At 43.9% G+C, this 72,089-nt stretch overlaps 1 long non-coding RNA gene across 4 annotated transcripts; it reads left to right on the top strand.

Moving 5' to 3' along the window:
• Window positions 1–46,709: 46,709 nt before the first annotated feature.
• On the top strand, window positions 46,710–71,889 carry LOC307220255. Of its 4 annotated transcripts, none has more exons than XR_013840789.1 (4): window positions 46,710–46,786; window positions 67,980–68,270; window positions 69,715–69,819; window positions 70,948–71,889. It is a non-coding gene; the product is annotated as an uncharacterized lncRNA (long non-coding RNA). The 4 variants fall into 4 exon arrangements; XR_013840791.1 differs by lacking the exon at window positions 46,710–46,786 and adding an exon at window positions 61,705–61,732 and having other exon boundaries at window positions 70,948–71,888; XR_013840792.1 differs by lacking the exon at window positions 46,710–46,786 and adding an exon at window positions 66,303–66,453 and having other exon boundaries at window positions 70,948–71,887.
• Window positions 71,890–72,089: the final 200 nt, after the last annotated feature.

Here is a 72,089-nt window from a genome sequence, read left to right as displayed (position 1 = left end):
TCTTTGGGGAAATTGGAAGAAGCCAACTTATCATCCAACATCAGCTTCACAGGTGCTTCTCTGGAGGAGGCTGGGACACGCTATCAGGAAGGTTGGGGCCATGGGAATACAGTTGTGGGAGCACTGGATTGGTGGTGACCCTCCACATAAGTGCAACCTCACCCCCCCCAAACCTATCTCACCCATCCCAACCCCTTTCAGATAAGCAGTGATGCCAGTGCTGAGACAGTAGCTCCACTCCGCAACAATAACAACTGATTATCATGATCATTATTATCATGGGAGGGGGGTCCTTTATTTTTAAATTTTATTTTTCAGTTTTTCAATTTAATAATAATAATAATAATAATAATAATAATAATAATCAAATACGATTACATACAGTTGTTTAGACTTCCCTCCTCCTCTTTCCTTGGTTCCCTATACAGTGGTACCTTGGGTTACAGATGCCGCTAACCCAGAAATAATACCTCGGGTTAAGAAATGTGCTTCAGGATGAGAACAGAAATTGCGCAGTGGCAGCGGGAGGCCCCATTAGCTAAAGTGGCACCTCAGGTTAAGAACAGTTTCAGGTTAAGAAAGGACCTCCAGAACAAATTAAGTTCTTAACTGTACAAACATTTTCAAAATGGCACCTCCTCTTTCACTCCTTTTGTTTATTACTCTCTGTATCATCTTGTTATGATCAGCAGTGTTATTTTTCTAGAAAAAGAGGTGCTGGAACTCACCATGAACACCTCCCTCATTCTCTTGGAATGGCAATGGCGCCCACCTGAGAGGGGCCAGAACTGAGTTCCAGCGAGTTCCGGCTGGGGGAAAAAAGCAAACCTGATTATAAGTTATTAAATTTGTTGGTCGCTTTATCTTGCCCAAGGCAACCCAAAGTGACTTACAATCAATTCTGCTGCTCCCTGCTTCACTAGCAGCCTCTGTCTCCTTTGCGGCTGAATGACACAAGTGACCTTATAACACAGTTCACACAAGCAAGCTTTACCTACGATCCCTTTTGGAGCTATGCGGCATCGGACCCAAAGAAGCAGGGGAAATGCAAAATGACTTGGCAAATGGCAAAACGTCCAGTGATTTACAAGACATCAGCCCAAGGCCTTTTGCTTGCTCGCTGCAATATCACAGGAATGTCTCTGATCATAATCTGGCTCTTCTTACTTCTGCTGAGGTGCAAAACAGTGAAATAACCCCTGCTTGTGACAATGAATAACAGAGAAAGTCCCTCCCCCTTTCCTTTTTCTTTTTCATTCAAGCATGTTTTATATCAAAGCAGACAGCTACATCCAGGTGCATTTAGCTGCATTTGTCATTGCCAGGGAAAGGAAAGCTTATGCAGAATTCACACAATGTAGGGGGGATCCCACCCTCCCTTCTTCCTCTAAAGATTCATCAATTTTGAATTTATTCTGAATTTATTTACATGAAATATGGCATTCTCGACTGCAGCTGTGAAATGCCCTCTAGGTTGTGACTATTGCCAATCAAATGCTGCTATTATAGGGCCCTTTAAGAAGCAAGATTTTAAATGGAGAATGGAACAATGTGACTTGCTGTGCTCATTTGCTTGTGCTAACTGTTGAGAGGAGAGAATATTTCAAGCAGTTTTGACATCCAGGTTCCTCAGATCCAAGAGTGCCAAATGGCATAGGAGTAGGGACACTGCTACACACACACACACACCCCTCTTCAGCAGCGCACCTGGGATGGTTTACAAAAACATGATGAAATACACAAATAAATTATAATAGGAAGGAAGGAGGGAAGGAAGGAAGGAGGGAAGGAAGGATCAACATATATTAAAGAGCCTGGGCAAAGAAGATTGTATTTGTCAAGCTCTGAAAAGGATAACAGTGTTGGCACTAAATGGGCCTTTCTGGGCAGTGAATTCCACAAACATGGTGCTGAGATCATAGAATCATAGAACTGTAGAATTGGAAGCAACCCCCAGGGTAATCTGGTTAACAGCAAGGTTGCCAGGGCTGTCTCAAGCATATGTGGTGCCGGAGTGCAAAGATGGCCCACTCCCAAGAGGGCTGAGCCGACTTACCGGCTGCCTTAGCGTCACCCCCAAACTCGTGGCACAGAGCCTCCCGCGGCAGAAGAGCCCCTTCTCAGCGCTCCGACCAACGGGCGGGCTCTTCCCAGGACTCAACTCTCGGGCCCCAGACTCTCAGCCTGGCACCCCTGAGAGCCTGGCGCCCGGGTGCCCCGCACCCCTAGCTCCTATGGGTAAGATGGCCCTGCCCATTGTGTCACTGGGGAGAAGTCTTTCTCTCTGGTCACCACCTACCTTATCCCAGATTTGGAGCAACTGCCTCAGTGGGGCAGAGTTGCATCGATAGGCTCCTGAGAGCAGTGTTGCTGCCATGTATTGGGAGGGCAGGGGAGATGGTATTTGCCTTTTTCACAGCTGCCACACACTGGGTCAGCATCTTCATTGAGCTGTACACTACAACCCCACAGTCTTGTTCAGTCACTGCCAGTTTAGAGTCCATGTGTGTGTGTGTGAGAGAGAGAGAGAGAATACACATATACATATACATATACATATACAGATATAGATATAGATATAGATATAGATATAGATATAGATATAGATATAGATATAGATATAGATATAGATATAGATATAGATATAGATATAGATATAGATATAGATATAGATATAGATATAGATATAGATAGATACACAGTGGTACCTCTGGTTAAGAACTTAATTCATTCCGGAGGTCCATTCTTAATCTGAAATTGTTCTTAACCTGAGGTACCACATTAACTAATGGGGCCTCCCGCTGCCACCACGCCACCACTGCACGATTTCTGTTCTCATCCTGAGGTAAAGTTCTTAACACGAGGTACTATTTCCGGGTTAGTGGAGTCTGTAACCTGAAGCGTTCGTAACCCGAGGCACCACTGTATTGCCCCATCCTTGTTTACACTGAATTGCATTTTCCATTTTGCCACCCATTCCCTCAGTTTGGAGAGGTCATTTTTTTGGAGCTCTTCATAATCTCTTTTTGTTTTAATGACCCTGAACAATTTCGCATCATCAGCAAACTCGGTCACCTCACTGCTCACCTATAACTCTAGATCCGTGGTTCCCAATGTGGGGCACATGTCCCACAGGTGGCAATTTGATGGGGGGGGGTGATGTGAATAGGAGTTCACCTTTTGAATAATAAGAATTGTATGTCACGGGGGGCACCAGGATTTTAGAGATGCTTAGGTGAGGCATGGCCAAAAAAAGGTTGGGAACCACTGATCTAGATCATCTATGAACAAGTAAAAAAAAGCACGGGTCTCAATATCAAGCCTTGAGTGGGGGGGGGGGGGGTCCACTTTTTACACCTCTCCATTCAGAGAACTGTCTATTTATTCCTCCCTTATCCAATTCCTGATGCACAAGAGAACGTCTCCTTTTATTTCATGACTGCTAAGCTTCCTTAGGAGTCTTTGGTGAGAATTCCAGTGTTAACAAGGAGGAGTTGTGAAGAAGGGGACTCTTCATTCATTTACAAAGGGAGAAGACCCACGCAGACAATGGAAGTATGCTCAGTGTTGCCTCCCTCACTGAAGTAAAAAGTGGAGTTTATGAATACATCAGAATGCCTTCTCTCTCTCTCTGTATCTTTGAAGTCCTCTTTATTTCAGAGCCGAATAAATAGCAAGGCAGAGAGAATGAACGAGCACTATAGAACTCTTCACCACCATCCCAGTTTTGCAATGAAATAAGCTTAGCTCTAGCAGATGGTACCCTGTGCAGTGCCTGAAATAAAATGGAGAATTAGGGTGCCCTAAGGTGTGCACAGGGAAAGCAATTACATGAAATAAATGGGCCTCAGGCCTAGATGATGCTCAAGTATGCTACACAAGAGACAGATAGTACATCTGGTGAACAGATTTTATCACACACTGGAAAGCTATAAAGCACGCTGTTGCTTTTCAGTCCTTGGTTTCCGAAAGACATTTTACCTGTGTTGGTATTTGGTGCTGTTTATTTTTAAGGGTGATGTAATCTCAACGATGCATTTTCTCAAAACTGTCTCTCCCTCCCCCCTCCCCACATTGAGAAAACAATGTCTTCGGTTTCTTGGAAAGGTTGGTAGAACAAAATGTATTTTCGCGCACAGACAAAACACACACACACACACACACAAATACTCCTACTGCAGCATATCATGCTTTTATTTAATATATCATTCCACTGATGTGATTTTCGTAATGGGATTATACTTGTCAGAGCTCCCTGCTTTGGAGGAACTAGAAGCTTTTCATTGTTAACTCTCACCTTGCCGCAACAATGGAAGGTTTCATGGTTTGTAACCTGAAACCCAGTCATGATTTATGTAGCTTTAATGAGGGGAGGGGGAGGCATTTATGGTTTAATTCCTCCTGGATGCTTATCTAGGATTAAGCTCATTGAATACTCGAGGGCTTACTTCTGATAAACAGACACAGAATTCCGTTGCATTATGAACACAGCGGGTGGGTGGGTGTGCGCACGCACACACATCTGTGCATATACTGGTGTCTGCTTTATACTAAAAAAAAAACCACCCTGACCTGCTTTTCTAAATATTGTGCTTTCTATTAAAAACTTAACACCAATTTCAGCCCGGCAAATACCACAGAACCTCTCTGGGGGCACCAGTGAACACTGCCATGGAAACCCCAGTGCTCGGTTTGCTGCTTTTACCAACAAATGAAATAAATTTGAGACTACTAGACCAGTAGTCTCAGTGTGATGTAGGGATTAAAAGTCCCTGCCAACTTCCCCCCTACTGCACCCCAGCCCAAGATATTTGCACACTAGGTGGCCTGGGAAGTTCTGATTGCCCAGGTCTCCCAATTCTACATTCAACTGGGCTCCCCCCTCCCCTGCCAGGCCCGAGAGAGGACAGACATTCACACTGGGAGCAGGACCAGCACAGAGCACATAAGCACACCAGGAGCGCATGGAGGGAGCTTCTGAAAATAAATCCAAATGGGGGGGGGGGATTCTCTGCCACAAGATGTATCTATAATGGCCGCTAACTAGGGGTGCGGGATAAATTTGATTCAGTTCACATTTAAAGGTAAACATGCCCAAGTCACATGCATGACATTACATATGCTATCAAATGCTAACAGTGCCCTTCAGCTCTCTCTACTGGTCAAACAGGACAAACCTTACGCCAAAGAATAAATGGACATAAATCCGACATCAGGAATACGTAAAGGTAAAGGGACTCCAGTCGCGGACAACTCAGGTTGCAGCGCTCATCTCGCATTATTGGCCAAGGGAGCCGGCGTACAGCTTCCGGGTCATGTGGCCAGCATGACTAAGCCACTTCTGGAGAACCAGAGCAGTGTGCGGAAACGCCGTTTACCTTCGCACCACAGTGGTACCTATTTATCTACTTGCACTTTGTGCTTTTGAACTGCTAGGTTGGCAGGAGCAGGGACCAAGCAATGGGAGCTCACCCCGTCGCGGGGATTCGAACCGCCAACCTTCTGATCAGCAAGTCCTAGGCTCTGTGGTTTAACCCACAGCGCCACCCGCGTCCCAGACATCAGGAATAAGAGAAGCCAATAGGAGAACACTTCAAACTCCCAGGACATTCTATACAAGATCTTAAAGTAGCTGTCTTATTGCAAAAGAATTTTAGAAATACATTTGAAAGAGAAGTTGCTGAATTGCAACTCATTACCAAACTAAGAACTATGGAGACACCTGTTCTGAATAGAGATCTTGGATTCATGTCCCCATTATACATGCTAAAGCTAATGTTGGTCATCTGTCTCTTTAAAAATCCCTTGCCCTTCCCTGCGGAACCAACTGCCATCATTAACAGTCATCAACAGTTATAAGGTTGTAGTGACCTCTGCTTCAGAGTATCTGAAGAAGTGTATCTGAAGAAGTATCTGATGAAAGCTCATACCTAGAAAGCTTATTCTTAGTTGGTCTTTAAGGTGCTAGTGGAACATCTTTAAATAATTTTTAAAATTATCTTTCATCATTGTTATTTATGCCCAAGTCACAGTTTCTGAAATGCTTTCACTTCTGCAGTGACTAAAGGCAGATTCCCACACACTCCATATCAAGCTTGTTTGTGTGTCTGCAACCAAGAAGTACCAGATTCAATGGACCACATTCTCATAGACTGCCCTTTACATGGCAGACCTCACCAATGGATGCTGAGTAAGATGTTGGATCTCCGGTCCACAACTCCAAGAAGAAGCTCTGGTAGCTTCCTTTTTAGCCACAATTTTACCTGAAAGGGTTCCCAACGAACCATGCCTTCGGGAAATAGACTGGGTGTAGCAGAATATCTGAATGCGCATAACCACAGTGTGACCCTATCACCCTTGACAGCTCCACCCTTGTCCTATTAATTATCCCAGTGATTTGAAACATTTTCTACTGTGATGCCAATAAAGGGATTTGATTTGATTTGATTTGATTTGATACAATATGGCGACCTCAACTCCGCCATTTTTCAAAAATCCTCACTTCCATAAATTTTGCAGTGTAGTTCTCAAGCCAGCAATGTGTAGAAAAATGCACAAACTGACGGAAAGTGTGCAGGAAAACGGATATATTAGTGGAGATGACAAAAGGAAAATGCATTATTTTAGGGGAAATTGCTTTGCGTGGATGTGTTTATGAGGAAAAAATACATACAAAAATGTGTATATTAGGATAAATATTCATAAGGAGTTTTATTTTCTTAAACAACAACCACAGACTGATGTGCAAATGTGGAGAACTGAATTCAAGATTGGGAAAAAATGAGAAAATGAAATTAACAGATTGGACCAACCTTAGCTCCAGTCTAGTTAGCTGTTTCAGGGCAATAGTTATATGCACCTAGGGTTGTGAGAAACCTAAAAGGTTGCTCAAGCATCCCTGGAGGAAGAGTGGGATATAAATGTAAGGAAGTAAAAGATATAAATAAATTCATGGACAGCACTTGTGAATACTCTGGGCTAATATGACTGTGGGAGGTGTCAGAGCAGATGTTAGAAATGCAATTTGTGGAAAATGTGTATAAAATGAAGGGAAATTAAAACGCTCTCTAAGGGAGTGTTTGCAAGTTCAGGCAATTTTTTAATTTTGTTTTTTACAAAACATACAGACAAATGCTACTTCCCCCATAGGTTCATAATCTAATAAATTCTACCACGTGAAATCAGTTCTCAGGCACTGTAAAGCAATGCTGCTTCCATAAAATCAGCAGAGCAGAGCCATTTTACACCAACGGTTCTGATGAGAAAGAAGGCACACACATCCCAGAAACATGATTTGCTCAAGGTTGTCATGCAAATATTGTTTAAGGAAATTATTCCATAAAGGAAATTGCTGATCCTACAAGCGACTACACTCCATTGAAAGGTGTTCTATTTAAAGACTATTTATGAACACAAAATACACAGATAATTCACATCTCCTCCCAGACCGCACTAATGAATGCTGAAAGCTTTGCAAAATCCCAGCTGAAATAAATTAGGAACAAGATCTTTTCGAAACATAAAGACCACCAAAAAAACGACAACCCAGATTTTCTCTCATATGAAATTGTCTCAGATTTTCAAGCAGTGTGTCTGTCAACCAGTCATTTTTCTGGAGGATCATAACAGCAGAAATGGACAGCGTTGAAGAATTAGGATAAAAGGCTGGCTTTTTATTTATGTCCTTTTAGATAAAGAAACTTAATTTTATCATTTTTTTCTCGGGGGAGAGATTGGGCATGGAAAGAGCTCAGAAGAATGATGATCATTTGATGCTGCTGCAATTTAAAATCATCTGACAAAACCAGCCCAAACAAACAACCTTTAATTTCTACCTACAGACTGTACAACCAACGATAAATCTTTAAAAGATCATAATGCCATGCTAATCCTAAACACATTTGCTTAGAATCCCCATTGATTTCTATACAGCAGTCTTCCAAGAAAATGAGTTTAGGATGGGCGTGTTTTGCACCGAATGTCCATTGTAGCTTTTCAAATGCCTTGACATTTACACAAATGACCAGAAGGCTTCCAAAGCTTTAAGACAATCAGATGGTTAAATGAATTGGGTTGTTGCAATGGCAGCTATCTACAGGATACCTGATAATGGTAGGCCAGGTTCTGACATACCTGTACTGTTGCAACTGCGCTGTTAATTTTCTGTGATTGTTGCTAGCCTCTGCATCCAAACCTACAGCTACAGTTGTGTGTGTGTGTGTACTAGTTATGTAGTCACATCTACCAGTTATTCCAGGAACATTATTCCTGGACATTCCACACTCTAGTTGAAGCATGGAAATGATTCCACACTATCATAGAATTGCACAACAATATATGTGCTTGTTTCTATGTACTGTACTTACTACACCCTATATTGTAGGCTCTGAGTGGCTCATATCTCTATCCGCAAACAGTCCCACGCAAAATGGAGCACTTCTAAATCCAATTGATTTCAATAGGAGACTTGAGCATGTGCTGAAGAAACCAACGGGACTGTAAAATATTTAAGGGAACAAAGTAAAAAGAATTTTATTCCCATTTATATTTCTCCTGTTCTCCTTTTGTTGGTCCAACCCCCTCTACAAAACCCAGCTCCTTCACAATATACACAATGAAAACGCTGCAATTCCATTTTACCTCCTGGCTTCTCCTCTGCCTCCACCACAATCTCAGATCACACACAAGACAGATCTGAAAGGAACATAGAAATTGCCAGAATCCCTTCCCCTTCCATATTCTTTGTGTGTGTGTGTTTTAAAGATATTCATGACCCTTAAACAGCTACTAGGGTGGACCTTTAAAAAGTAGAGACATCTCCTTGCCAACAAAGGTCCGTATAGTAAAAGCTATGGTTTTCCCAGTAGTGATGTATGGAAGTGAAAGCTGGACCATAAAGAAGGCTGATCACCAAAGAATTGATGCTTTTGAATTATGGTGCTGGAGGAGACTCTTGAGAGTCCCATGGACTGCAAGAAGATCAAACCTATCCATTCTGAAGGAAATCAGCCCTGAGTGCTCACTGGAAGGACAGATCCTGAAGCTGAGGCTACAATACTTTGGCCACCTCATGAGAAGAGAAGACTCCTTGGAAAAGACCCTGATTTTGGGAAAGATTGAGGGCACAAGGAGAAGGGGACAACAGAGGACAAGATGGTTGGATAGTGTTCTCAAAGCTACCAGCATGAGTTTGACCAAACTGCGGGAGGCAGTGGAAGACAGGAGTGCCTGGTGTGCTCTGGTCCATGGGGTCACAAAGAGTTGGACACGACTAAACGACTAAACAACAAAAACAACAATTCTTTAATATTATTTAATAAAAACAGATTAAGAGAGGGAGGGAAGGAGGAAGGAAGGGAGAGAGTGTTTAATTTCCATGTTGAATAGCCTACAAATACATTGGTGCCAAACAAGAAACTTTCTTGGCGCAATAAGACAAACAACAATAATACAGAGGGTGATGAAAAGCTAAAAAGAGTGAAAGCTTTCTCAGTAACAGACTGGCTGTTTTACGTCTTCACGTTCACAGACAAATAAATGGACTTTTCATTCCCACTCTCCCTTTGGCAAAGCCAAATGAGAAAAAAAAAACAAAACTGGTATGGTCATCAAACAGAAAGCAATAGCAAATATTGCAAAAGTGTCACTAATTGACAGCATTATAAAATTATTTTATCCACCCACAAAAAGCCTTTATAAGCTGAATATTTTTGGTATCATAAAAGTCAAGCCCAACCTATAATAAGAACTCTGTGATTTTCAAACATGATTAGTATTGCATGTACCGCACGGGTAAATTGTGTTAGTCTGCTTGAAGACTTTTTTTTTTACTGTTCAGAGGAGAGCTTTTAAAATAGCACAAAAGATTAATGGAGAAAATAATATTCCAAATGATATGAAGTCAAGCTCCTCACTTCCTTCTGCGCGATATCCTAGTTCAAGTCAGTAGGAATACTCAGAAAAAGTGGTTTACTCTCATCCTAAATCACATAGGATGCAGATAAAAATGTTTGTGTCATAGTTGATATTATACTATTGAAATATGTGCAGTAAAAAAAAGATCACTGGAGACTGCTATGGTGAACTAAGGGATGGTAGGTCACAGCTTCCTCACTGCTGCCCTAGCACCACCATACTAGAGCATCATAGTCAGGGAACTGACTTCAGGGGTGGGGAAGAGGTGAACTCTGGGGTGAACATGGCCAGAATTTAGGATTGCCATATGTCCTCCTTTTCCAGGACATGTCCTCTTTTTCATGTCGTCATAGCGATCCATAGTTGAAAGTGGGATTCTGCAAATGTGTCCTCTTTTTTGCTCTTCAAAATATGGCAGCCCATATTACAACAAGCTGGTGGGGTGAACCATTCTTCCTCCCCCAGAAATGCCCAGTGTCAGGCTTTGGGGAATGGGCTTCCTCCCCCATGGCTGTGAATGATAATATCAAACAAAAGGAACGTCTTACCAGTTATATTCTTTAATAATCACAGTGAGAGAGAAAAGAACATTTCTCCGAGAAATGGCGGTGCTCCCAATTAAGGTTCACTCCCCTATCCTCTGTCCCTATTAATCTATGTCACTCCCACGTCTTGTAACGTGAGCTTGTACCCTCTGTGCTTTCTGTTCTAACACTTTCTGAACTCTTTGTGTCTTTGGGGAAGGGGAGTAAATGCTGTCCAGAGACTGTGGATCTGTTAACCCTCTCTCTTCCAGTGTTTCTTCTCCTAGCTGTCCCCCATCCAGTATTTCCCAGCTTCTGCCTTCTGAACTATGCCCCTCTGCAAACCACTGTTCCAAATCTATACTATCTTCCTGCTTCTGGGAAGATTCAGGTTCAGGATCAGGAGGAGGGGGTGGCTCCCACCATTCTTCCTCAGTGCAGCCCTCCTCAGTACGGTCCCTGACACCCAGGAGCATTAGGGGGGGTGGGGTTAATGAAGAAGAGGAGGAGGAGGAAGCAGGAGTGATATGGAGTATGATGTGAGAGGAGAAGTGAAAGGAATGGGAGCAGGAGGATGGTGTGCCTGGGGGGAGGAAGAGAAAGGGGATGACAGAGGGAAGGCAATAGACGATTAAAAGTCTTTTGGGAATGGGGGGAAAGCCCATAGCTCACAGGCAGAGCACTTACTTTGTATGCAGAAGAATCCACAGTGCTTCCAGGTAGGGCTGACAGAAACTTTCTGTCAGAAAACCAGAAGCATCCCTGACAATTGGTGTTGCCAATACTAAGCTACATGGACCAATGGCCTGGTTCACAGTAAGGCAGATTCTAATGTTTCCCTTTTTAACAACTTTTAAAAAATACATGTTTTGTGTATTCCACTCTGTCTCCTTCATCCCTGCTGCATGTTTAGTTTATAGTCCGTCATTTTCTAATTTTTCATGATCTGCAAAGATGTTTACATCCCCCAAGACAGGTTTTCCAGCAGCGCCATCATCTGTGTGTTATTAACTAACCACCAATTATCATTGTTACTTGGTGCTTCATTTTTAGGCAAAGTTCATCAACAGTGTAGACAGAAGAAAGGGGTGTTTTCCGTCAATAACTCACAGACCAAAATTAAACAGAACATAATTATTGACCCAGTGACTTTGAATACTGAGTAGAATACGTGATTTTAAGAAGCCACATGCTGTTTTGAAATCCGCAAACTAGGAGAGAGGGAATATAATGCCCAAATGTTACTTTAGCTTATAATATTCCATACCTTTTAGTGTGTGGTAGCACAGGCCTTAATTCCAGGTAAGTGGGTTGGCTTGCATCCGAAATTGTTTCCTGTGCTTTGATGAAGTAACCAGGTAATGAGCAGAACCTGGAATTTGATTCACATTTTACCTGCCTCTTCCTTTATCTGATTTCACATGTTATTTGCTTTACATTTTCCAGGTTCAGCATTGCACTAAGGAAACAGTTTTGGTTTTCCAGATCAAACTATCCCTACTCTCCTCCCCTGCATGCTGTTCCAAGGGCTCACCCAACTCCAACACCACCAAGCTAATTTGGGGGACATGGAGGGCATGTAAGGGGAAGAGGGAGGAAAGCCCCATTGTGCAGCTGGACGTCCTTGCTCATGGCTTGTTAGACAATCCTACCCATAGCATTTGGTTCATGCATCTAAGACCACATTTTGCACAGTCTATATTTATAGCCTACAACTAGGTAAAGGTAAAGGGACCCCTGACCATTAGGTCCAGTCATGGCCGACTCTAGGGTTGCGACGCTCATCACACTTTATTAGCCGAGGGAGCCGGCGTACAGCTTCCGAGTCATGTGGCCAGCATGCCTAAGCCGCTTCTGGCAAACCAGAGCAGCACACGGAAATGCCGCTTACCTTCCCACCAGAGCGGTACCTATTTATCTACTTGCACGTTGACGTGCTTTCGAACTGCTAGGTTGGCAGGAGCTGGGACCAAACAACGGGAGCTCACCCCATCGCAGGGATTCAAACTGCCGATCAGCAAACCCTAGGCTTTGTGGTTTAACCCACAGCGCCACCCACATCCCATTTAGCCTACAACTAGAGGTGTCAAATAAGTTTGATTCTGTTCACATTTAAATTTGTTTGCTTTATTTATTAATTCCATTTATATTCTACTCTTCCACTTGAAGGAACTCAGGGCAGCACACTTAAAGTGAAAGGCAATCTTACCTAATTTGCACTTTCAAAAACAATATGAGAACCAAAACACAGAAGCACTTTGAAATTCACACTTCTCTGAATTTTGCAATATAGTTCTCCAATCAAGTAATGTGTTCAAAAATGCATCTAGATTACTGTAAAGTGTGCACATAAATGCATATATCAGTTAAAATAACATACAAAAGTAAAATATGCTATACTGGGGGAGCTGTGGGTATATTAGGAAAAATCATGCTAAAATGCTGAGGAATTTCATAAGGACTTTTTTTTGAAAAAATTGAAAATTGAAAACTGGTGTAGAAATGGGGAGAACTGAGAAATAAGGAACTGAGAGAAACCAAAAACAAAACAGATTAACTCAATCCTACCTACAACGTACTAGGAGCATTGGTTACATACTGCAAAGAAAGAGTAAATGTATCACCAGAAATGGTGGCGAAAAGGGTGTACAGATTTGCATAAAATCTGCATGTGCTCAGTCATCCGTATAGATGCTAGTATAGAAATAATTGCTGTCATTTTTTAAAGACGTACAACAAATCTCACCATGGTGGGGAAGACAGGGATCAGGTGACTTGTGTGTCTGCTCAGTCTGCTGTCCAGTCGCTCACCATTGATAGGAAACTTCAGAGGCTGCTGTTCTCCCTTCTTAGGATTTTTGGCTTTAAACCAGGCTTGAACCAGATAGCCATTCCAATAGAGGGCTCCAAAATAAAGCTGTCTCTTGTGGCAGCCCTTCAAACAGAGGACCGTCCTCTGTAAAGTAGGAGACATGGCACGCCCTACAACTCACAACTAGATGAGAAAGAATGGAACCTCTAATAACAGGATGAAATGACAAGTCTATGCCATAACACTAAATGAACTAGTTCAGTCCTGCGTCTAGAGCAGACTGTCTTACTTCAGATTATGTGGCTGAATTGCTCCTGTGTGAGGGGGGACAAATCCTTAGCATGCCAAGGGAAACACGAGGCTGGAAACCTAAACTGGAAGCAGTCAGTATTGGAAGCTGAGAAGGCCTGGTGGTCATACACAGGCCCTGAAGCTTCCACTTAGAACAGGCATCCCCAAATGCGGCCCTCCAGCTGTTTTGGGACTACAACTCCCATCATCCCTAGCTAACAGGACCAGTGGTCAGGGATGATGGGAATTGTAGTCCCAAAACAGCTGGAGGGCTGAAGGTTGGGGATGCCTGGCTTAGAATTTAAGATGGCACCAACCCAAGAAACAACAGAGTTTATGCAAGCACCATGTGGATGTGACATCTGAACATGTCAGGGCACAAGAATGAATAGACCCAGTGCTATTTTTATAGAAAAAGAGGTGGCGGAACTCACCACGAATGCCTTCCTTGTTATAATAGCAATGGAGCCCACCTGAGAGGTGCTGGAACTGAGTTCCAGTGAGTTCCAGCTGAAAAAAAAGACCATGTTTCCTCCCTCCATACGTCTCCAAGGTTAATTATTTCAAACCATTTTGTTCTTGGTGTTTCTTTTAGCCAAAGTGTGAACAACAACTTGGCCGATTTGTGGTCCTCTCAAGGACCTCACCTAATGCATCCATACAGTCTCATTTCCTTGTTGTGTGAAAATACACTGAGGAAATATGCAAAATGCCGTGGGTTGTTCCCAGACTCCCTTTCCCCTCCTACCTTTTGCCAAGCGAGTTCCTTCCCTTGGCACTGATCTCATTATGCATTTGTCAAAGATACGCTGTCACTTGAGTGCTTTTATTATGTGCAAGACTTGGCAACCCATCTCACCTCGGGGATTTGCTTATATCCTCTGTGTGTTATTGTACTGTTTTGGCATCCAGTAAATTTAGGACGCCCAACCTTTGATGTCCCTTCCAGCCCCTAAATGTGGAAACAATGACTGAAATTTTGGATCACAGCATCCCGTGGGCAGGAAGGCAGCATTGCTCTGTGATGCTCTACAGAAACCGAGGACGGATCCCCACAGCTAAAGCGCAGGCCAAGAATCCTTCGTAAACAGGACTAGCATCTCCAAATTCATAACCATGCAGGGAAGTAAAACAAAAGGTCTGAGGACAAAAAAAAAAGGAAGATAACAGTTTCCAATGGTACAAAGGGCTGGGGGGATGTCCAACACTTTCTAAATATAGAGAAGAGCAAACCACTCTCTTGCTATTTTAAAACCATTTCTGGGCAGCCGTTCTTCGCTCTTTTCCTCCCTTTATTTAAAGATGCATAAAAAGAACTGGGAGTGAATTCAATCGCATGAATGGAAGCAATAGGCTGGACCATTGTTCTCTTGCTAAAGGTAAAGGTACCCCTGCCCGTACGGGCCAGTCTTGACAGACTCTGGGGTTGTGCGCCCATCTCACTTAAGAGGCCAGGGGCCAGCGCTGTCCGGAGACACTTCCGGGTCACGTGGCCAGCGTGACATCGCTGCTCTGGCCAAAGCCAGAGCCAGAGCCAGAGTCGCACACGGAAACGCCGTTTACCTTCCCGCTGGTAAGCGGTCCCTATTTATCTACTTGCACCCGGAGGTGCTTTCGAACTGCTAGGCTGGCAGGCGCTGGGACCGAGCAGCGGGAGCGCACCCCGCCGCAGGGATTCGAACCGCCGTCCTTTCGATCGGCAAGCCCTAGGCGCTGAGGCTTTAACCCACAGCGCCACCTGCGTCCCTGTGTTCTCTTGCTACACGGGGAAAATTCTAAAATAATTTCAATTTGCGTGGTATTTCTGTGCAGCTAATTATATGGTAGGTTGCACAGAAAAGAAATTGCTCCTGTCATTTAAACTGCAAAGCCAATAGAGTTCTGGAAGAACCCGTTTCTCAAGCAATTAGTAGCTTTGTGTAGATCTCAGTATCCTAATCAGTGAAATCCACTGGATTTCCACACACAAAAAGTCCTGAAGATTTAGGTCGAGATCAAAATGAGGTGGACATCTCTCCTAATATGCAGCACTCTATTGGTCAGGGGACACTCCTGTATTTGAAGGTGTCCTCTGTTTGAAGAATTCCTGGTCCACATCTGGTTGAAAGATAAAGAACTATAAGAATATTCACATTGAAAACCAGGACCGCAGGTCGAGCATGAGGGTCACCTGCAGGCCACCTGGTCAAATCTTCCCCACCATGGCTTTGAATACAAATCCATTTCAGTGCATTGATTTAAATTACAGCGATTCTTTCCCAGGCAACAGGGGTATCTTGTCTGCCTCCGACTTGTTGAGATTTCTATTGGAAATTAGACATCTATTGGATTACACTGTGAATTATTCCACTACATGTGAGTAGTTGAATGAGGGTTTCCAATGCACATGGTCCAGTTGAACGTGCAGCAAAATGTACAACATTAATCCCTGTTGCAGGAATTTTGTCAGATCTTAGGAGCCAAATATTGGCAAATTTGCTTTGCATTGCCATTCCCAAAATGGTCCTCTTGAAGGCGTTTGGGGCTATCATATGGATGCAACAGTGCCACCCGGTGGCTTTCTAGACAGCCAGTCTTCGAAATATTACCCAGGACTGGAACGGGGGGGGGGGGCACTCTTGCAGAATAAATTAACACTTAGAGACTGCGGTCCTAGGCACACATATTTGGGGGCTAAGCTCTCACTGGAAACAATTAGACTTCCTTCTGAGGACATTGGATTGTGATGTCAATAAAATTTGACGTGGCTACTTATTTCATTGCAAGACGGTTGCTGGCACCCTTTATCCATTGTGCTTGACTTGCCCCGAGAACAATGTTTGAATTGCCTTGTTAAAGCTCACATTATTTTCCCATCCCCAAGAGCCCAAAGATTGCTGCTGGGGACACAGCAAAGATGCAGGCAAAGCCACTAGGCTCAGAACCCAGGTGGCGCAGACTGTAGGTGTGCTATGTATTTGTTTCAGGACCAATGCAAAATGAAACAGGCCAGGGCATATTCAGGTCAATTGTAACACAATCAGCAATGAATCTCAAAGGGAGGAATGGGAGTCCCCATCCACTCCTCATTCTTACCATTCAGGAAGGGGGAGAATCCCAATTTCCAGTGGCAGCAAGTAGGACTGGCTTCTCTGGCAGCTGCAAGTTTTGCTTCTCCCCATGGAACTCCCAAGGGAGGACAAAATGGCAGCCACCAGAAATGGCTGTCAAGGTCCTCTGTAACAGGCACCACAAACCACAAAACCATAAGAAGGGTGAGGAGATGTGTCACTTTGTCATCCCTTCCCCTGTGATTAGAAGTTAGGCCTGTCAGTCACAAAGGAGCCCACCCCGGCCCACCTTCTCTCCACCCTGGCATTTTCATAATACGGCAAGCTTGTAGAAGAAAGGTTTCCATTTTTTGCAGGCACAGTTTGTGGCATTTTTAACAAACATCTGAATCTCTGAAGCATCCTAAAGCACTTTGGACTCAGAGGTCCCCTGTTCTGTTTTGAGGCACTCCCGTTTTGCCTCATGTAAAGGTAAAGGGACCCCTGACTGTTAGGTCCAGTTGTGACCAACTCTGGGGTTGCAGCGCTCATCTCGCTTTATTGGCCGAGGGAGCCGGCGTACAGCTTCCGGGTTATGTGGCCAGCATGACTAAGCCGCTTCTGGTGAACCAGAGCAGCGCACGGAAACGGCGTTTACCTTCCCACCAGAGTGGTACCTATTTATCTACATGCACTTTGATGTGCTTTCGAACTGCTAGGTTGGCAGGAGCAGGGACCGAGCAACGGGAGCTCACCCCGTCGTGGGGATTCAAACTGCCGACGTTCTGATCGGCAAGTCCTAGGCTCTGTGATTTAACCCACAGCGCCACCCGCGTCCCTCAGATTTGCCTCAGACAATCCACAAATCTCTCTGAAACAGCCCCTTTTTGATTCTTGATTTGGGAGCTCTCAAAATCTTTTGCACACCCCTGGGAGGAACCAGAGGGAACACACCGGGGGGCAACAAATGGATGACGACATTATGAAGATGCCTCATAATGTGGGGATTCTGCAGTGAAACACTGGTTGTGTGGGGGGGCACCCCTCTTCAGCTACAAAGTAACTGTGCAGGCAATTTTCCTTAGCAAGGAACAGAAGCGGGGGCAGGGGGGTGTCAGGCAACCTGCAGCACGACTCCGAGTCAATTATTTTGTAAAGTCAGATATTGTAGGGGAAGAGGGGAGGCGAAAAATCTGGCTGCTGCTTTTGTCAACAGCTCTTTCCTTTAATATCTGCTTCGAATCTTGTGGTCTAAACAAAAGCTTTGCAACAAGACCCGCAGAAAGGTGACTGTGCGAGGCAATCTAAAAGCGGAGAGCACCCTCAGGTTGAGCGTTTGAAAAGGAGTATTATAAACTGCATTTCATTACAGCCATTATTTTGTTCATTTATATTTTGTTCATTATTTCAGCAGCATTCAGCTCTTCCACCAGCATTAAGTAGGAATTTTACATTCGACTGATGGATCCTAAGGGGTGGTGCAGACAGATTTCATTTTAAAGGGCCGTATATGACTTCTACTGCTCATTGGCTCACAAAAATGGTCTCTTAAGCCAAGCATCCTGCTAGTTCCAGCTGTTGCACAGATACGTGAAAGAATTTCTTTGGAAATCCTTATTTGCCTGCCTTCCAGAATGTAATGTTAACTTTGTCTCTCTGCAGAAGCTGGCAAGCTCTGGATAATCTATTCCCCTTAAAAGTTGTTTCGAGATTATTTTCGATGTGCAAATGATTAGAAATTGTGGTGATATTATGTTTGCTGACGGTGGTATTACAAGACCGCAGTACGTCACATTGGTTGAGATTTCATTATTGTTGATTTGATGGGTTTAAGATTGCTTTGAAGATAAGGTTAAATATTGAGAAAACTAATCCCGTTCCAGCATGTTTTAGCATATTTTTAAAGGGAATCCTATGAAGGGACTGATGGTGGGACCTATGAGCTCCGTCGTGCTTTAATTCCAGTCCTCCTCAGAATAAATCTGAATCTATAAAGATACTATGAAGTAATATAACAAATGTGAAATTTGCAAACAGCAGGAGTAATTGCACATACTCTTAATTTACAGCCCATTTACTTGGAAGCAGTGATGGCTTTGGGTCTTGTTGGGTAGAAGGCAGGAAGACCAGCAGTAGGTGGAGACAGAGCCAATGATTAATTCTAGTTTTGTCCCATCCTCCTGCCTGCTGAATTCTACTAGGGCAACACTGAGGCTGTGTACACACAATACACTTTAAAGCACATTTGAAGCACATTTCTCCCTCAAAGAATTCTGGGCACCGTAGTTTGCTCAGGGTGGTTGGGAATTGTAATTCTGTGAGGGGTAAAATACAATGCCTAGTATTCTTAGAGGAGAGGAATATGTTCTGAATGTGCTTTAAAGGTATAGTTGGGTACACAACCTGAGACCAAGGACACAGAATCTGATAGGCAGTGCTAACCCCTGGAATGGTTGCAAGTAAGCAGGTAGACAGGTGGGGGCTGGCTGAGGGCAGATAGAAGCTGGTGGAACAATCACCCTAATGAACGCGGGTGGCGCTGTGGTCTAAACCACTGAGCCTCTTGGGTTTGCCGATCAGAAGGTCAGTGGTTCAAATCCCCACGATGGGATGAGCTCCTGTTTCTCTGTCCCAGCTCCTGCCAACCTAGCAGTTCAAAAGCATGCCAGTGCAAGTAGATAAATAGGTACCGTTACAGCAGGAAGGTAAACGGCGTTTCCATGCATTCTAGTTTCTGTCACGGTGTTCCATTGCGCCAGAAGCAGTTTAGTCCTGCTGGCCACATGACCCGGAAAGCTGTCTGTGGACAAACACCAGCTCCCTCAGCCTCAAACGAGATGAGCACCGCAACCCCATAGTCATTTTTGACTGGACTTAACCATCCAGGGGTCCTTTACCTTTACCTTTTAACCTAATGGACTAGCCTCTACTACTTAGGTGTGAGGTGCAAGTTAATCTATGCAGCATTTCAACGCACTCCAGGCTCCACAACTGTCATGTGTACATTAGAACAGCTTCTGTGTTACAGCCAGTGAAAGAAGCCAGTCTTCAACTGTATTCCTTTATATGCATGGATCAGGCCCTTCACTGAATTAAATGTGCACTAAAGTAATTGTATCCACAACTTTCTGGATCAATGTGATAGCATTTTCGGTTGTAGTCTAGTCCCACTGAAGCCATCGAGCACTGTGAGAACAGCATGCTAAATTAGATGGGGGTATCAGCCTGATCCAGCACGTTCTTCTTATTATCTTATGTACGTGTTGGGAAGAAAGGAGAGCCAATACCCCACACAACAGAAGCAATCCAGTATAAGGCAATTTCTGGTGTTCATTCTTTCCCTCTCCACATGCCAAGCCGTGGCCCTGATGTTACAGAACAGCCCTGATGCTGCCAAAACGATGCTCAGGACCACTAGGCTTAAGACACCCGATCTTACTTTGTATTCCTCACAAACAAAAACGACAACTCGGGGATAGATATGTATTTCTGTCACGGAGTGGGAAAAGTATTTCAGTTCATGTCAACATGTCCAAGTGCAACAGATAGCTGTAGATCAGAGCCTGACATTTTCTTTCCTTCTGAGGAATAATTGATTTTCTTCCATGAAATACAAGCACAAACTAAGCAAGCGGGCCCCTAGCGCTGACACCTTTTTAGTACAGTACAGCCTGATATACAGTGTTTTCTAAGAAAAAGGCCCACCATGTATCTGCTTGCTTTTCATTCAGATGCCAATTTGTCTGAAATGGTCGGCCATGTCTTCACAGGTTGTAACGTGCTAAACCAAATGCAGCCTACCAACCATGTGACAATCTGCTGGAGGCGGTAGTTTTGCAGTTCTAGGCAGGTGGCAGAAACACTTGCGCTTCTATGGAGTCCCTGGTAGTGAGTCACCATTCATGGAGAGTGGACTGTATTTCAGCATGGGGTGTCATTAGCTGCTCAAGCCAATGGTGGCAAGGCCAAGCCAAACGTTCTTGAGAGAACATAAATTCACCGTGATGCAAACCATAGGAACATAGTAAGGTGCCTTATATGAAGTCATTCCATTGGCCCATCTAGCTCAGCACTGTCTCTGATGATTGGCAGCGGCTGTCCAGGATTTCAGACAGAAGTCTCTCCCAAACCTACCTGGATAAGTTCTACCTGGGGCCATCTTCACTGGTTCTTCCAACCTGTGCTGGGCCCCGGGATAACCCGAAAACCATGGTCCAGGTCTGGTCCAGAATCCATAGGTTCCACTAAGAGTCAGTCCGACAGGGTCAAGGCAGGACACGAGGCAGGAAACCAGGCAAGGACAGGTACAGGATCTCAGGCAGGGTCTGGCATACAGCAGTGTTGCTCCCACAACCTGGGGCGGGGTCTGACAGCCTTTTATCTTTGTCGGGGTAACGGCCGGTCCTGATCCCCTGGCAATTCACCTGCCTGTCTCACCCGAAGGTAAGCACTCCTCCTGCGAGTACTCAGGTCTCTCCTTCTCTCAGACCTTAGTCTCTACAGCTCAGGAGATGTCAGTGGGTTACTAGACACAGGGGCCGCCTCAGCCTCCCCTGACCAAACCGGTAGTGGAGCAGCTGTAAGTGATGGCCCAGCTGGTGTTTGTTGCAGGGTCTTGGTTCAGATGATGCCTGAGGCAAAGGATCTGGTGCAGACTGAGACTCCTCTGGTTCCAAGTCTGAGTCCGAGTCCCAGGCCATCACACCACCAGAGTGAGAGCAATGTTTCCAGCTCTTACTCTGGTGATTTGTTGTTAGGAAATGATGGCTGGTTCTTGCTGAGATGCTGAGGAGTGCCATTGTTGCAGCTGTTGGATCAATCCATCAACCTCTGGTGGATTATTTAGAAGGATTGGGTCCGGTATCACTTTTGCTCCACATGTGTGCCAGTATTCCTACTCAGCAGAAGTACATCTCACTGCAGCTCCTTCCTTGGAAGCGTCTTTGGGGTTGAGGGTGCACACATTAGGCAATAAACACTCATGGACACCATAAAGATTCAGTCTAGTGTAGAGGTTTACTTGACTGGCTGAAAAGCATATTGGTAGCAAAGATATACAGACATTCACTACTGCCATGGTTAAGGCATGCTTAGAGTCCAACAAGAGTCCAAGACTCTCTCTCTCTCTGCTTCTCTCACTGCAAGGTGCAAGCAAGAGACACACAACAAGTTACAAGTTACACATAGCCTTTGTTATCAGTACTTCCTGTCACACTGCGCATGTCCAAAGAACAGTTCCTACAGAAAATGTCCTTGCATAGACAAAACAATCTCAGCCTTCTGCTGCTTCTTGAAACGTCTTCTCTGTTCTCTCACATGCAACAGAAGCCCCATCTTTACTCCATTTCACACATGCACACTTTGCCCCTGTCCAGGTTTGCCAGAATGGCGCCCTCCAGCTACACAGCATGCAAAGAGAGTGGTGAAGCTGTGTGTGAGAGGGAGGCATTTTGGCTCAGTCCAGCTAGGAAGGCCATCACAATTTTCAAGATGGGTGCCTTGTCATTTGCCTTTGAAAAGTGTGTCACCCATATTTATTCAGAGGTGCCCTTTAAAGATGAAACTCTGTCTATACTTACTCATGAGTAAAGCCCGCTAAACTTCTGTGTAAACATTTTAAAGATGGGGCTCCTTGCTTTTTAGAAAAGTGATTATAACTGTGGCTTCACTGAGAGTGAGGCATTGCAGGTAAGTTTTGATTCCTTCCTTTCCAGTTCTCGACAATGGAGGCCTTTGACTTTCTATCAGAATTTTGATTTTGCCCTGCTTTTTGTCTTCCACTCCACTTTTTTGAACATGGTTGAATATCCTCTGGGCCATATTTATATCCCTGATTCATCTGATTGACAGATGACTATTATTCATACACATCCTTGCTTCTTCTTCTAATCCTCTCCTGCTGTCCTGGGAGACTTACTGTCAACAGGCCAGCTTTTTTTCCATCCCGACAAGCTCAAGAAGACAGGAGCATTCAGGAATCAATACTCATATTTTCTTCTTCAGACATCATATGACTGTTCATGTGACTTATGACAATTTATTCAGTAAGACAACTAAGAATCCCATAGCAGTTTGTGTACAAGGGGTTGTGTGTGTATCTCCTCTATAGAATCATGTATCTTTATTATATTGTCCAATCAAATAATCCATTAAAGTTATAGGGATATTTTATGCTTACAGGCAAGGTTTGGATGGCATCATGCACAATAAACCTGCCTGGCCAAATTCAGACTTTAGAAGAATTAGTTTTACAAGCTGTCTTTTTCCTTTTTTGTAATATGGTCAATTGCTTCATTTTCTGTGTCTCTCGGCACATATGAAGAACAGGCGCACATATGCAGGGTATCTGAGTTTCTGATTTACTGACCACTGATGGTCTCAGTTTTCACAAAAATATTTAGCTACAGGATAGTGTATTAGGGACATTCTTAAATAACGGCAACCGATAAAACCTGAGCCTATAAAGGGTTCCATCTCCTCGTGGTTTTCTATTCTGAGAATTACTACCAGCATAATCATGGCTCCCTGCACACTAATATTTCCTCTGATACAGTATGATCAATGTTGTGGAAAAATATTTATTATATTTCTTCTAGCTACTTAAAGGCATTACTGAATTATGGGCATCGCAAAACGAATCCACTCTGCATTTTTTCTTTATGTGACATTTTTACAGTCTTCATTTTCTGCTTTGCAGCTGCTGAGCTGCAGTGATCACCGGAGGTCCCCTCTTGTGAATGCCACCAGGGTTAGGAATTCCTTTTATGGCATCCAAAATCCAATTCCCAGGAAAACATTCATGGTTTGGAGGTTTGTTTGTTTGTTTCATTCTGCATTTTAAAGAAATTAAAGTCAAACTTATTCCCTGACTTAACTAACATACTTGATGCTTCAGACAAAGACACCTGTTGAGGAACAAAACCAAGAAACTATTAACACATTGAACGATTCTTACGAGATTCACAGAAATGCAATTTTGATAATCGTTTAGACATTTTGGAAGGCTTTTCGCTTTATAGAGTCAACCATCACCTCAATGAATTTTCACGTGAATAAAAACAAACACACCCAAGAACAGCTCCAAACTACCTGTTTCTCAGAAGTACGTGATCAGAGCTTTACATCTCCTGCATTGCAGGGAGATGTGTCAGTGTTTGTAAAAAAAAAAGAAAAAAGGAAAGGGTTCTGACCTCCCTTTGTCTCCTCAGCCTGGTCCTCAGACCCTTGTCAGCATAAAAGAGTCCACGAGAAAAGTATCCTTCCAGAGTACTTTCTGCTTTTATTCTTAAAAGTCTTTCTGCAAAAGCAACTGACCAACTATACACATCAACACTACCAGCTTTCACCAACCAACCAACCAACCAACCACAAACTAACATTTCTCACTCTATATATACAACCCGGTGCAGGCCGCTGACTCATGCTGACCCAGCTTTTTTAAGCATTAAAGAAACAGCGGCTATTTTAGCCATGACAAGATGAACTAAATGAGACCTTTGGGGTCCCTTCAAACTCTACAATTCTGTGATCAATGATGGCAACCTGTGGCCCTTTGTGGACTACAGCAATGTTGGTGTCATGTGACTAATGGGTTAAATTACATAGTGCTCATCCTGTCTTGAGGAACACATCCTCTGCATCTGGATGTTCTGAGATAAAGATGCCAGGTGCACTATAGGTTGCCATAGCAACATTAGCAAGGTCGAATGACTTGCTAAGCCATTCACACTCCAATTGGTTCTGGAAATAAACCTATGTGTCGTCTCTAGGGCATTGTTTTCATTATGTCCCGATGTCCTGCTTTTCTGTCCTGACGCTGTCCTGTTTGCTGTCAGGGTCTGACTCTGAGTCTGTGAGGCCACAGGTTCCCCATCCATGCTTTAAACATTTCTTGGATTACTGCAGTGTGTCATACGTGGGGCTGCCTCTGAAGATGGTTCGGAAAGATCAGCTGGTGCAAAATGCAACGGCCAGATTGCTCACCAGAACAAGATGGTTTGAGCATATCCACCAATCCTGGCACAACTGCACTGGCTGCCGATTAGTTTCCAGGCCCAATTCAAAGTGGTGGCGTTGCTCTAAAAAGCCTTACACAGCTCAGGACCGCAATACCTTAAGGATCACCTCACCCAATATGAACCAAACTGTCATCTGAGAACCTTCTCTGTGTCCCCATCCCAGAAAGGTTTGGTGGGTGGTGACAAGAGAATGGGCCTTTTCTGTGGTGGCTCTCCGGCTGTGGAATGCTCTCCCCAGAGAGAATCGCCTGGCATGATCATTACACGTTCTTTAGGTGCCATGCAAAAATATTCCTCTTTGCCCAGGCCTATGGCTACTAAATCATCTATGTGGGGGAGTAGACTATTATTATGATGAGAATTTTACTATTAGGCTGTCTGTCATTGTTTTTTATTATGTTTTTATCACTGATGTTCTGTAATGTGCTTTTAATGTTGTACACCACCCTGGAATCTTCTGATAAAGGGCAGTATATAAATTGAAAGAAGAAGAAGAAGAAGAAGAAGAAGTTGTTGTTGTTGTTGTTGTTTAGGGAAGCTTTTAATGTTTAACAGACTATTGTATTTTAATATTTTGTTGGAAGCTGCCCAGAGTGGCTGGGGAAACCCAGCCAGATGGGCAGGGTAGACATAATATATTAATATTATTATTATTATTATTATTATTACTACTACTACTACTACTACTACCACTACCGGAAAGGGTTACTTCCAGTTTTCGCCGCTCCCGCATGCGCAGACACGCAAAATGATGACATAGGCATGCGCAGAAGTGACAAATTGCAACCTGTGTGTGCGCAGACGCGCCACTGCAGGGTGTGCTCTTTTCATGTTATGAACGGGCCTCCGGAACGGATCCCGTTCGCTACCAGAGGTACCACTGTACATGCAAAAGTAAGTAAAGAAGAAGAAAGCAGCTCCCATGACATATGCTAATAACTCATTTCTCTTGGAAAGGAAAAGAAATTGATGCCCTTAAGAAGAAAAAGTCTGTTGCTTTCCCAAGAGCCATGAGAGACTATAGCAGGTCGATCCTATGAGCCACAACACAACAAATATGTGTTTAGGATCAGACACAGCGACTGCTGTGTCAAAGCACTGACAAAACCAATTGCCTCACTCACACTGCCCATAATGCAACTGAGGAAATTGCGCCAGTGATTTATTCTTCTCTCCCCTGGAATGCTCTCTCCTGGCTTTGAGCTTCTGTCCCTGAGGGTCAGAGCTGCTTCAGAGAGATCCTCTCCACTCCCTCATTCAACAGAAGAATTGTTTATAATTGCCATAGATCTATTGATTTAAGTTAGATGAGCAGCAAAGTTCTGCAGCTGGGCATTCAAACACTCCCTGGAGTATGATGCTAAGCACCTGCTCCCTCGCAGCCTTCTGCAAACTCCGCTGCTTCAAATTAAGGGTTGTTTTGGACACTGCACACGGTTTGTCTCCCAGGAGAAGACGCCCAACAGACTCACAGTCCTGTTGGTACCGTCCACACATTACATTGCTATGCTTTGCTGTATTTAAACGGCTTTTCCCACTGAATTGTACAGGAGCTTGGAGGAGAAGGAGAAGGTGGGGGTTCTTTTAAGCCATAATACTACTATTATGTCGCACCCGCTTTGTGGAACAACACCCCCCCCCCCCCGACAGATGTCAAGGAAATAAATAATTATTTAACTTTTAGAAGACATCTGAAGGCAGCTCTGTATAAAGGTAAAGGTAAAGGACCCCTGACAGTTAAGTCCAGTTGCAGACGACTCTGGGGTTGCGGAGCTCATCTCGCTTTACAGGCTGAGGGAGCCGGCGTTTGTCCGCAGACAGTTTTCCCAGGTCATGTGGCCAGCATGACTAAGCCGCTTCTGGTGCAAATGAACACCGAAACCAGAGCAGCGCATGGAAATGCCGTTTACCTTCCCGCCGGAGTGGTACCTGTTTATCTACTTTCCGGGTCATGTGGCCAGCAGGACTAAACTGCTTCTGGCGCAATGGAACACCATGACAGAAACTAGAGTGCACGGAAACGCCGTTTAACTTCCTGCTGTAACGGTACCTATTTATCTACTTGCACTGGCATGCTTTTGAACTGCTAGGTTGGCAGGAGCTGGGACAGAGCAACAGGAGCTCACCCCATCGCGGGGATTCGAACCGCGACCTTCTGATTGGCAAGCCCAAGAGGTTCAGTGGTTTAGACCACAGCGCCACCCGCGTCCTGTATAAATAGGTTTTTAATGTTTGATGTTTTACTGTGCTTAATGTTTTTAATTTGTTGGAAGCTGCCCCGGGTGGCTGGGGCAACCCAGTCAGATGGGCGGCATGTTGTTGTTGTTGTTTAGTCGTTTAGTCATGTCCGACTCTTCGTGACCCCATGGACCAGAGCACGCCAGGCACTTCTGTCTTCCACTGCCTCCCACAGTTTGGTCAGACTCATGTTTGTAGCTTCGAGAACACTGTCCAACCATCTCGTCCTCTCTTGTCCCCTTCTCCTTGTGCCCTCCATCTTTCCCAACATCAGGGTCTTTTCCAGGGAGTCTTCTTTTCTCATAAGGTGGCGAAAGTACTGGAGCCTCAGCTTCACAATCTGTCCTTCCAGTGAGCACTCAATGGACAGCATTTAAATAGATGATGATGATGATGATGATGATGATTATGTGACGTTACAAAAGGTTAAAACCCATTAAGGAGTTCAGAGTTCTTTAGGGGGGAAGACACTGGCAAAAACCCATAGGATTGCTGGCAAGGCAGATATGATTTAAATAAATCACATTTTTTAAACAGCACAGCACAGTATATGTATTTCTGCCCCATTAAAAGAAAGAGAACTGGCTGTTAGCCAGATTTTTAGGGCATAGAGATACGTTGTTCTCATTTATGTGTAGACTTAGCAGGCAATAGTAATATATGTACACGAGACCGCAAAGATTTGGGAATGACAAGATGGAGATTATTAATAGCTTAATTGACATTAATGCAGTTGCCCTTACCCTTATTACAGTTTGTAAAATTACCTGGAACTACCAGCTGAAGCCTTATTATCCCTAGAGCTACCCAAGGATATGAGGCTTTATTCTGGGCCAGACCTAGGCAATGACATTGCCATAGATACTTAGCCGTAGAATGATTCCAGTAAATCATTATAAATGCATTATAATAAAGATGTTATGAGCTATCACATATTAACCTTCAGCCCCGAAAAAAAGAGCAGGAGCTCGCCTGCTCTGCTTCCACCTTTCGTTTTGCAAGAAACAGGCTTTGGCTAATGAATTAACAAGTATTCCGCTGATGGCTGAGCATGCTGTGTTTACCAACTTAGTATGTCCTATGAGACTAAAAACCACTAAGCAAATACCTCCAAAGGCCCCCATAAGAGACATTTTAAGGCTTCCTCAATCTAACAGCTCCCCAGCCACCTAATCTCGTCTTTGAATGTTACGTTTAGTTTTGCTCACCTAGCCCCTTATTAAATGTGACGGATATGCCTTTGTGATGGCCTGGGATTCCGATTCAGAGGCTGAACCAGAGGAATCCCGGCCTGCACAGGAGTCCCCGCCTCCAGGGCCGGCTGAACTGGGGCAAGGCATAGACTCTGAGGAGCCTGCACCTGTGTCAGATCCTCAGGAGCAGGCACCAGGTGAAACCATTCTGGCCCCAGAGGTGCTTGAGGACTCAGTGTCTACAGGTGAGCCTCCTCCGGGGCCCAGTAACCCTTCGGCCTCTCCTGAACTGCAGAGGCTTAGGGCAGAGAGGCGAAGGGAACTGGTTGCTCCCAGGAGGAGTGCTCGCCTTAAGGCCAGAGGAGGCGGGGCTCCTGGGGGCCGGGACCGCCCCTGGCCTTAGAAGAAGATAAAGGTCAGTCAGCCCGGTCCCAGGTTGCGGGAGCAACGTCGTTGTTGGCTTCAGACCTTCCAGTGTTCCTGTTCCCTGCTCGGCCTCCTGTTCCTGACCTTCCAGTGTTCCTGTTCCCTGCCCAGCCTCCTGCTTCTGATCTTCCAGCGCTCCTGTTCCCGCCCGGCTCCCAGCTTCTGACCTTCCAGCGTTCCTGTTCCCTGCCCAGCCTTCTGCTTCTGACCTCCCAGCGTTCCTGTTCCCCGCCCGGCTCCCTGTTTCGGACCTCACCTCTCATCTCGTGAACTCTGACTACGATCACGGGACCTTTCCCCCGGGACCAGCACAGCCTTATATGAAATGTTACGTGCATCTGGAGCAACAATATGCAACATACAGTGACCCCTTAAATGGTGGGTAGTTTTCCTATGGCCACTTAAATACAGTGGTACCTCTGGTTGCGAATGGGATCCATTCCGGAGGCCCGTTCGCAACATGAAAAGCCCGCAACCTGAAGCGCTGTATCTGCACAGGTGTGTGGCGTGATTTGGCACTTGTGTGCATGCGCGAAGTGCAATTTAGCGCTTCTGCATATGCGCGAGCGGCGAAACCCAGAAGTAACCCTTTCTGGTACTTCCGGGTCGCTGCAGGACGCAACCTGAAAAAACGTAACATGAAGCAAACGTAACATGAGGTATGACTGTAATGAAGATGGAGTCCAGAGAGAAATGAAACCGGGGGTACTTTACTGCAGAAACTGGGGAAAAAACAGCATACCCTCCGAGTGTCCTGATTTCCCAGGGACAGTCCTGGAATTATAAAAGCCATCCTGGCTTCTGATTTGATCCCAGAATGTCCAGGGGTGGAGGAAGGGGGGTGCAATTGGGACAGATCGCCCCAGGTATCTTTGCTGAGGGGGGTGACATTTGGCGTGCCACCCACCCCGCCACCCACCTGTCGGGGGAGGGGGGAGCTGCGCCGCTTTGCCGGCGGCATTCCCCCCCTCCGCCTTCATTTTGACAGCTGGGGGAGGCTTGGGAGTTGGGGGCAGGAGGCGGGCCGAATGTCTGCCATGTCTAATCCACATCTAATCTTGCCCCTTTCTAAAATTTATTTATTGGTTTGTGCTTTTATTTTTACGTAATCTATTCCAGAAGACTGTTCGACTTCCGAAACATTCGAAAATCAAGGCCAAAAGGGCTGGCTGCAAGTTCAGTTGAGAAAATTTGAAAACATGCAACGGAAGCCATTCGACTTCTAAAAGGGGAGCATTTACTTCTGGGTTTTCGGCGTTCAAAAACCCAAATGTTCGGCCTCCAAGAAGCTCGAAAACCGAAGTACCACTCACTCCCCCCCCCCCCTGTGCTTATGTGGTTTTAACGGGATTAAAGGGTTTTCTCAGGATAGTGTGTGTCCTAGCTCTTCTTCTGGGAGAGGGAGGGAGAAATGTTCCTACAGTGGTGCCCCGCAAGACGAACGCCTCGCAAGACGGAAAACCCGCTAGACGAAAGGGTTTTCCATTTTGGAGGCGGTTCGCTAAACAAATTTCTCTATGGGGTTGCTTCGCAAGACGAAAAAATCTTGCGAGTTCCCGCGGGTTTTTTTCGCTTCCCCCCCCTTTCCTAAGCCGCTAAGCCGCTTATCAGCTGTTCCGCTGATAAGCCGCCTCTCAGCTGATCGCTAAAAGCCGCTAGACCACTAATAGCGCTAATCCGCTAAGCCGTCAATGGGCTTGCTTCGCAAGACGAAAAAACCGCTAGACAAAGAGAATCGCGGAACGGATTAATTTCGTCTTGCGAGGCACCACTGTATTTTCATCTGAGGAATGTTGGAGGTGTTAAACAGTGCATAATATGAGGAGAAATAAACTTGGACATCCTTTCCAACAGAAAAGTGTCCTCTGTCAACCCCTTCAAAGAGAGAACTGTCCTCTGTAAAGCAGGGCAGATGATGGTCACCCTATGCTGCAGAGTCCTACTTTGACATATTGCATATAAGGTATGGTTATATGGTGGCTACCAAGTTGCCAAAAACACAAAAAAATGTTTCTTGAGAAACACTTGGAAGTGAGAATGCTCTAGGCCTGTGTTCTTGGGCGTTGTTCCAAGATGGATGCCAGACCAAAAACTGTATTAACAGAAACCAAGAAAACCAGTTATTGTTCATCTTACTGGTGTAGCCTGTTTACATTATAACACTTACTGACAAAGTAGCATCTAAAAATGTGCCATTGCTTTTACTTTCTTACATTAAGCATTCCTGCAAAATCTGACAAAAGAAAAAATGTAGCCACAACACGCCCCCCCCACCCCGAATGCTAACAAAAGCAAAGCAAAGGAGAAGAATAAAGAGATCCACAGAAAGCATCATAATTCCCCAATATTATTATTTTTAAGCAAAACCTTTCTGCAACCAGGGAATCCCAGAAGCCTTGTCTGTGAGGAATAAAAGAGGTGATGCCAGGCAACGTTTTTAGATATAAAGCAGATGCATGAAACTTCAGAAATGTCTGGGTAAGGTTAAGCCTTGGCATTTGGGGGGGGGGGGAAGAATGGTGGAAAAGTATAGAGACAAATTTGTCATTTTGTGCATTCTGGCCCAGAGCTAGCCACTTTCTTTGGTCCACATCTGCAAGCAAAGGTCAGACGCTGTCTGTCCAAACAAACTGATAAGAAGAAGTGGATCCATCACGCTAGCCGGGTCAGGTTGGAATGCACTTTGGCAGGTATTAACACCCATCTGCCTCTATTTGAACTTCGGCAACATCACAGAATTAGTGGTATTTATGGCCGAAAAGAATTTCCATCTGCCCGTCTAAGTCTCTTGTACAAATCAGTGGACAAAGCCATTTAGATACACTAAATCAGTTTTACAAGGCCAGGAAAAAGATTTATCGCTGTTATGGACAGGGGAAGGGGGCTGCAATGATCCGCTCGCTTGGCTTTCATATAGAATGGATCCCACGGCCCTGCCAACTTTTGCCTTGTTAAATCTTTTAAGCCCATCTTTTCTCGGGGAGATTTAAAATCCTAAAAGGAGATTCATATTTTAATCATGTGAATTCTCTATGTGAATGTCAGTAGATTAGCACCTGAATTCCTGGTGGACTGAAGGGCGGAAACTCAAGCCCCAGGCCCAGCATGTGCTACAAGAGATTTCACTAACTTGCAATCATTGCCACCACTTTGAGGGCGCTGCTGTGCAACCCAGGCAAGGAAGCCATTGGCAGCAGGGCTTTGGCAGCATAACAGCAGCAGAGTGGCACCTTCCTGTTTCACCTCACATGAAGAAGAAGAAGAAGAAGAAGAAGAAGAAGAAGAAGAAGAAGAAGAAGAAGAAGAGTAGTAGTAGTAGTAGTAGTAGTTTGGATTTGATATCCCGCTTTATCACTCCCCTTAAGGAGTCTCAAAGCGGCTAACAATCTCCTTTCCCTTCCTCCCCCACAACAAACACTCTGTGAGGTGAGTGGGGCTGAGAGACTTCAGAGAAGTGTGACTAGCCCAAGGTCACCCAGCAGCTGCATGTGGAGGAGCAGAGACGCGAACCCGGCTCACCAGATTACGAGTCTACCGCTTTTAACCACTACACCACATGGCGATATAGGACATGCCACCCCTGGGTAGAGCACATAGGAGTGGGTGAATCTGTCAATTTCCATTTCTCACTTTTCCAATCTTAAGTTTTGTTCTCCCCATTTCCACCTCAGTTTGCGGAGAGTGGGAGGGAGAGTCCTCATGAAAATTCATCAGCATTTGGGTTTGAATTTCTCCCAGTATACAGATTTTTGTAAAGTAATACACACACACACACACACACACACACACACACACACATATACTGGTAGTGAAAAATGTTGTTTTTACTAGTCTGTGCATTCCATGGACACTTTACCCCCATAAAGTGTGTTGTACACGTTTCTTTCGTCTAGAGAACCACATTGCGAAATCTGGAGAAGTGTGAATTTTGAAGTAGGGCCTTGTTTCAGCTTATGTGGGGTTTCAGAAAGTGTGAATCGGGGAGGTTCACCGTTTCATGGGAAATGAATCAAATTTCTGCCCCATTCCTAAGCGCCGGCATCTTGGGGGGGGGCTGGGAAAGACTTCTGCTTGAAACCCTGGGGAGCAATGATACTGAGCTGAGTGGGCCGACGATCGGACTCAAAGGAAGGCAGGTTCCTGTGAGCCATCAAGGAAATTATTATTCAGAAAACTGACATTTCCACTTAATTTTGCACATGTAAGGATAAGAAAAGGAAATGGTGAGAGAAAAGGAAGGTGTTTAAAGGATACTTGCAAAACCATATTGAAAAATCAGAACTCCTATTAGAATAAACAAGTTCCGTTTTAAATACTGAAATACTAAATAAGATGGATAACAATGTGTAACAGAAAAAGAAGCATGAAATTAGGTTAAAGGTGTGTAAAAGAAAGTAATAGAAGTGGAAAGAAATTGCAATTGAGTAGATTGGAAGTCTAACACAATGGTGGGGTGAGAGGTGGTGGGTGGTGATAGGAAAAGGAATTATCTGTGGGATTGAGTATAGGTATGTTTGAACATTGTTAAGGATTGTATGAAATGTATGTTTGTATGCTTGTATATTCGCAATATGTGTGTATTAATGCTGAATTATTTTAATAATAAAAACTTTTCAAAAAAGTAAAAAATAAAAGAGGACTGGACAGATAAAAAAGAAAAAGAAATGGTGAAAGAGATATGCCAGCGCATTCCAAACTTACCGTTAGTAACAAGTATCTTTCTAATACTTCAATTTATAGACATCTGTCTCACATCAGCTGAGCTGACACACCCCTCCAATTACCTCACCATATGATGGTACATTTATTTCACTTAGATGCTGATGGCGCAGGCTACTTTCTGTCTTTTTGTGCATCCACCTCCAGTTCTTTGTACATCTTCCCATTTTAAACAGCCCACAGGCATGGCACGTATTTGCATATTTCTGGGAACAGCAGGAACTGGGAGTGTTTTCCAAGGAACTTCTTTCAGCTCTGTCGGAAATTTCTTTCCTCTCACTGCGAAGGAACCGTGTGCATATTCCAGCATCTGCAGGTTAAGTTAACGAGTGCAGAATTATTGTTGTTTTTATGCATAAATTTATCTATGTGCTTGTATAGCTCCAAAATGAAGTTCTAATATATATATGCAGAATTATTGTTGTTTTTATGCATAAATTTATCTATGTGCTTGTATAGCTCCAAAATGAAGTTCTAATATATATATATATATATATATATATATATATATATATATGAAGGTTGAAAAGCAGCTCAAAGATGCTTGCAGTCTTAAAAAGAAAGTGGGATGTGGTCATTGGCGAAAGGGTATTTAAGAAAACTTGAAGAGCAGATTACATTTTAAGTGGGAACAGGATTTCCCCCCAGTTATATGTGCAAAATTACAACCTTGGATTGCAAATCCCATTTTCATTGTCCATACACATTATTTATTATGGTCCAAAGACACACAACAACAATTTCTAAAGCAAAATACAGCAGGAATTCAGAGAAAACATTCCAAGGCAGTCCAGAGCATGTGGATTTCTAATTCTTATTACCACCAAGAGAAATTTTTGCCATGGCCCGGATAATATAATTTGTCTTATCTTCGAGAAGAAACTTGAGATAAAAGGTTTAAGAATTTCCTGGAAAATTTACCAATAAGGGTTTAATTAACTGATCCCTGACTTGTCAGCTCTCCTTAACCAATGTGGTTGACTTCTGAGTAGACACAGGTTGTTTGGTTCTTTGTGTTGCTGTACTTTTTTTAATGGTCTCGTGTTGAAAGGTCGGAGTCCGCAGACTCAGAAAGGACCCACAAAATGAGGCGCAGGGCTTTTTGCCACCACTCACAACATTTTGTTCCTCTTCTGTGGTGTTCATTTCTTCCTGCCTTCAACCCTCTCAAAAACGCTTTGCCTTCCGTTCATTCCATTTGCAAAATCACAAAATGGGTTCCACCCAAAAAATTAACCATTTGCTTCATTTATTCCACTTGCTGGCTGGGAGTTCAATCACATCTGAGTTTGCCGGGTTGGAGAAGACTGAAGTACTGTACCAGTATGCATTACTTCAAACGCAGCTTTGAAACTCAAACTTGGGGTTCCCAATGGCAATGTCTTCTCTTTCTCTTTTTGTAACCACCTAAAGCAGCTTCTGGGGGACACCCCTTTTCAACCCCAGTGTCATTTCCCTTTGGAAATCCCCTTCTAAGCTGCTACTGTCTGCCTGCAAAGCTGCTAATAGCACGAAATAAATCATGTAACTTATCAAGAAAGACATTGAACTTCTCACATAGTTTGTGCAATAAATCTTAATGCGCAGAAAAACAGGGGAGAGAAAATGATTGCACAATCCTACGTCTGCTTACTGAGCTTTGTTGCCTTCAGCAAGGGTTACGCGTGCATAGAATTACAGCCAACATAAATGTCCAGCAATGGTAGGTTTTACACTTGCATTGAAGGCTAATTGAAGTACAGCCTGATTTAAGCATCGCCTGTGAAAATGTTTGATCTGTTTACACAGAGTTTGGTGTTCCATTGTGCAAAATGCTGAGGTCTAAGGCATTTCCTGTCAGTAGCAATGCCACTGAGGGGGAAACAACAACAACATACTAGCCGTTGCCATAGTGCTGGTGGTACAGTTTTGGAAGTTAGCTTCACACAGACCATGCTGTTCACTAGCCTTTAAGGATGCCAAGTGTAAGATTTAAATTAATGAGCTCTTCACTTATTGGAATGACTTCAGCACTTTGGCTACTTTCATAGATTTCTATTTACTTTCGCAACCTGAGACGTAAAGGAATATTTTATACGTGTGTGTGTGTGTGTGTTTATACACCCACACATATTTACTAGGCTGGCTAATCCCCTGCAACCATAGATGCACACAGTGATTTTTTAAAAAATGATGCATTGTTTGGGGGGGTGTGTGTGTGTAGGAATTAACATAAATAGAAGAAATATATTGCGTACAAAGTGCTTGCTTTCAGATCCCATGTCCTAGACAGTGTAACCTCCAAGTTGTTTTCATCTCTGACTCACCATGTTATTGAGTAGCCAATAGTGCTTTAATATCATGGTAAATGTAATGTCAACTTTCTTAATAGAATCAATTTTGATTTGAATTAATTTATTCCTCATGCAGTGTATATACATGCATCAGCTAAAGTGCAGATAGTGCAATAACCCAACATCAAGGTGATGTAGGTTCAAGGGAAAGAAGGATAACTGCTGTGGGGGAAGGGGGAAAACCTTGGTTTGCTTGACTCTTCCCTAGGCATTCATTGTATGTACCTTCTGCTTTTCACCTCCACTCTCTTCCCACAGAGCCAAAGATGTGGGCTCCCAAAACCCAAGTAACCAAGATGGGGCCAGCAAGAAATATTTTCAATAAGGTGCAGTATATTGTTTGGGTTTATGAATGCTTCCCCACAACTTTTTCCTTTCTTTCTTCATTTATCTATGAGAACTTAATTGTGCAGCTAAATCTATCCCTGTTGGTGGGGAAGGACTTGGGAGGAGCAGCCTGGGGAGAGGGAGCTGCTGCTACCACTGCTTAAGGTGGATATTTCCCAATGGTAGGGCCAGCCCTGTCAGCTACAATATTTGGACAGCAGGGGGAGATAGCTGTGTAGAACCAGGATAGATGATGAGGAAACAACTATTCAATCTCCCCCTTCCTCCCCGCTCCAAAATGTTGAAGGAGCAAGTGGTTCATATTTGCTCTGAGATCTCCAAGAGAGTGATCATTCCTCTATGGAAAATCACCAATCCTCATTCCCCTGCTTTAGGAGTCCAAAGCTGGTGGGAGGTTCCTTTCTTTAATATGATTTGTCTAGAACAGGCAATGGATAAATGAGGTGCCAATAGCTCCAGGTATGCATATACAAACACCGGATTAATTTAGGGCATTCACTGCCACAAGATGTAGCGGTGGGTGATACCTCAGATAGCTTTAAAAGTGATTGCGCAGATTCATGTCTGTCAATGGCAACTAGTGATGAAGGCTATTTTTCTACAAAAAGAGGTGCCAGAACTCACCATGAACGCCTCCCTTGTTCCCTTATAATGGCAATGGCACCCACCTGAGAGGTGCCAGAATTGAGTTCCAGTGAGTTTCGGCTGGGGGAAAAAAGCACTGCTAGTCATGATGGCTATAAAGGTAAAGATAAAGGACCCCTGGATGGTTAAGTCCAGTCAAAGGCGACTGTGGCGCTCATCTTGCTTTCCGGCCGAGGAAGCCGGCGTTTGTCCACAGACAGCTTTCCGGGTCATGTGGCCAGCAGGACAAAACCACTTCTGGCCCAATCGAACACTGTCACGGAAGCCAGGGCACACGGAAACACAGTTTACCTTCCTGCCAGAGTGGTACCTATTTATGTACTTGCACTGGCATGCTTTCGAACTGCTAGGTTGGCAGGAGCTGGGACAGAGCAACGGGACCTCACTCTGTCGCAGGGATTCGAGCCACCAACCTCCTGATCAGCAAGTCCAAGAGACTCAGTGGTTTAGGCCACAGAGCCACCCGCGTCCCACTCCTGATGGCTATATTACTATGTCCAAATCCAGAGGCAGTGTGCCTTTCAACTTCCCAGTTCCAGGGGAAACAACAACAAGGCTCTGGTAGTGAACTGTTTTATGTTACGTGTTCAAGCACCTTAAGGTTACAATGCAGCATAACTCCTCCCTGCCTATTTTAAGCACAGGTTTAAGCATAATAGTTAGGAGAGCACTAAGGCAGATGGTATTAAAATACAGGCACTTTGCATTTTCTATCTTGCACCATCAAACTTAACAGCCCACAGATCACAGCACGCAAGGAGTTGACACGGCACAGAATTGAAGTTTAGAGTGTAAGTTTTTACCACAAAGATACTACTGCAGCAGTATTTGCCCAGTGTCCTATAGTAACAGATTAGGAACCACATACATTGATTGCCTGTCAGTGAGGAATTGTTTTGCCCCACACAATGTAGCCGCTTGAATATTTGCTGATGTTTCCCCAAAAGCACTGGGGGAATGAATCATTACTGAGGCAATTTACTTTCGGTTAGTGCATGAATGCCTTCCCGTGATGCCTTGATGCTTTGTTTGTCCTCTTATAAAAATTATTTATGGCCCGAGTGTGATCTTCTAAATCAGAATACTTATTCTGAAATCAAAGCCCCGGCATGCTAATGCAACTCAAACCCCTAACTAATTTTTCAAAGCCACGTTGAATATTCAAAAGCTGAAAATGAAGGAAAGGAGTTAACATTAATTAATATTTGAAGCAGTAAAATAAAAGCAACGGTGAAGCTAATTTTGCAGGACAATTAATCATGAGCTGTGCTAATTACACATGGGATTTTGCAAATGATTTTTTTTTCCGCAGGTAGCCGGGTAAAAATGATAATCCGTTACCCATCAAAATCATTGGCTTCTCACCAATGTCCTCAGCAAGAGCAATTAGTGGAAACAGCAGAGCTCCAGTAATTGCATGTCAAGAGAGGCGAATGTGAGGATTTTAATTGCTCCAAATAAAGTCCATTTACACCTGGTTGTCCAAAACAACGGCAACTCAGAGCAAGCATGTAACCACTTCCAGGTGCCCCCATAAATATAGCTGCATGGGAGCAGTGCTCTTGAAGCTACACATGCAATTTTGAGAAGCAAATGTCAATAGGCACTTTCGCATTGAACTGCAGTGTCATCACTTGAAGAAAAGAACCACAAAATATAGAACTATGCTTAGATAAATGTATTGCTCACTTGAGGAAAATGTGCATATTCTTTAGATTTGCCAGATATTTATTGCTGGCATCCCTCCCCCTTTGAAGAACTTTAACCATCTTTAAGGTGCCAGGGGCATCAAATTTACTGAATTTTAGGATCACCGATAAAATGTTTTTAACAAGACATCTTGAGAGAGTGTAAAATAAAAAAAATTACCATATTCATGACTAGAAGCTTATAAGTTTGCAATGCTATAAACTGGATGCTTGTAATTTGCTTGTGACTTTCGAGGGGGTGGGGAGAGAATTAAGTTATCCTAGTAATTAGAAACTCAAGTGCCATTTTGTATTCCATCTTCCACTCCTTTCATGCTACCGTTAGTTTTGGGTTTAATACAGGAACACATGGATGCACACAATTGCAAATGATCAATAATATTTAACTGTGTGTCTAAACTCTAAATGATGATGGATATATTTAAGTATTACTTTCAAGGAAATTGCTACTCAACTGATCACGTAGCACCTTAAACATTTATAACCATATATGTTCAAAAACTGCCACTGTTTACTCTTTCAAAACAAATTGCTAAGGCTGCAGTCCTAAATACCATGGGGGGGGGGTCAAGTCCCAATGAACACAGTGGACCTTACTTCTGAGTAAACACACATAGCATCGCCTTGTAAATTGCTTTCCAGGTCCCACTGGTTTCTATTGTCCTCTGTCCTTTCCTTCCATCTTTAACTGCACCATACTGAGGTGCTAAACAGTGTCCTTCCTGCTATTATCCTTATTGTTGGGTCTAAGCTGACAGCCATCACGTTGACTTGCCCCTGTGTGTTCTGTGCATGTTCAAAATCAGCGTGTTCACTCTTTATAACACTGCGGCAACTTAAAAGAAGAAGAGATAGGCAGGGCTTGCTGGAAGCGGCTTCCGTTTCTGAATTACCCAGCAGATCACAGGTGTTTATCAGAATCCCGGAGGTGGTTCAGGTAATAAACGCTAGGATGGCAGTTTAAGCTTTTTTCCATAGAACCAAATCCTTATAGCCCTATCATTTGTATATATTGCTCACAAATGGCAACTTATGGATGCGGTGTTTATAAGTGGTTGCTTATGGTTTGGATTTTTGTGTGTTCAGACCCAAAAAACTTCCCCCTAAATAAATTCACACTTGACTCAAAATTTTGCTTTTGGTTTTGGGCAGAATTTAGGCCACAACTTTATTGATTACAGAAAGTGACTGTTTGCATAGGCTCTGGTTCAACTAGCTCCCTGCCATGCAGGTAGCGCTGACCCAGGGCACCAGCATAGGTCAGCCAAGGGTGAACACCTGGATAAGCGGAAAGCTGGGAACAGGCTACCTCCGCCACCCAAATGTCCCCCTGGAGTCAGGTACGGGCACAACCCCCTCTCAGGGGTTGACCAAACCATCAAGTCCCTGGATTCCTTTAACGGAATACCCTACGCATAGGGATGGTGAGAGCATTCTCCCATCGCTATCACCTGAACCAGAGCTCATCCGCAACCTTACAAGTTGTGACGATTTGCTACGCGGCAGGCAAAACCCAAATGGCAATGGCCAATCAGCCAAGTGGGGGAAATTCCTGCCGTACCCCTGTCCCAATGACAGATGACACATGACAGCATAGCAAGGTCAAGCGCAACAAGCCCTAAAAGTAGGAAGAGGTGGGCGGGTGTTCCGAATGCATGCGCCAAAAGAGGAAGCTCTGGGTCACGTGCATGGGCATAAATAGGTCCCTTGAACTGTTTGAACTGCGTCCCATTGGCCAGATTGTACCCAGCTTCGAGGGACCTACCAATCGGGTGTTGTGGCTTACCAATTGTACCCACCCACAACACAGTCTCATCTCTTTAAGGGAGGACCCGTTTTATTTTTATTTTTTGTCTCTCTCTTTCTCTTCGTTTTCTTCCCTAAGCTTTAAATGTATAGAGGACATGGGGCCTAGGACTCTAGGCAACTACACAAGCTGCACACTGATGATGGTAACTGATCTTATCATGTGCCTTTCCTAAATATTTTCCACAGCATCACATGCTGGCTTTGATTTCTTTAAGAAGCCCAGCCTAGCACTCCAAGCAAGTAACACTGGCAGTTGGATCTAACTGCCATTTTTATTTCCCACCCTGGAGCCAATGTCACGTCAGTTTTGCCAGCCCTCTGAACTTTCCTATTTTGGTCAGAGTCACTGGCACCAACTCCAGAGGGCTCTGGTTGCCCAAGCACCTACAAAATTTTTGTTGTGGATGCTCAGCACCCACTCCAAGGGGCCTTGAACATGACTTCCAGGTCCTGTCTAAGGCCTTGGAGGGCCTTGAAAGCAGCATCCTATGCCTTGCTGAGTCTCTGACTCCACTTCTGGTTCCTCGTGAACTCCCAGAGATCCTATCCGAGGCCTCATAGGGCTTTGGAGATAGCATCTGAGGCCCTGTGGGGCCTTGGATGTGGCATCCAATGCCTCGGGGGGCCTTTGAAGTGGTGTCCTAGGCCTCACAGGGCCTCTGATGCTTCTTCTGGGGGTGACGAAATGTGACATCATGGCGCACGTGATGCCATGATGCCATGTTATGTTGACGCCGCTGGACACCCATGATCTGGGGCCCAAGTAGGTCCCCTGGTCAGAACTGAGTGAGGAGTAGACTTCCCTGCTGGCAAGCTCAGCTTCCACAGGGCAGAGACAATATTGAAGGTGATGGAAGTTGTGATCCAGCGAAACCTCAAAAGTCCTCTCATCACAGTTGCACAAAACTCTGAAATCCTGAGCTAGTTCTTTGTCTTGGGACAAAGAACAAGTTGCCCTTCCATTCCATGTACAAATGCTAAGTGAGCTAATCTTCCTTCCTTCTTAATATTCCTGAAGCATCTTTATAGAATAGAAAGCTTGTCTATTTTCAACAGAAGCAGGTAGTGTCCGACTAGTTGCTTTTGCTTTTTGCCAAGTCTGAACCCAGTACAGGTGGGCAGGAAAAGTATTTAATGCAGCCTGTTATGTTATGTGATGGCCAGGTAAACTTTATTAAAACTACTTCTTGCATTCCAGAAAGGATGCTGCTACATTCCGGGGCTGCGTTATTGCTCAGCCTGCTATACCTCTGGTTGCCATAGCAACATCCTCCTAAGTATTTGTAAGGTCACCAAAAGAAGAGCTAACCCTCTTACTCCTGGAATAACTAATGCAGCTCTGTTGCTGGCTTGATGTAAATAGTCTCAGGTGACAGCCAACTGTACGTATAGTCAATTACAACTGCTCAAAGGAAATGATTTGTTGTAACAGCCACTGTTCAACCTCTGTGACATCAATGTTTCTATGGAAACAGTTGCCTATTGCGCGGCATAGAATTGAGTATTGATCAAACCAGGGCCGACACTATTTCAAGAGGCTCACTACTTTTCGGTGTGGCAATTTACGATAGGAACTCATAACATCACTGTATATTTCAAGCCCCAAGGAACCAATTTAGCAGACACTTACAGTAGAATATTAGCAGGGGTCAATAATGAAAGTCTGATTATGGACCTAGGACAATTATTCAGTGCTTTTGTTGTCTGCCCTTTCAACACTCCAGCAGCTATTAATATTTCCAAATAATAATAATATTCAGGTCCGAAGAAAGTGCCGTATTCACCTTCCATTTCAAACTTTATTTTTCATTGTTATGGGATCTATCAATAAAATTATTCAGCTATATTAGCCAAGCTCTGACCTCTCAGAAGTAAATAACTATTGATCAAGAAGCGAATCTGTTGTGCCAGAGTTTCCATTACCCGTCTCATTGGCCCAGCAGATAAGGTGATTGTTACACAACAGTGGGAAGGCGATTTCTTACACCAAACAGGCAAGTACGTACAGTATTGTTAGCTGCATAAGGACTCCTTCCTTTTCTCAAACAGGGATGAGGAGGAAAAGCTGCTAAGCATATTAATTCCACCATAGGAAAAACATACTGAAGTCGCCATTAGAAGACCATTAGCTTGGATTCATGTCTCAAAGTCCTGCAGGGGTGAGAGTTGTTGATGGACTTGCAACCTGACGGAAACTGCATGAAGACCCCCCCCCCAGCCCCACCCCAGTCACATAAATGTGGTAGATCATTTATAACTGGCACCTGTAGACATGTTTGCAAGCCTGCCAGTAGCCCTGCATTGATTGTTTATGACCTTGGGTGATGTTTTGCTCAGGGACCGCTGAAATCACTTGTTGTCCCAGGACTGATGGTTTGAAGGTACATGATGCAGCAACCTTGCTGAAACTAAGGCCCCGCATGTGCTAGACATTTTAAGCATTACCATACCACTTTAAACAGTCATGTCTTCCCTAAAAGAATTGTGGGAATTCTGGTTTCTTAAGGGTGGTGGGACATATCAGAACACTCCCATCCCCTCACAGAACTACAATTCTCTGAGGTGCTTGGAAGAGGAATTGGCTGTCAACCACTCTGTTGAGGGGAATGGGGTCTCCTAATGAATCTGAGCATCCTTTTAGCTTAACTGTTGATTTTAATTATATTTTGAATTTTTCAAAATACCTGTCGACAATTTTAATGTTTGTTTTATTTTTTGTAAACCTCGTGAGGGCTGATTCACAATCCAGGAGTATGTGAATTTTGTTAAATGAATAGATACATGGATAAGTAAAATTTAACTATTCTTCATACAGACGTCTTATGTGAATTGCTGTGACATGGAGAGCAGATTGAACACCATCCTAAGGTTGTCTTGAGTGGGGAGAAATAGTAATTATCTAATCTAAAAATCTAATTATCTAAAAATCTAATTATCTAAATAATAATAATAATAATAATCTAATAATACTCCGTAGAACATCATAGGAAGATAAGCTGCTTTCCATTTATAGATTTGGACTAGGGGAAGTATAGGGGAAGTGGAGCCAATACTGAATTAAAAATGAAATTCAAAACTGTACTGAAAGGACATCGTTCAGCAAGAGTATACCATGATAGCAGAACTACAAGCTTATTGAACAGGCTCTCCCTCCCTCCCTCCCTCCCTCCCTCTCTTTCCTTTCCACATATAGCTCAGCTCCTCCATCTACAGCAAAGCTTTCCATCCAAGGCACAGCAGGCAAGACAGTGCAGTGTTGCTAGGTCCTAGAAATCTGCTCTTCCTTCTGTTCCCTGACTACAGCAGTAGCTGGTTTTGCCTGGTTATTCCCCAGGCTCAGCCATCACTGGCCAATCCCTTAGCCATCCCTCTGCAACTCTTCCAGCATCCTTGTTTATGGAATCAGAAAAGCAGAAAGCTCAGCCTGAAAGTTAATGTAGTTTCTCTGTTATTACAGCTTTCTTAAGCAGTAAGCTCACACAGGAGCTGGTGCATGAGGCTTTACGTGGCAAAAAGATTCCAGGTGACTGTAGCAACTGGCAGTTCCTACCAGAGACATAAGAAAAGAATGTAAGAAAAGCCTGCCAGTGCCAATGTAACAGTTAGCTCTGACTCAGTCTAGACCCTGGCAGAATTACCCCTTTCCATGGGTATCAGAGAACCATTTGTGTTTCCTTCCTTTCTGAATGTTGTAAAAACAATGACAGTCGCCAACTTGTGGTGCTCCCCCATAATTGTTTATTGTGGATTTATTACTGCTGCTCATGCACAGTTTTAGCAGCAGTTGCCTGATAATAATAATAATAATAATAATAATAATAATAATAATTTATTTTGTACCCTGTCCACCTGCTTGGGTTTCCCCAGCCACTCTGGACGGCTCCCAAAAGAATATTAAAATACATCAAACATTAAAAACTTCCCTAAACAAGGCTGCCTTCAGATGTCTTCAAAAGTCAGATAATTGTTTATTTCCTTGACATCTGATGGCAGGGAATTCCACAGGGCGGGCACCACTACTGAGAAGGCCCTCTGCCTGGTTCCCTGTAAGCTCACTTCTTGCAGGGAGGGAACCGCCAGAAGGCCCTTGGAGCTGGACCTCAGAGTCCAGGCTGAACGATGGAGGTGGAGATGCTCCTTCAGGTATACTGGGCCGAGGCTGTTTAGGGCTTTAAAGGTCAGCACCAACACTGCTTGGAAATGTACTGGAAGCCAGTATTGGTCTTTCAGGACCGGTGTTACATGATGTCTTTGACAAAATACCTCCCCACCTTTCCCCCATTTAATGCAGGCTTACAGTTCCCACAAAGTTTGTTTTCTTGAGTTACCCCCAGAGACATTGAATGGAAAAATAATATTAGAGGTCATTTTGATGTAGATGATATTGAGTGCAGGGCTGTCTTAAGCATATGTGACGCCAGGGTACAAAGATCCGCCCGGTGCGCCCCCCCCCCCAGGTTGACCAGTCCCAGGTGCGTAGGAGGGTGGAGCCGCCCACTCGCCTCAGCATCTCGCTGGCTCGGTTGCCCCCAAACTCGCAGTGCAGAGCTGTCCACAGCAGGAGAGCCCATCATGGCACTCCAACCGACAGGTGGGCTCTTCCCCAGACTAAACTCTCAGGCCTGGTGCCCCTGAGAGCCCGTGCCCAGGTGCCCCACACCCCTAGCGCCTATGGGTAAGTGTGGATGTTGCACAAAACTTTCCTACATGCCCTGTGGAAGCAACCATTCCCAGCACGTTTGCACTCCTGTAGAAGTGACGTCTATTCTGGCTTGTTCATGTCCATAGCATGGAAGATGGCAGGGTCCCCAAGGATGTGCTTCCCAAGGGGAACTGGCTTCTGGCACCAGGCCTGTTGGCAGACCAACTCTGCATTACAGTGGCATCTGCAAATATGACATGAAGGCTGGCAACATTAACCCCACTGTGTGGGAATCCCTTGCAGATGACCACAGTGCCCGGAGACAGACAGTCAGGTTGTGCATCCACAGCAATGACCAGAGGAGAAATGACAACTGGGAGAAGGAACACCATGTTGCATCTTTAACAGCAAAACTTGATGCCTTCCTCTGCTTTAGCTGCACCAAAACATGTCTCCCCTATATTGGTCTCTACAGCCACAGCAGGCACAGTTACTCTCCAATGGTTTGATTTCACCCCCGAAGACACACTATTCCATTGTCTCCCAAGATTAGATGGATACCAACATATGGGAAGAGCCTACAAATGCCATTGTTTTAAAAACATAGCATTGAGGTGGCCATTGTACAGTGGTACCTCGGGTTACAAACACCTCGGGTTACAAACACTTCGGGTTACGGACTCCGCTAGCCCAGAAGTAGTAGCTCGGGTTGAGAACTTTACCTCAGGATGAGAACAGAAATCGTGCAGTGGCAGTAGGAGGCCCCATTAGCTAAAGTGGTATCTCAGGTTAAGAACAGTTTCAGGTTAAGAATGGACCTCCGGAACGAATTAAGTTCGTAACCAGAGGTACCACTGTAGCTGCTTACCAAGGTGGTGATGAAGGGAGGTGGCTTCATGATTCTTGAACTCTTTAGATGAGTACCTGCTTCTTTCATCTCCAGTGTCTTTTTGATTTACTGAGCTTGCCAGTAACCTGTGCCATGCAGGCAATACGTTATTGCACTGGGATATGGGCAAAACATGGAAGGTGAAGGCTCCGGCAGCCATCTCTCTTCAGGACATGACACTACACTGCCAAGGAAATCTGACAGCTTTTCATTCCTTTTATCCTGGCGCATTTCCTCCTAATCCAAGAGCAAAGTTCTAATTACTCGTATTGTCAAAATGCGCTTCGCCCAAATGGGAGGTGGGGCATGATATAAAGCAGTAAGTCTTTTCTCCCTTCACCTTCTACGGTAATATAATTCAAGCCAGGCATGGCCTTTCTCCCAGTCAGTCACGGCAGTCAGAAAGATCAGGCTCCTAAGTGGGCTTCTCCTGTAAGAATGTGCTTTAGCATTTCATCTCCAACTTAGCATTGCACACCACTCATCACTATCAGTGTCAAATGCTACAGTATATCAGCCTCTGCAGCAGTTCCTGGCTAAACAGAATACCCTACGTGTCCATCATTTGACATGCCCAGCACTCAGGCTTGCCCATCAGTTGGTAACAAGCGATTGTATACTCTGCAAATTAATTCTGAATGCATGTTAGAAAAAAGCCAACTTCTACAGCTGACAGTAGTTGGCGTCAAGGCAGGACATGCTTTACACTTGGGTAACCACGCAAGGAGGACTTCTATCGTCTTAGAGTTCTATCATTGTTATAGACTTCTTCTGCAGTTCAGAACAGCAGAGCTGTTGAGGAGCGTGCAAAATGTAAGACTATCAGTTGCTCTTTTCTCCCCGCTGTTGAATTACAGCTTAGCCTGAAGGCAGACAATACTTTTTAAGAGGGCTCTGAAGTAATAAACCCAACCGCATTAATACACTGTAAAAGAGGGAAGAGAGAGAGAATGGAAACTGCTTTGATAGAAGGATTGTGGTGGGTACACTCTGTGTACACATCATGAATGTACCCTCAGTATATTTTAGTCCCTGTGAATTTTGCAGATTTTTGAAATGCTACAAAAACTAGCAAAACATGCTTCCTAGAGGTGACCGTACATCATATATTATTCTTTATTTAGCATTTTTATTTAGCCTTGGAGGGGACAATACTACAAAAAGAAGAAGAAGAAGAAGAAGAAGAAGAAGAAGAAGAAGAAGAAGAAGAAGAAGCAGGAGCAATAATCACAGAGATCTGTAACAGGTGATGCTGCTCTGAGGGGTTATTTTTTAATTAATAAAAGCCTGTGTGATGTGCACCACCAAAATGGAAGGGAAATGGCAGGGAAGCCATGGAATCGACAAGGCTTCTCTGCCATCTTATTGGTTTTATCAGAGAGCAGAAAGTGGGGAAAGTCAATGGTATTGATGGTGGAGCAGGTGGAGAGGTGACACAAACTCACTTTGCCAGCTCATACCTGAAAGGCTTGTGCTGCACTTACAATGGAAGCTCCAAAAATCACATTTAAAAACACGCACGGCAGCAATGCAACACTGGAAAATAACATGGAAAACCCAGGAGGACGATTGCTGTTTGGAGTCTAGGAATAAATGAGTGAGCAAATTGTGTAAATGCAGGAAAGAAAGGGTGGTGTGGAAATACCAGTACTGTTAAGCTTCAATCATATTTTTTAAATAAAAAATAATAATAATTTGTTTTGGAATTCTTTCTGTTTCTTAACATGTGTCATCCATAGTCCATCCAGTGGCTCATAGGAAGTATGCCATTTGAAGCAAGTCTGTATATGGAATAAGTTGCAATATATCTCAACGTGTGACTGATTTAAACCCACAGGCAATGTCTTGACTTGTGGAGTGGACGGTATTTATGGATCTAATGCATTATATTAAGCAAATAGAAACTCCATAATAAATGAGTAGTCATATTGATAAGTTAAAACATTCCCCTAAATAATAATGGATACAAACCAAATATATTTATAACTTCCTTAAATTTTATTTTGAAAACTTTGGGTTACTTACAACAACCTGGACGTTCAAATAATTTTTTCGGGGGTTCGGGGGTTGGGGGAAGTGGGGAAGTAAATCACCTTCTTTTTGTAGCATGTATTAGAAAATGACCTGGCAAGCCAATTCTGGCTCTCTTAAGTAATTTATTTATTTGCAAATATAGACATTCTATCCTCACCTTTATTACTGAATGAGGATGTTTTTATTTGCCTAATGCATTAGACACATAAATTTCTCCCACTCAGCAAATCAAGTTATTGCTTACCTACAAGATACATTAGGAATGGGTTTAAATCACTCATTTTTCCCCAAGATATACAACAAGCTGGTTCCTATCCAGCTTTGTAATATATTCACAGTTGAAAACAGCAAGCAGATGTTCTTCAAAGCTCATTGTTTGTTGAAGCGATGCCCAATGCATTGTTTGTTTGTGGGACCATTTGTCTTTTCTCTGCCAACAATGTTCTCACATCAAGAGTACATGTTCTAATATGTATTGTCCACAATTACTATCATTGAAATGAATGGCTGCCAAGTCATTCCAGTGCCCTGGGAACATAGATTCTGCTGAAACTCATTAGTTTGCCACTTTGTTTAAAGCAGAGATGTGTAGTGCAGCAATGGGGAAGGGAGCCTTCAAAAAATTAAGGCATATTCCCCTTCCCTTCTCTCTCTAAGCTACTGGGCCATGGCATAATGGGCTGTTTCTGCAGCAGTATTGTCTTTTGGGTATTTGCTACTTCTCTCTTTTCCTCTCTCTGGCAATTGGAAGGCCATTTGGAAGATGTTAAGAGGGAGGAGCATTTAGCCCATAATACATAATTATGCTTCCCCCACCCCCAAGAAAAACCTCCAGTAAAAATACAAATCCATCCTAATTTCAGGAAATGGGAGGTGCATGCAAGGGATGTGATCTGATTCATCACTAGTGAGTTTACTATACCCTGGCTAAACTGGTTTAAAGCACCTGTCTAACAGACAAAAAATCCTGGCTTTTATTTCTGTGGTGCTTTGAAAGCTAGCCTTCTGATTACATAGCTCAGTGGCAGAGACCACATATTTTGTATGCAGGATCATAGAATTATAGACGCAATGCAGGAGTCTTTTGCCCAACATGGGGCTCAAGGCCACAACTCTGAGATAAATAGTCTCAAATCATGTCAAAAAACTGGGGTCATGCTATACATGGATAGTAGTGGGGGGGGGGGTTGCATGCCGCCTGCCAGCTGGTTGGTGGCCCACACTCTAGGGAGCTTCCCGCCTGCCAACTTTGCCAACCCTGGGGACATGGCGCAAGTGCAATTCCCCTGAAAAAAGCTCAACAACTTTGGGCCATCTCTCCCCTCATTTTCTTTAAATTTAGTCCCCCAAAACAGGGGTCGTCTTCTACATGGGGGTGTCTTATACAGTGGTACCTCAGGTTAAGAACTTAATTCATTCTGGAGGTCTGTTCCTAACCTGAAAATGTTCTTAACCTGAGGTACCACTTTAGCTAATGGGGCCTCCCGCTGTCACTGTGCCGCCACCGTGCAATTTCTGTTCTCATCCTGAAGCAAAGTTCTTAACCCGAGGTACTATTTCTGAGTTAGCGGAGTCTGTAACCTGAAGCGTCTGTAACCCGAGGTACCACTGTACATGGAAAAATACAGTTCATTTTATATCTCAAGGGTCCTCCCAAAGGAGCCCCCGTAGCACAGTTGGACACCAGCCTGAATCCTTGGACACCTGCTGCTACTCAGAGCAGTCAGTACTGAATTAGGTAGATCCATTGCTCAAGTATTCTTTCCTGGGACCCACTGCAAACTTGTAATGAAGACTTTCTTTCCCACCTCTTTCCATCCCGAAGCTCCAAACTGGTTTGAAAAACTGGAATTTTCTTGGGGAAGCTCAGCTTTGTCTAATTGGCTGTAACTCTCCAGGCGCAGTGGTTCTCAACCTGTGGGTCCCCAGATGTTGTTGGACTACAACTCCCATCATCCCTGAGCTCTGGCCTTGCTAGCTAGGGGTGATGGGAGCTGTAGTTCAACAACATCTGGGGACCCACAGGTTGAGAAAGGCTGCCAGGGTTTCAGACAGGAGCCTTTCCTAGCCATAATTGGTGATGCTGAGGCTCAAACCTGGAATCTTCTGCATGCAGAACATGCTCTCTGGCAATAAGAGGTGACCCTTCTTTAGCACCTTTTGTTTACTCTCTTTATTATTATTATTATTATTATTATTAATAATAATAATAATAATAAAATAAATTTTTATACCATGGTTCACAACACAAAAATCACAATATAAAAAAAATACATAATTGAGGAAAAATCTGCCTGATTTATAGTCACGGATAGATGTGTACAGGGCCCAATTTAGGTTTGAGGAGGCCCTAAGCTACTGGTAATGGGGCCCTTTATATGTCCAGCTGTCCTTTGTCAACAACAAATTGTTGCTGTTTTTTGTGTTGAATATATGCTATATGGTAATTTTTGGACCTAATAGGTGGCGCTGTGGGTTAAACCACAGTGCCTAGGACTTGCTGATCGAAAGGTCGGCGGTTCGAATCCCCGTGACGGGGTGAGCTCCCGTTGCTGTGTCCCAGCTCCTGCCAACCTAGCAGTTCGAAAGCACCCCAAAAGTGCAAGTAGATAAATAGGGACCGCTCTCCAGCGGGAAGGTAAACAGCGTTTCCGTGTGCTGCGCTGGTTCGCCAGAAGCGGCTTAGTCACGCTGGCCACGTGACCTGGAAGCTGTTTGCGGACAAGCGCCGGCTCCTGGCCTCTTGAGCGAGATGAGCGCGCAACCCTAGAGTCGGTCACGACTGGACCTGGTGGTCAGGGGTACCTTTACCTTTACCTTTAGGTATCTAAAGCCATTTGCCACTGTTGTTGTATGCAGGTTTTATTTTACGGTATTTGTTTTTTATCTTATATTTTGGAAAGGTACATCCAGGTTTGGTTTTTTCCTTTAAATTTTTTTGGGGGGCCCCCAAGAGAGTGGGGTCCTAAGCTATAGCTTGTTTAGCTTATACATAAATCTGACACTGGATGTATATTCTATCAAGCTGTTTTCTAAAAAACAACCCCTCAGAGTAAAACTGGGTGGGAGGAAGATTTTTAAAAAACATGCTCAAAATTTGAAGCAAATGGAAAGTAGAAAGAGTGAACGGACAGGTGTCAGTTTGTGAGAGAATCAGTGAACATATGTCTATGTGTCTTTTCTGCCATCTTGCTTTTCCAGTCACTTCGTTCCATATCCACTCATGCCCAGTTGTTGTGGTTTTTCCTCACAACAGGCATGCCAACATTCCATGGCCACTGGGCATGCTCAGTCCACATTGGGATGCTTGTGGAAGGTTACCCTGTCCTCTGTCTCTCCCCCCCCCCCCACAAAAGGTTTTTTGAACTTTTGCAAACCTCAGTCTGGTGATACTGTTTGTGGTTGTTGCTATTTTGTCTACACAGGCAATGGCACCCCAAGAATTGAATCAGAACTAAAATACTATAGGGATTTTATTTTATTTTATTTTATTGCTTCCCTGACATTTAAGAAATCTGACATTTAGTAGCTATACATGATTGGGGATTTGTTTTCCTAGCTTATTTAGAAGACAGTTAAACTTTCCTCTTTTTTCACTCAAGTTGCTTTCATTAACATTAAGCAATGGTTTAGGCGGAACTAAACCACAGAGCGTTTTTACTTTGCAATTTTCTAATATTTTCAAATGCTGTCTAATATCTGTAATGAATCAGATCAGTTCTGAAGCATCCTGTCAAAAAATATAGCTCTCCTCGAATGGTTTTATTAAATATTAGCCCTTATCATTTGCTGCCTACTGTACACCAAAGCTTTCGCGCTGATGAAATTTCTGGGGGATTATCTATAAAAGCACCAGCTTCGGGAATGTGATCTGAATTTTAATGATGGTGCAGATCTAAATGTTACTTGGGCTGCTGTGTGCAGAGAAAAAGAAAGGCATTGTTGAGTGATGCAGTCTGTGGAGACTGTTGCAGTCCCCAAATTGCCTCCATCCTCAGTCTGTAAGCATCAATAGCCAACAGATATGCATCCGCTTTTCTATTCACCTTGCAGAGGAAAGCCCAGCGGTTCCATTGCCTCCCCCATTTGGATCAACAAATGCTCTTAATGTGCCGCAATCCCACATCACCTGGAACTGGCGGAAATGTGCTTTGCTTTCCCGGCAGGCTCTCTAATTGCTTTCCATACGTATGTGGCACACAATCAGAGTTTTACCATAAGTGCTTAACAGTGTGATCTCAGGCACGCTTCCTCTGAAGTAAGCCCTGCAGACTTCAATGAAGCTTACTCCCAGCTAAAAGATCAAGTATGCAGCCCAAACAAAGCCACTTTTAATTTGCTAAGAGGTTTCACTAGCAGGCTTATAATTCCCAGAAACCCCGTTGGATCCCATTGTAGAACTGGTGTTGCACTGGCTTGTTAGCTTTTAGGTATGGAAGCTGGTCTTAGGGACAAGTTTTTATTATCTAGAACTTCATCTCTGAACAACACTAATTGCTTCAGTTCCTCAGGCTCCCCTTCTGCAAAATTCAGGCATGGGGATCTGCCCTATATCTTTCCCTGTGAAGACAGATGCAAATAATTCAGCATCTTTACAATCTCCTTATTCTCGTTTGGTACACCTTTGACTTCCTTGTCATCCAGGGGTCCAATCACCGCCCTAGGTTTACTCCTACTAACATATTTAAATAACATTTTGTTGGTGATCTTAATGTTTTTAGCAATGTTCTCTTCAAATTATTTTATTTAGCTTCCATTATTGTCTACCTGCACTTCCTTTGTCAACGTTTGTGTTCCTTTTTGTTCTCATCATTTGAAGGAAGCCTTCTTGCCTCTAATAGCTTCTTTAGCATCCTCTTCGCTCGGGTGGTACCCAGTGCTGGATTTACGTATAAGCTAAGCAAGCTATAGCTTGGGGCCCCACTCTCCTGGGGGCCCCCAAAAAATTAAAGGGGGGAAAACTGAATGTACATTTCCAAAATATTAGATAAAAAAACAAATAAAATAAAACCTACATACAGCAGCAGTGTTTTGTGGTGTGTAGGCTCCTATGATATAAGTAATGGGCCCCACCTGCTAGCCTGCTCCCTAAAATATCACTGATTTTAGATACCTATTAGGTCCATAAATTACCATATAGCATATATTCAGCACAAAAAACGGCGGCAATTTGTTGTTGACAAAGTCAGCTGGACATATAAAGGGCCCCATTACCTTTGATAGCTTAGGGCCTCATCAAACCTAAATCCAGCCCTGGTGGTACCTTTTCTGCTTTGCAGTCTACACTTTAGTTGAGTCACACACAAAACAACAACGTTTTGGAGTAGTTTGGCCCTCTTGACTTTGCCTTTCAACTTCCTTTTTGATTAAAAAGGATCAGACATTAGACTTAGATTTAAAATTCGGTTTCTGTTCTTAACTATATTATTACCATTGTGACATTTTTCAAGAAAGCTAACAACTTCATCCTTCGACTCTGCCGATCATCCACTAGTAGGGCTTCTTGCCCTAGAGATTTCTCATGCTTGACACAGAGATTTAGCAACCCATTCTAAAACAAATTCCTAGAATCACTGAAGCTCTACTGACCAATCCCTGGTGGCCCTGGTTGGAAATTGGAAGCTTTAAGTGCTTGCAAGCTCTTGGGCATTTGTATATTTAGATCTGTCGCCAAGTCCATCTTGTTGCTCTTTTAGTATGGAGTGACCTCTAGTGAGTTAATAGAGCTTCATCAGGCATCGCTAGAAGGGGGGGATAATAATAATAATAATAATAATAATAATAATAATAATAATAATAATAATTTATTTGTACCCCGCCCATCTGGCTGGGTTTCCCCAGCCACTCTGGGCGGCTTCCAACAGAGATGAAAAATACACTAAAATGTCACATATTAAAAACTTCCCTGAACAGGGCTGCCTTCAGATGTTTTCTGAATGTCAGGTAGTCGTCCATCGCCTTGACATCCGATGGGAGGGTATTCCACAGGGCGGGCGCCACCACCAAGAAGGCCCTCTGCCTGGTTCCCTGCAACTTGGCCTCTCGCAGTGAGGGAACTGCCAGAAGGCCCTCGGAGCTGGACCTCAGTGTCCGGGCAGAACGATGGGGGAGGAGACACTCCTTCAGATATACTGGACCGAGGCCATTTAGGGCTTTAAAGGTCAGCACCAACACTTTGAATTGTGCTCGGAAACGTACTGGGAGCCAATGTAGGTCTTTCAAGACCGGTGTTATATGGTCTCGGCGGCCGCTCCCAGTCACCAGTCTAGCTGCCGCATTCTGGATTAGTTGTAGTTTCCGGGTCACCTTCAAAGGTAGCCCCACGTAGAGCGCATTGCAGTAGTCCAAGCGGGAGATAACCAGAGCATGTACCACTCTGGCGAGACAGTCTGCAGGCAGATAGGGTCTCAGCCTACGTACCAGATGGAGCTGGTAAACAGCTGCCCTGGATACAGATTTGACCTGTGCCTCCATGGACAGCTGTGAGTCCAAAATGACTCCCAGGCTGCGCACCTGGTCCTTCAGGGGCACAGTTACCCCATTCAGGACCAGGGAATCCTCCACACCTGCCCGCCTCCTGTCCCCCAAAAACAGTACTTCCGTCTTGTCAGGATTCAACCTCAATCTGTTAGCCGCCATCCATCCTCCAACCGCTTCCAGACACTCACACAGGACCTTTACCGCCTTCACTGGTTCTGATTTAAAAGAGAGGTAGAGCTGGGTATCATCTGCATACTGATGAACACCCAGCCCAAACCTCCTGATGATCCCTCCCAGCGGCTGCATGTAGATGTTGAAAAGCATGGGGGAGAGGACAGAACCCTGAGGCACCCCACAAGTGAGAGCCCAGGGGTCTGAACACTCATCCCCCACCACCACTTTCTGAACACGGCCCAGGAGGAAGGAGCGGAACCACTGTATGACAGTGCCCCCAGCTCCTAGCCCCTCAAGACGGTCCAGAAGGATGTCATGGTCGATGGTATCAAACGCCGCTGAGAGATCCAGCAGAACTAGGAAACAGCTCTCACCTTTGTCCCTAGCCCGCCGGAGATCATCAACCAGTGCGACCAAGGCAGTTTCAGTCCCATGATGAGGCCTGAATCCCGACTGGAAGGGATCCAAATGGTCCGCTTCTTCCAGGCGTGCCTGGAGTTGTTCAGCAACCACTCGCTCAATCACCTTGCCCAAGAATGGAAGGTTTGAGACTGGGCGATAATTGGCCATCGTGGCCGCATCTAGAGATGGTTTTTTAAGAAGCGGTTTAATAACCGCCTCTTTCAGTGGGTCTGGGAAGGCTCCCTCACGGAGGGAAGCATTCACCACCCCACGAAGCCCATCGCCCAGTCCTTCCCGGCTAGCTTTTATAAGCCAGGATGGGCAAGGATCCAGGAGACAGGTGGTTGGCTTCACTCGTCCAAGCAGCCTGTCCACATCCTCGGAGGTAACAGATTGGAATTGATCCCACACAACTTGACCAGACAGGACTCTAGCACTCTCCCGCCCCGGCCCTGCTCCCACGGTGGAGTCTACTTCTTCCCGAATCTGAGCGATGGTTTGCCTCACTAGTACTTAATTGAAGGTACACAGCCTCAGCTAATGAACAGAGAGTCTAGTCTACACCTTTACTGTTCTAAATATCAGATGCAAAATGTTGTTCCATCTGGGCCTGAAGTTAAGACTTGTCATATTGACCAACTGATTAACTCATCTTGGTTTTGTTTAGAAACAGAATTCTGGCAAATTTCAGGTTAATGTTCAAATTAATGCAAGTTCTGTTTTTGAAAAAGAAAAGGCAAGTTGTTTGTGAGGTTAAGTGACTACAAGAGTGGATCGCTAATTAAGGGGTGGACACCATCCATTTTTTTAGGGCTACAATCATCTATCAAGGGCTGCAAGCTGGTGGCAGGCTGAGGCAAAGCAGATGATGGATGGCGTCAGAGAAAGAAATGTTCTGAATTAACTAATCTGGAATAATCTGTCTCCCCCCCCCCCAATCACTTTTCTGCCTTACCTATTCTTCATGGGCGTAGCCAGAATTTATGTTGGGAAGGGAAGAACTGAGCTACCTGCGAAGCGATTGGTCAGTTCACCTGTCGTTCAGTTGGCTTGCCAGTTGCATCACTAGAATGCGCCACAACATCATCCAAGTGACCTCAGCCAGTGTGGTGTAGTGGTTAAGAGTGGTAGACTCATAATCTGGTGAGCCGGGTTCGCGTCTCTGCTCCTCCACATGCAGTTGCTGAGTGACCTTGGGCTAGTCACACTTCTCTGAAGTCTCTCAGCCCCACTCACCTCACAGAGTGTTTGTTGTGGGGGAGGAAGGGAAAGGAGAATGTTAGCTGCATTGACCCTCCTGAAGGGGAGTGAAAAAGTGGGGTATCAAATCCAAACTCTTCTTCTCAGCGAGCATTTGAATTTCAAATATTCTGATTATTTCTACTTTTACTTAAGTATTTTTACTTATTTGCTTGATTGGGGGGGGAGCTGCCCCCCTGGCTACACCTATGGTATTCTTTTACACCAAGATTCACAATTCTCCACAAAGGTTGTCATCCTTCACTGTATCATAATATTTGAAAAACTGCTTTTGCATAGGGCAAGCTCCATTGATGATTAACATCAAGCTACAGAAAAGCAGGTATTCTGCCTACAGTTCTTGAAGCATGCCAAGGTGGAAATGTAATCGGTTTTAAGCTTTCAAGCCTGAAGTCCATTCCACATTGTGAATAACATACCTATGGAGAGCTCTCTTTTGCATTCATTGGAGACCCAATGTTTTCCAGCAATGGTATCTTGGAATAAACTTACTGAAATAGCTTCCCTCCTAGTGGCAGACATATGCAGAAACAGGAAGGAGCACAATTTCAGAAACTATGAGATGCTTGGCAGCCCCCCTTGTTCAAGTACACCTCCCAGTGTTCAAGTGAGCCTTTAAAAATCCAGCTTGGACACAAAATTAAAAACAGCTCTCTGAGTAATACTCAAAGCAAATCTACGAATGAAGATTTTGTAAGTGGTTTGAACACTTGCAAAAACAACTATGTATTCTATTGTTATGGTATAACTAGGAATTATAAGACATATTCTGCAAGCACAGCTAGAGTTTAGAACAGATTTATATGAGATTACACACTGTGTTTGTACAAAAATGTTGTAAAGCTGCACAAGAGCATTTAGCTGTTATTGCACATTTCATTGGCTACCAGGTTATATATTTAATTTTGGCACCATTTGTTTGTTTTTAATTATCACATATAAATGTGAAAGAAATATATTACGTTCATCTAAACCTCGACTTCATTTGACCGTTTCTAATGTCTGTTGGTCTTCACACCCTCAACGAGTGGTACAGCAGGCTTCTAGCATTAGAAGAACAAAAAAATGAAATTGTGTTTTAAAGAACAAAGGAGAAAATGAGAAATCAGTGTGATAATCAGAATGTTTGGCACACTTTGCTGAGAAAAGCCCCAGGAACACTGTAATCCAAGCATGGCATAGACCAGCATTATCAGTCAGCTTCTGATGATAGATAGATAGATAGATAGATAGATAGATAGATAGATAGATAGATGATAGATAGATGATAGATTGTAATATGCCTCACTCAGCCCTGTGCTTCATTTCATTTGTAAAGGAAAACAGATATATTCAAATAGCTTTCCTTCAAAACCATTGGGGGAGGGAAACAATCTTATTCTTAAAGTTTGATGGGAGCATAACAGTTTCTGATTTTGTGTTCACTCCTTTCAGTAGAACTTAGGCAGGAAAATGTCCCTTGAATTATGCCCGTTGCATCTGTAGATGAATGTAACATCTCTGGATTGACCCATCCAGGTGTTATTACTGGCTTACAAAGTAAAGTCTTGAACAAATACACACAAAACGGAAAAGTGCCCTAGGCAGGCCTTAATATTTCATAAATCAAGACATGGCACAGCAATACAAGACTCCTGATTGGCTAATGTGTGGAATCTGGAAAGTGACTAATACAACATCACTCACTTGTCAGAATTTATGGGACTCATCATCACTTAATTAACAGTATAAATATTTTTAAAAAACATTTTCAAATAAAACTTTACAATTGTAATAAGACCCTGCGCTCCGCTAAATGAGTTATGGGACATTAATTTACATCCAGTTGTGTTGAACTGAAGTGTGAATGAGCGTGCCATAATTCACGCTTGTCATGTCTTATTGCTTTTTTTAGATAAAAAAAACCCCAACAAATTATCAAAATTTAAGCGGGGGGAGGGGAGCCATCTTTGTCAGAAAACAGCACCGAAACAGATTACAAATAGAATTCTCGTGCCTTGTTGCTGCTTTTGTTCGTGCTCCTTAAATATTTTGAAAGCTCCGATTTCTCTAAACTTTGCTTTCATGGATCATCACTGTCAAATCACACAAAAATCTGGCATAAGCTGGTTATAGAAGGAGTTTGTCCACAGTGGCCTTGATCTGTGGTGAGAAAACCATGTTATCATTCACAGGATTCAACCTTCAGTGGGTGAGTGGTGCTGTCACCATTTTGTTTTGTTTTTTGGCTACACCAGCTTCAGGCTGGCATAATTGACGAGACCAAGAATTTGGCCTTTGGGGGTACTACAGGACTTTGGACTGAGTGGATTCAAAGCCACGAACACCATGCCCCAATCCCTGAAGCAACTGTCACTGGGAACTGGGGTCTCCGTTATGGTGGAGCCCCCTGCCACAAGTTGTGCTCCTCTCTGCTGACAGAAGCCAACCGAGTATAGCTCTTCCCTTTTGACATTCCCCCTTCCCCCAGAATGCACTGGGCCAAGCATCATTTTAGGACGCTCTGGAGAAAATGCCTTGGCAGTCACTTTTTTGCAGCAGCAGCAGCACCAGAAGATGCTCTTTCCCCCAGGATGTCTTGGCACTTGGTTGTAGTTGAGGTATTTGCATGTTGAGGTGTGATGGCGTGCCAGCTGCATGGAGTTCTGTGGCGAAGGAGGAACCAGCAAAAAGCACCTCTCTCCCATCAGGAGGAGCATCACATGAGTAGAGTGCTGGTCACAGGATCTCAGGATACAAGCCACAATGTTTGAGGTCTGCTCAAATCCAACCGCAACACGTGGCTAATAATGTATTATCAATAGTTAGGTCATCATACAAAATTTACAAAGCATAAACATCCACATATAATGTGTGTATAGTTATGCAAAAGTCCATAAACAAGAAATAGTAAGCGTAATAAATTGCTGCCAGGGGACACTGCAACGAAGGCAGGATGCCTTTCAATAGTCAATATCCAGCAATATTGCAGTGGTAGGTGCTTCAATGTGTAGAATGCAGCAATAAACGGCAAATGAAACAGGAACAAAACAGAACAGTGTTTCTGGGATAAGAATTTATCTGCTGATGAAGAATCATCCTTGAAACAGTTGACTAATCCCAGAAACACTGTTCTGTTCTGTTTAATTTATCATGCTTACTATTGTGAATCACATACATGTGCAAACCAGTACAAGACATAACAGCCATGTGCAAACCAGTACAAGACATAACAGAATGTCTCATCCAGACTTAACAGGACAGTCCGTTCTGGAATGTTTTGTATTTTCGCTCTTCTGTAAAATGGTCTGTCTAGCTTCCATTGCCAGCCTTCTTTACTCCATTAAAAACCATACAGGCTTGGATCGGTCCCCGGTCTTTGTGGGTTCTGGGCATGCTTTGCTTTCCAGCACATTGCAGCCCAAATGATAAAAAATGTAATGACCCTGCCAGACTCTTAAGCATGAAGAATGGGAAGCGAGGCTTTTCATTGGTAGCTTTAACGTGTGTGTGTGTGTGTGTGCGTGTGTGTGCGTGTGCCTACCAGGCTACTGCGGCCTTGGCTAATCTTTCGTCTGTAGTCATTTAATTACCCTGCCTTTCGTTTCCATTCGCTTTTCTCTTTGGCCGATTTCCAGAAGCTCTGCGTTTTGGGGTTCCTGTTTTTCTAAATTTCATTATCAAAACTGTTACAGCAGATTCCATGACCAACAAACATGGAAGCTCCTGGAGAAGTTAATAATGCTTGTGGAAATGGTCAGAAGGAAGGAGAGAGGATGCAGAGAGGGTGGGGACTACACATGCCCTCTGTGTAGTTAAACAGGAGCAAGACAGCACATTATCCATCAGTTTCAATGTGCAGGGTGCTTTGTAAGCTGCGTCTCACACAGCATCCTGGGTATCTCCAAGCACAGCCAACATGTTTTGATGTTAGAGGTCCACTTCATGTACTACAAGAAGTGGAGCTTCACATACGTTCACTGCACATTCCAGTGGGGAACCCTGTTCACATTTAAAGCAGGGAGCAGCCCTCCAGAAGTTGCTAGAGGCTAGCTCCTATCATCCCTGCATATTGGCCATATTAGTGTTAGGATATAGTTCCATTCCACCTTAAAGGGAACAGACATGACTGTTGTGTGTCACATGCCTGTTTACCTCCAGCGCAGACTGCTGGGAACTTCCGATTTGTAGATTGCTTTTGCTATTGCTGTTTGCTCTGACACGAAGGGAAGCAGACATGTTTTTCCTTTGTTCCCGAACTATGCTGAATAAATGCTGTAAATATGCTTACACATGTCTCTGTCTGCCACTTCCATTGTGAGAAGATTTATTCACTCTGCTGATAGAGCGTGCCGAGTCTCTAAAGTTATCTGAGGCTCGTGTTGCTGTTTGATGCTGTTCCAAGGGAGATCGGTGATCGCCCGGCTGCCCGACGGTGGCTGGAACCAGCTGGGGGCCTGCCTGACACCCCTGTCTCCCCAGCAGTATCCCAGCAATTAGCTGGGGCCAATGGGAGTAGGAGCCCAACATCTGAGGGCCGCAGGATTCACCAATTTTGCACTAAAGAGAGGCAGGTCTGCATCTATAGTTAACACATACCTGGGAGCTGAACGCGGCTAAAGCTAAAGTGTTGCACGTGTCTGCTCAGTGGTTGTGTGCAGGTAATGCCCCAATTTCAGGGACGCGGGTGGCACTGTGGGTTAAACCACAGAGCCTAGGACTTGCTGATCAGAAGGTTGGCGGTTCGAATCCCCACAACAGGGTGAGCTCCCGTTGCTTGGTCCCTGCTCCTGCCTACCTAGCAGTTCGAAAGCACGTCAAAGTGTAAGTAGATAAATAGGTACAGCTTCGGCGGGAAGGTAAACAGCGTTTCCGTGCGCTGCTCTGGTTCGCCAGAAGCGGCTTAGTCATGCTGGCCACATGACCCGGAAGCTGTACGCCGGCTCCCTCAACCAATAAAGCGAGATGAGCGCCGCAACCCCAGAGTCGGTCATGACTGGACCTAATGGTCAGGGGTCCCTTTACCTTTACCTTAATGCCCCAATTTCAGTGCTGCACTTCACTGCAAGGACCAGATGGCAGCCCTTATCTTTTGTGTTGTGTAAAAGCAGTGGTTAGATTTTAAACCTACAGGAAGGGTTATAGTGTTCTTCATGAACTACTTGGATATTTTAGGTTTTTTTGCTTTAAAGACGAGCATTACTTTGTGGAATACTTACTTACTTAACTAAGGATGGAGGGGAAATTCAGTTCAGTTCACATTTTAAGGCGAATCTACCTAATTGGCAGTTCCCTAATCAATGCACAAACTGAAACAAAGTTATCCTTCAAATTTCAGACAACTCTCCTCCCCCAAGAGTCCTTTAAAAATACATGAATGTGGTGAACTGAACTATTCACATTTACATGATATGGAATTTTTGCCATAATAACAGCTGAGTCCCATCTTTCGAAAGTACAGTCCCCAGACAATCTTTGTTGAGTTCACATTCTTGAACTTTTGTCTTTCCGTTGATGAAATGCCATTTCTAATAAACATTCTCCTCTGCACTGTACAATAATGCTGTCACTAAGATTTTTGACTCCTGGAAGTTCTTTTGCAAATGACATCATGGAGTACCTCAGCTGTTGACGAGATACCAAAATCAAGTCTAGTGAGGAATATATAAATGAACCTGGAACTGCATTCCAAATGTATTTGGTGATGTCCTGAAATATTCAGGCTAAGCTTTGAGAAAATTGTGCACCACCGAGATCATGTCAGCTGTTGGTCGCATGATATGTCTCTCTCAGATGGTCACGTGATTACCCACATGCAATGAAGTTGTTTACTGTGAAAATGGGTTGAACATTCACATTGTGGGTGAGTCCTTCAGGCCTCCATTGGCTATTTCATCTAGAACAGAGATATGAATCTGTAGTCCTCCATATGTTGTTGGTCCAGGCAGGTCCAGGCTGGTTGGAACTGGTCCAAGCCTGTTTGAACAACTCCAAGCTGGTTGGAACTGGTCCAAGCTGGTTGGAACCAGTTCACACCAGTTGGAACCAGTCCAAGCAGGATTGAACCACGCCAGGCCAGTTGGAACTGGTTCAAACTGGTTAGAACTGGTCCAAGCTGGTTAGATCAGGTCTAGGCTGGTTGGTATCAGCCCAGATTGGTTGGAACTGGTCCAAGATGGTTGGAAGCGGTCCAAGCCAACTGGAACTGGTCCAAGCCAGTTGGAACTGGTCCAGACCAAGTGGAGCCAGTACAGACTGGTTGGAACCAGTCAAAACTGGTTTGAACCGCTCCAAGCCGGTTGGAACCAGTTCAGACCAGTTGGAACGGGTCCAAGCCGGTTGGAACCGGTCTAGGCAAGTAGGAACTGGATCAGACCGGGTGGAACTGGTCCAAGCAAGCTGGAACAGGTCTAAGCCGGTTGGAACCAGTTGGGACAGGTTGGAACCGGTCCAAGCAGTTTTGAACCACTCCAAACTGGTTGGAACAGGTCTAGGCCAGTTGGAACCAGTTCAGACTGGTTGGAACTGGTCTGAGCTGGTTGGAACCGGTTTAGACCGTTGGAGCTAGTCCGAGCCGGGTGAACAGGTTCAGACCAGTTGGAGCTGGTCCGAGCCAGTTGGAACCAGTTTAGACCGGTTGGAACTGGTTTAGGCCGGTTGGAACTGGTCTAGGCCAGTTGGAATCGGTCCAAGCCGGTTGGAACCAGTTCAGACCAGTTGGAACTGGTTCAGGCTGGTTGGAGCTGGTCCGAGCCAGTTGGAACTGGTTCAGACTGGTTGGAACTGGTCTGAGCCGGTTGGAGCCGGTTTAGACTGGTTGGAGCCGGTTCAGACCGGTTGGAACTGGTCCGAGCGGGTTGGAACCGGTTCAGGACAGTTGGACCTGGTCTGAGCCGGTTTGAACCGGTTTAGACCAGTTGGAGATGGTTCAGACTGGTTGGAACCGGTTCAGGCTGGTTGGAACTGGTCCGAGCCGGTTTGAACTGGTTTAGACCGGTTGGAGCCGGTTCAGACCGGTTGGAACTGGTCTGAGCGGGTTGGAACCAGTTTAGACTGGTTGGAACCAGTTCAGACCGGTTGGAACTGGTCTGAGCCGGTTGGAGCCGGTTCAGACCGGTTGGAACTGGTTCAGACCGGTTGAAACTGATCTGAGCAGGTTGGAACCAGTTCAGACTGGTTGGGACTGGTTCAGGCTGGTTGGATCCGGTTCAGATCGGTTAGAACTGGTTCAGACCTGTTGGAACCGGTTCAGACTGGTTGGATCCGGTTCAGACCGGTTGGAACTGGTTTGAGCCGGTTGGAACCAGTTCAGACTGGTTGGAGCCAGTTCAGACCGGTTGGAGGTGGTGTGAACTGGTTGGAACCGGTCCGGACCGGTTGGAACTGGTTTATGCTGGTTTGAGCCAGTTCAGACCGGTTAGAACCGGTTCAGTTCAGACCGGTTGGAACTGGTCTGAGCCGGTTGGCACCAGTTCAGACCGGCTGGAGCCGGTTCCGACTGGTTGGATCCAGTTCAGATCGGTTAGAACTGGTTCTGACCTGTTGGAACCGGTTCAGACTGGTTCAAACTGGTGTGAGCCCGTTGGAACTAGTTCAGACCGGTTGAAACAGGTCCAAGCTGGTTGGAACTGGTTTAGACCGGTTGGAGCCGGTTCAGACCGGTTGGAGCCAGTTCAGACCAGTTGGAGCTGGTCCAAGCCGGTTGGAACCAGTTTAGACCGGTTGGAACCAGTTCAGACCAGTTGGATCTGGTTCAGACCGGTTGGAACTGGTCCGAGCCAGTTGGAACTGGTTCAGACCAGTTGGAGCTGGTCCGAGCCGGTTGGATCTGGTTTAGACCCGTTAGAACTGGTTCAGACCTGTTGGAACCGGTTCAGACTGGTTGAAACTGGTCCGAGCCAGTTGGAACTGGTTCAGACCAGTTGGAACCGGTCCAAGCCGGTTGGAACCGGTTTAGACCGGTTGGAACCGGTTCAGACCGGTTGGAACTGTTCTGAGCCAGTTGGAACAGGTTCAGACCAGTTGAAACTGGTCCGAGCCAGTTGAAACAGGTTCAGACCGGTTAGAACTGGTTCAGACCTGTTGGAACCGTTTCAGACTGGTTGAAACTGATCTGAGCCAGTTGGAACCAGTTCAGACCGGTTGGAACCCGTTCAGACCGGTTAGAACTGGTTAACACCTGTTGGAACGGTTTCAGACCGGTTGAAACTGGTCTGAGCTGGTTCGGAACCATTTCAGACCAGTTGGAACTGGTCCAAGTCAGTTGGAACAGGTTTAGACCGGTTGGAGCCGGTTCAGACCGGTTGGAACCGGTTCAGACCTGTTGCAACCGGTTCAGACCGGTTGAAACTGGTCCAAGCCAGTTGGAACCGGTTCAGACCAGTTGGAACCGGTCCAAGCCGTTTGGAACCGATTTAGACTGGTTGGAGCCGGTTTAGACCGGTTGGAGCTGGTCCGAGGCGGTTCGAACCGGTTCAGATGGTTGGAACCAGTTCAGACTGGTTGGAACATCTGTGCTGAGCCTTGTGAAAGCAGTAGAGTGTATACCTGAATATGTCATACCCTTTGGATTGAAAACACCAAAGTTGCAGGCCTCAGAAGCCAGGCTGCATTTCCAAAGAAGAAGCCAAACAAATTAGAAATTAAAAACACATAAAATACTAACAAATGGGGAAGAAAATGTATTATAAAATAGTGAGTGGGAAATTGTTTTTTTAAAAAAAATTATTAGACATTCGAACAAAACGTATTATCTTAAAACATATCATCCTTAATTTTTTCCCCATTCCCCCCCATATAATGACCCCCCTCCCCCCTGACTTCCCTCAGCTCCAGTCTCTGGTTTCTCTACAAATGCTATTCTCTGCATGTTACAAAATTGTATAAATCCTTAATTTATCTGACTGGTTATTGTCAATAAAAAGTTTGTGAGTGTTTATTCAAAACCTGCCAAGGAGTCCAGTTCACTTTGTTGCTTCTTTAAGTACTTTGTAAAAGGTTCCCATTCATCTTTAAAGTCACAGTTATCCTTGTCCCATAGTTTATGTGTCAATTTTGCCAATTCTGCATAGTCCATCAGTTTCTCTTGCCATAGTTCTTTAGTCGGGGTTTCCTCATTCTTCTATCCTTGTGCTATTAAGACTCTTCCCGTCGTTGTCGCAATCATGAAGATATTTTTCAGCTTCCTTGGCAGGTCTTTTCCTACAATCCCTAACAGAAATGCTTCAGGTTTCTTAAAAAATGTTAGATGGAACGTTTTCTTCAATTAATTGTATATCATTTCCCAAAACTTTTTAATTTCATTACACTCCCACCACATATGATAAAATGTCCCATCCTTTTCCTTACACTTCCAACACATATTTGAGCTGGTTTTATATATTTTCCCAAACTGCACTGGTGTCATATACCATCTATACATCATCTTCATATAATTTTCTTTCAACAAAGAACAATCTGTAAATTTTAAATCAATTTTCCATAACCTTTCCCAATGAGAGGGAAAAATTAACCAGTGTGGCTGCCAGAAGCAAAATGAAAAATGGAAAGAAAAAAAATCATGCTCACATCCTGTGCTTTAGAACCTAAACTCATCTTTTTCTGAGCTTGTAACTTCTCCTTGTTTTTTCTTATTCTTGATTTTCACTTTCAGGCACAATTCATGAACCAAAACACACCCATCCCTCAATATTTGCACTTATTTGAATTTTGCAATGCAGTTATCCAGCCAAGTAATTTGTATAAAATATGTATATATTGGAGAAAAGCAGGCTTCCTCAACCTCGGCCCTCCAGATGTTTTTGGCCTACAACTCCCATGATCCCTAGTAGGCAGGACCAGTGGTCAGGGATGATGGGAATTGTAGTCTCAAAACATCTGGAGGGCCGAGGCTGAGGAAGCCTGGAGTAAAGTGTCCATAAAAAAACAATGTATTAGTGAACACAACATACAGTACAAAAATGCATTATTTTAGGGGAAATTGCTTTTCAAAAATGTGTCTCTTAGGATAAATTTGCACTAAAATGCTGATGGATTTTCTTTAAGACCATTTTTCTTTTAAAAAATAAAATAAAATAAATAAGTCCGATTGAACTTTGTTTACCCACACAGGACTGCACTATTAATCTCTGGTTCTCCACAACACAAGTATAAGAAAACATGAGATGCCTTTAAAATCTTTGCATCTTCCTTTGGTTAAAGTGTCTTTGGCTTTCTGCAAAAACATTTAAAATAAAAATAAAAATAAAACCAAACATTAAATAAGTTTTTTCAGGTTTAAAAGTAAGGTTGTTTGGAATGACGTGCTGTGATGTAATATTTTAAACAAGCCTGCTACAACAAATGCCCTTACTAGGGAGGGGTATTACACCATCAGTGAGTGGCAAAAGAGGCAGCCATTTAAAAAAGAGGCAGCCATTTTGAATTTCTCAAAATAAAGAAGAAAGAAAAACAACCAGAACAACAAAATGGCAGCCAATTCTCCTCAAACAGAATTTTGTCCACCCATGAGATATAACTTAAACAAAATAGCTGTTTTTGAGGCAGGTGAAATGTCTGAGAAATGCTCTTTCTCAATTTCTTAAGGTACAGCGTGTCCTTCTAAGCTGGTTTCTAGCACCCATTTAGCTCTGTCCTATTGGTGCTTCTCTTATTTTTTATTATTAATTTCTTCTTCTTTTCCATGTTCACATTCACACCATACATTTAACATACTTGTAATGGTTCTAAGGGGTTGCTCGTGCGTAAGCAGGTGCCTATCTCCCTGGCTGGGTGCAAACACCTGGCTGGGCTGCCAAAGTGAACCTCTTCTGTCCGGAGAGCCACTCACCCATGGCTGACTCAATCGCTGGCAGCATCCATGAGTGGGCGTTTCTTAAACTTCTTCCAGCAAAGAAGTTCTTTGACGCCTAGTCTCCGCCTACCCTCTCTGCGCAAAAGCCTTCTGCGCAGGGAGGGCGTGGGCAACGGAAGAGCCCTGCTCTCCCCTCTGGTCCCCGGCAAGGAGTCATGGGACCGCCTCGCCGCTTCCCCCATCTGCCCCCCTTCTCCACTGGTGCTATGCTGATTCTCTTCCCCAGAAGATGGGCTGCTCCTCCCAATCCCTGGACGCTCTCTGGAATCCCTCTGGCTTTTGTGCTCCCCCTCCAGTACTGATGGCAGTTCCCTGACAATACTCTTATACCACTTCCCTCATAGTTTGATAAACGTGATGTGAGTTGTTCAGAGATGCCTCATAGGGCTACAGTTCCAAGGACCAGGACTGTAGTACTGTCACCAATATTTTTGCTGCTCATGGCAGCCATTTTGTGTTGGCACCCATGGCATATATTTTTTTTCAAAATATGAGTACCAGCACCTCGTTCCCCCTTCCCCCAAAAATCACTTTGAGGGGAGGTGAAATCCCCAAAAAGGATGTTACTTTTTTTCTGTATGCCACAACAGATGCGAGAATATTGTTAGCAAAGAATTGGAAGAAACAAGATTTACCAACTATCAAAAAAAAGGCAGATGAAGATGATGGACTATATGGAACTTGCCGAACTGACCGGGAGACTCCGTGACCAGAGAGAAGAGACAGTGGAAGAAGACTGGAATAAGTTTAAGGAATTTTTGAAAAAATATGTTAATATTTAAACCCTAGAATAGCTTTGGAAGTGGATATAGGCTGTAGGGTTAGAAGTAGAAGATAGGGTATTTTAAAATAGTATTATTTGTCAGTGATAAAATGTGAAGTTATTTTAAGTGTGATTTAAAATAAAAGATGGTTAGAAATTATGATATATGTAAACTGCTAAAGATGAAGTAAAATGAAAATCAGATAGGTGGGACTTGGGGAAGCCCACTTAACAATGTTTAGAAAAATAAGGATATGACAAGAATTTGTTTGTATTGTTTGTCTTTTCTGTTTGTGTTTTTTTATTTGTGTTATAAAATGAATAAAAAATGTGGGGGGAGGACACACACAAAATCACTTTGAAGGAATCCGTGACTGCTAAGGTCATATGAGAGTGATGCTCTTGTGACCTATATTTACTTTTCAAAAGAAGAATGTAACCCTTAATCTTAGTAACACCAGAACTTCATTGAACAATGTTCTTTTCTGTTCACAGGCTGGAAATACAAATAGCTCTCCGAAGGGTTGCGCCAATTGTGTGGTGTATAAACAAATAACAACCCGGTAACTGTAATGTGGCATTGGTGTTTGTTTTGCCTCAGACGAAAAAACTGGGCCCAAATAATTTGTAAGGAGATAACTCCATGGAAAAAGTGAGGTCTGCAATGGAAATATCGAGACCATGCCCAGGTCTGTGTGCTTGATTTATTGCATTGCTGCTCCTATAGTAAATCTGCAACTCTTCCCATGAAACTTCATCCCTCCAGCCTGTAACCTTCAAGCCCAGGTGAGCATCTAATAATCCAACATTCTCCCCTTTTCCCCTTCTTTAAAATGAATTAAAACTTATCATTAAGCAATAGAGCGTGTGTGAGAGGAGAAGAAATCTAGATTTGAGCAAGGTTCAATTACGAATCAAATGAGCTCCTCGGAATTGGCAGACGAGCCAATAGCTTTCTTCCCACCCCAATTTATGACTCTCTAAATTCTTTTGTTGTTGTTATTATTTTTAACATTGCCCTCTGCAGACAACGCGGTGGAAACTATGGGCCTACCAAGTCTAGGGAGGAGCAAATGGCTTGACGGTCGTAAGCCTGATATGTCTGAAAAGAGACAGCTTAGGCTTCCATGGTGAAGAGAAAGGCATTGAGGGATGCACTCATTTCTAATGTTTATAAATAGGTATTGAGCCACTAATGCACAGTAAATACCTACATTCATTTTTTAAAGTTTCCTCAAGAACAGTAAGTAGATCAATTAGAGAGGACTACAAGTTCAGCATCTTTCTATGTACCATTAGTTGTTTAGTTAAGCAGCAGACAGTCCCTACACTATCTTTAATCTCTCTCTGGTGCGTCCCCCCCTTCCGCTTCCCCCTTTTCTTTTTCTCCTCTCTTCCCAGTCCAGGAACTCCTCTCATTAAAACTAACTCTTCTGAAATATGCAACACTGGCTAGCTAGCCTCACTTACTAATGGCCTCAAATTGATTCTTAATTACTTGCGATTTTGGATGGCATCCAATTAAAATAGCTGAAGTTTCCGGTCTAATGTGTATTGCTATGCCCTCTCGTAAGCAATGGCTGCTATGCAAAAACCCTTCAGAATTAAAATCATACCTCGTCGTTGGGGCTTTTTTTTTTTTTTTTTTTTGGTACGGAAAAAAACCTTCCTGTGACAATTTATCATCAGGCTATAAAGGAAGGCAGCCCAACACTGCAAGGGGGGGAGGGGAATTACATTTGTGCAGTGGCTCTGCTTAAGAAAAAGAAGGAACAGATGATACTAATTCAGAAGACGAGCAGGAAATCTTTTCAATAATTCACTGCATCTTTCCCATAGAACCGTGCGTGCTATATATTTTCTAGGCTTCTGCTTGGGCTCTAGGGTGCTAAAGATTTCGTTTTCATGTTGGGTTTTCTCCCATATACACACAGAGAGATAAATGAGGAGCAGCAACGAGAGGCATTATCTTTCTGATTATAAGAGAAATCAGAATAGAGGTGCTGGTTTGTGTGTTGAGTTTAATAATAAAAAGGCAGGGTGTCAGAACATGAAGATCGTGCAGGGGACTGTTAGGTGATAGCGGTGTGGGTCACATGACTAGCTTTTGTATTCAGCATCAATAATTCACTGCCTGCATGTGGGAATTGATCCCAGCCAGGATATCCCCAGAGGAGCTTACACACTGAAGCTGAAGTCACACTCTTTCCCTTTCTTTTTTTATCTGCAGATTAACATAGCCGGATCAAAAGCCTTTGTCTCCTGCGAACATCTTTTGCCCCAACATTTGCACCCAGGAAAAAAAGAAAGAAGGAAAGGCTCAGTGTTTATTTGGGTAATGAATTGCAGTAATTAATGCACACATTGATTCCGATCCCAACTTTCCCCCTTAAAGGTCATTTCCATATTTAATTTATAGAAAGCGCATACAATTCCTTTTCAACAGAGCACAGCCCAGAATTCAAGAAAAAAATATCCGGTGCCTGCTCTGTGGAAAGATGAGCGAGCGATGAGGGCAAAGGGTGAATTTCATATCATATTAAAAAGTGGCTGAACTGCAATGATTAGAAAAAATCATATTTGCTGTTTAGAGGGAGGAGCTAACAATGGAGGCTGTAACTCAATCTGCTAAAGAAAATAATCTCACTAACTTTATGAAGATATATTGGATTTTTACAAGTGCTGGGATTGGTTCCTGATATCAGAAGGCCATTTAGGGAATTTTAGTATGAATCTTGTGGTAATTTTAAACTTTTTGTGTGTGTTATCAAAACAATAGCAAGCATATTACATCCCACTGATTTCAGGTGGAACATTAAATGCACGCTTAATGCTGATACAAGTTTACCTGGGTGTAAGCTTCATTTAATGACTTACTTTTGAGTAAGAATGTATAGGCTTGTGATGTATATCTCTTCCCCTGAAATTAATGCGACTAAGACTGCAATCCTATGCACAAATACCATAATGTACTTTGAACAGGATAGGACTTACCTCTGAGTATATATGTCTAGGCTGGTGCTGTTACAGCACTTAAATTTGTCTGGATTGTGCCATGCATGTTTTGACTATGGGGCAATCCATATTAAAACACACATAAACATCCTATATATTCCTTTTATTTAAGAAGCATCATTGTTCTGGGAGTTCCACAAGGCATGTAAACATGTCACATATTGCTTACAACTAAAAAATATCTTTCCGTTCTAAAAAATATAGGCCCCTCACTTTACAATAAACTATCCAGTTATGACTCATTAGGGAAACGAAGAGGCAAAAATGAAATGAAATGAAATAAAGATTTCTGACCAGAAAAGAGGCATTTCTGAGATGCAAGAAGCTTAAGATTCTATTTGTGGGCAGCTAAAGATGTGATTTAAAACACACAGTGAGAAGCTCTGAAATATCCTCCTTTGTATTACCCTATAAGTAAAATTTCAATGTGTTTTTTTTTCCCCTTAAGGAAGGGAAATTGTATGGACCAGAGATGCATCTGAGGAATGCAGTCAGATGTTTAACTGAAATGCACAGGTGCTGTAAATGCAAAAATTAAATCTCTTCCCCACACTCTCCACCCCGGCAGAGACACACACTCATACAAGGACACAAAAAGGAAGAATTATTTGGAAGCACACGCCAGCTAAAGGAATACCTGATTAACCTTTCACTGACTCCTGGGATCACGTGATACAAAGCTTGCCTTCCTCCTAGAGTGATGGCTTTAGAAGAAGATGTTAAATTTAACCTCTGGTGCAATGATAAATTGACAATAAAAAATTCAATGGCTTGGTAATTACCAATCACTTTGGACATCGGCAACATTTTTCAGTTCTGTCAGCACTTATTGGCACAAAAGCTTCGGCTGAAATTCTCCCAGTCTCCCTTCTTTTTCAACTTTGTTTTGCACGATGCAGATTAAATCTGCCACCCTATTACGGATTCATTTTCCTAATTTTTCATGTCTGCACCATGCCCCAGCTGCACAAGGCTGATAATTGTGGAGTCCAGCCCTGATGATTAACATCAGAAGAATTAATTATGCCTGCCATTAAAATTCCAGGTTGCACGTGGTGATCAAGAAAAATTAAGCTTCTCCCGGCCTCTAAATCATCTCACCTTTCACGGGAGTGATAGTGCCTCGACAGCTAAACTGCTGTCTGTGTTTGACTAGAGGTCTAAACTATACACCCATTGCAAAACAGGCTAGATGTCCTGCTGGTAATTCCTGACATCCAGCTTGACTTTCTTAAACAACAACAACAACAACAACAGAGGGCATAGCATAACCCTGTAAACAAAGCCCCCACCATCATGGATGCATGTTGGGGAATTAAAAAGTATCTGGTGGAAGAAGCAGGAGCCTCATATACCTAATGTCAGCAGCCAGAGTGCCACCATTTTCCAACACTCGCTAAAGTCAATCCACTATTCTTTAGCATAATCCTTTAAATGAAGCCCCCCCAGCAGACGTAATTATAGGAATAGTGTATGGTCATATTCACACCATATATTTAAAGCACTATGATACCACTTTAAACAGTCATGGCTTACACCAAAGAATTCTGGGAGCTGTAGTTTGTTAAGGGTGTTTAGAGATTTAGAACT

Source organism: Podarcis cretensis (assembly GCF_951804945.1).
Source record: "Podarcis cretensis genome assembly, chromosome: 1".
NCBI classification, from domain to species: Eukaryota; Metazoa; Chordata; class Lepidosauria; order Squamata; family Lacertidae; genus Podarcis; species Podarcis cretensis.
This window is presented reverse-complemented; position numbering and strand designations above follow the sequence as displayed.